The 72,089-nt window shown below is 38.2% G+C and overlaps 1 protein-coding gene across 1 annotated transcript; it reads left to right on the top strand.

Annotated features, from left to right (window-relative positions):
• Positions 1 to 27,270: 27,270 nt before the first annotated feature.
• On the top strand, positions 27,271 to 71,333 carry LOC130070024 (gastrula zinc finger protein XlCGF57.1-like). The gene is made up of 4 exons (XM_056234270.1): positions 27,271 to 27,417; positions 28,868 to 29,881; positions 61,797 to 61,961; positions 71,092 to 71,333. The coding sequence occupies exons 1-4, from the start codon at positions 27,339 to 27,341 to the stop codon at positions 71,331 to 71,333; spliced, it is 1,500 nt and encodes a 499-aa protein (XP_056090245.1). The 5' UTR covers positions 27,271 to 27,338.
• Positions 71,334 to 72,089: the final 756 nt, after the last annotated feature.

The following is a 72,089-nucleotide window of genomic DNA, read 5'->3' as shown; positions in this document are numbered from 1 at the left end:
GTGTTTCGTTCAGTCTGCGGAGCTCTGCTGTGGTGAGGACAGATGAGAATCAGAGGGAATTATGGGCCAAGGTGACCCATTTAAATGAGAGTGAACGTTCTGGGTTTAAATGAGAGTTGGCGTACTGGGTTTGACATTTTATAAGTCAACTTGAAACATGCAACCCATTTACTTCCGTAATTTGAAGTATTTCTGAGTACAACCCGAAATAAAGTTGAGTGGGATTTGAATTCATCTTTTGGGAGTTGAGCGTGAGAAGTGAGTATCTCATGACAGAATGGAGCCAAGCAAGGAGGACCTCAGGATCGCAATAGCTGCTGTTTGGCTAGCACATATAGCCCTGAAGTACAAGATTTGAATTGTTGGTGGAACCAATGGACATTTTCGAGCTAATCTCTTGATTTGTGAATGCCATGCGACTTACCTGGGGGAAAAAAAGTTGTGAAAAAGAGGCGAATGTGTTGTTACATTTTAACGACAAATTCCGAAAACAAACGTTGATTTTCTTTGGAATAATGTGCACCAGTGATTTGTGCACTGAATTGGAATGTGCATTAACAAAGTCAAATTTCATTTTCACTTTAAAGTGACAGTTGAAATAACGTTAAAATAAATAATATTAATCATCCTGTTTGACTCCACGTCACAAAATGGTTGCAATAATGAAGAGGAAAAGGATCTAAATGCAGCAGTCTTAATTTTATTTACAAAAGAACTCAGAAACAGAACAATTAAAGTAACACGCAAAGAGAACTGACAATGAACAGAAGGAAAGACACAGCTTAAATACACTGCAAAATCAAACCAATCAACTAGATGAACATCAGGTGCAAACTCTAATCAAACCATGAGTAACCATAGAAACTAACTAAAAGAGGGGAAAAGGAAGAAAGGAAACAGAAAACAGACCAAAAAGCAACTCATAATAAAACTCAAACACAGATCAGACACACTTCAAGGCCGCCATTTGTCCAGAACAAAATTCGAACCATGACAGTTATTTGTGATTAACTGGATAAGGAATGAGCATAAGGATTTTTAAAAATACTTTTTACTCACAATTTCTTCCAGATAAAATCTTTTAGAGCTTAGCATTACAAGAAAAATGTATATCCATTACAAAAATGGCCATGTTTTAACATTTTATTAATTTCCATGACTTTTCCAGGTCTAAAAATCATACTTTTAAAATTAGGCTCTCTTATATATTCATTCTTCAAAGACAAAACATTTAAAAATAATAATAATGAGAAATATCGGTAGCGCTGTATTTTACAGTGCTGTTCTGCATGTATATACTATGTAATTATTATACTAATAACAATAACTGGGTAATAGGGACTAACCCTGAACCTAACCGTTGTAGTTACCTTATATTACCCAGTACTTGCAAGTACGCTCATGTAAGAGCACATATACTGTAAAATAACCACTAATATAATGTAAGCAGGACTTTATGCGAGGTTCAATTGGTGGAAATTAATGTAAGAGAGAACAACCCCTCTCTAAAAAACAATTAATTTTTAAAGTTTTGTCATTGCTTTTGCAAAAGATTGCAAGAATAAGACACAGAGCAAACGTGCAATATGACAGTGGTGATATTCAAAATAACATTAGATATTGATTTGACTTAACATTTTACGTTTAGTTTAGTCAAGTCAAATATCTAAGGCAGCACGAACACTTTTTAAGTTTAAACAACAAATGTTTCAGTGTACTAGAAGTGTAGTTAAAACCTTTGTGTTTTGAGTACAGAAAATGTATGCAGACAGAGAACATACACTCACCTAAAGGATTATTAGAAACACCTGTTCAATTTCTCATTAATGCAATTATCTAATCAACCAATCACATGGCAGTTGCTTCAATGCATTTAGGGGTGTGGTCCTGGTCAAGACAATCTCCTGAACTCCAAACTGAATGTCAGAATGGGAAAGAAAGGTGATTTAAGCAATTTTGAGCATGGCATGGTTGTTGGTGCCAGACGGGCCGGTCTGAGTATTTCACAATCTGCTCAGTTACTGGGATTTTCACGCACAACCATTTCTAGGGTTTACAAAGAATGGTGTGAAAAGGGAAAAAACATCCAGTATGCGGCAGTCCTGTGGGCGAAAATGCCTTGTTGATGCTAGAGGTCAGAGGAGAATGGGCCGACTGATTCAAGCTGATAGAAGAGCAACTTTGACTGAAATAACCACTCGTTACAACCGAGGTATGCAGCAAAACATTTGTGAAGCCAGAACACGCACAACCTTGAGGCGGATGGGCTACAACAGCAGAAGACCCCACCGGGTACCACTCATCTCCACTACAAATAGGAAAAAGAGGCTACAATTTGCAAGAGCTCACCAAAATTGGACAGTTGAAGACTGGAAAAATGTTGCCTGGTCTGATGAGTCTCGATTTCTGTTGAGTCATTCAGATGGTAGAGTCAGAATTTGGCGTAAACAGAATGAGAACATGGATCCATCATGCCTTGTTACCACTGTGCAGGCTGGTGGTGGTGGTGTAATGGTGTGGGGGATGTTTTCTTGGCACACTTTAGGCCCCTTAGTGCCAATTGGGCATCGTTTAAATGCCACGGCCTACCTGAGCATTGTTTCTGACCATGTCCATCCCTTTTGTCCACCATGTACCCATCCTCTGATGGCTACTTCCAGCAGGATAATGCACCATGTCACAAAGCTCGAATCATTTCAAATTGGTTTCTTAAACATGACAATGAGTTCACTGTACTAAAATGGCCCCCACAGTCACCAGATCTCAACCCAATAGAGCATCTTTGGGATGTGGTGGAACGGGAGCTTCGTGCCCTGGATGTGCATCCCACAAATCTCCATCAACTGCAAGATGCTATCCTATCAATATGGGCCAACATTTCTAAAGAATGCTTTTAGCACCTTGTTGAATCAATGCCACGTAGAATTAAGGCAGTTCTGAAGGCGAAAGGGGGTCAAACACAGTATTAGTATGGTGTTCCTAATAATCCTTTAGGTGAGTGTATGTCTGTTTTTCTGGGACCGTGGATCATGTCACACACTTTAAATAATACTTCAAGTCAATTCAGTCAAACAACGCTATATCATGCCAGCAAACCTATAACAAGGAACTGTCTTAAAGAAACACAATCAGAGCCATGCATTATTATTAATAATTGTATATTTGTTGCAGCAAACTGTTTTTATAAGATCATACAGAGTTACAAAGTGACACTCGAATAGCCACCTTTGACAACAGATCACTCTAAATTGTAATGTAGACGCATGCATTTTCTGTAAAGCTGCTTTGAAACTGTATGCATTGTTAAAAGCGCTATACAAATAAATGTGAATTGAATTGAATTGAATAGTACCTGACTGTAGAGCCAAGTATCTGCAAGATAGTCACATGCAAATGTCTTTATAAACATATTTCAATGTGCTTGAGGTAGTAGCATAACTAATGGAATCCAGCCGGCATTCAGCACACATCGGCAATTAATCACCAAGCTTTTTTCCAAACCCCAACCTCCATAAGCCATGATGGATAACACATGTTGTCCCCATCTACAGACTATAAATCCACCTTATCAGCAAATTCCCGTTCACATCTACTTCTCCGTTCTCTTTTCTTTACTGTCAAGTTTACAAATTCAATAAAAAGCCATGTTTGTTCTGTGCTTCTTTTCCAACAGATGTCGGCTGTCTTCACTGATGTTGATGCAATTATAGGCAAGCTGTTTGAAATGAACAATTCAAACATGGTGTTGGAAAACGATTGAGCACTTGTGTACAAAGCTCTGTGCTTGCCAAAGAGCAGACGCAGCACATCACGGGACGTCGCCTAACCCAAATATTTCAGCACTGCAATAACAGTAGTGTTACTTTCAAAATATATCCCATTACAAATTATAAATGATCTGTTAAATGTAATTGTATTTGGTTTGGTGAAGAACTTACACAATTACCTTTAAACTTAAATATCCTCTCCATGTCAGAAAAACAAAGTTACAAGGTAAATGACTATTTCTTAGAGAAAAACTCCAGGTAGGCTATTACAGATCCATTTGGCATCCTTTAATAATTTATTATTTTCACATTTTTATATGTTAGTGATACAAATTCTGCAAACCACAGAGTGTAATGTTTTCAGGTCACATCATTTTTAAGACTTGAGGCATTTGTTCCGGAAAGCTTTCTAAACATTTAACCATTTACAGTATGAATGCCATATTGTTCCAATGAACCAATTGCTTAAGAGTCAAAAGCACGAGTGTAAAGCACACATATGCAACAGCTGTCTTATTAAATTAAAGTATGCATATGTAAAGTATGAGGTATTTGAAAACTTTCATTCATTCAAGGGATTGCATGGGGTCTGAATCAGGGTTTCAATAGAGTCAATGATACAGGATAGGATCCAGGTTGAACCAATCCAGCCAGGCTCACATTTTTTGCCAGTAAATACCAATGGATTTTGATCTGTGTCTGGCCACACAGTCTTAGGGCACACGTGAATAAGGAGAACAGATGAAGGTTCAGCACTCATGCTTGAGTGGCTCCATTGCTCAGGATCAGAGTAGAAGAGATGTTGGTTCTCAGTGTCACCGTCATCTGTGGTCGGCAAATCATGGTGGTACCTGTACATGCTAGACTTAGCCAACATCATAATATGGTAAAGATCTGATTGTGAAAATCGATAGCTGTGTCCCAATTCAGAGGCTGCGTCTTTCTAAGGCCAAATGCATCACAGCGGCACTCACGGCTGTCCCAATTCGAAGGCTTAATTCGAATGAGGCCTACAAATGCATCCTTCATTTCCCAGACTCGAAAGATAGAACGGATGGATCCTTCACAGCCTAGCCTTTCCCAAGATTCATTGTGCTCCTGTGACAACTGGAAGTTTTTTGAGAGAAAATTCCGGATTCCCTTTTGAAATATAAGTATTGGGTTTTAGCTTAGTCGGATATCTAATGACACAAATGTAAAAATAAAAAGCGGTTCTTTCCCCCCGGCAAGTCACTCCAGCCCACCGCCTCGAGCGTCCATGTCTGCTCAGACTCTGCTCAGCCGTGCTTGATATCGTCACTCCTCCTTTTATCCTTCCGGAGCTCCTCCGTGAGACTCAAGACCAGTGTGGCGTGCAGATGACAGTCATTAGCACTCACGCTCCGTTCCCACGGCTCTCGGCCCCGTCCTGCTTGTCACACACGTGCTTCAGACACCAGTCACGCTGGAGGCATTCCCCATAGCGTCTAATTCAGACACAGTGTGTCTCCCATTCAAAAGGGAACCCACTGATCCATGTAATTGATGTAACAAAGGCCAAGCCTCAGTCATTTCACAATAATTTCAACTCAGTATATTTTCTTCTGTAAGAACGCCATGATTCTGGATTGTTGATGCTTCTCAAAGAAATGTATTCAAGGCAATTCAGGCTTAAGTGGGACCCGTATTAAACATTTACACAATTTTCAGCAGAAAATCACAATTTAAGTATCTTATTTCCACCATCTAATCCCAAGAAATTTTCGGACTATCTCATAAAGTGAACTAATAAACCCAGTAATCAGCCTCCCTCAATGGACATTGCGTGTGACAGCCGGAAGGCAGGTCCCCTAATTCCCAGTAATGGCTGGTTATTGCTGAATATATCTTTGAGAATGGAGGAAATAATGGGACATGCTGCTCTTGGGTGCCCATATAATCCAGCCATTAGGATTTAATGTGATTTAGCCCTTATGTGTGTGGAGAGAAAGAGGGGACTGCTTGTGGTTATTATACAAAAAAGGAATGCAGATTGCATGAGAGAGGTGTATATTGTATGCAGTAAAAAATAAAAGCGATTACGCCAACTAAAAGTCACATTGACTAATGAGAGATTAAATGATGTAAAAAATGTTAAACGGATCTATAAGAAGTCACCTTCACAGAGAAGCCTCAACTTCATCTACAGCAGATCGTCCTAATTAAAAAATGAGCCATTTACCTGCAGGGTATACGAGACATCAAATTCATCGACTCAAGCTATTAACGTTATACAGGCCCGGCGCCAGATGGACATGGTCATCCCTGTGCCACCCCTCCAGACCGAAGAGGTCCCCATTTGAGTCAAATTTGTGGAGCTGTTACTAAATTTTGAATTTAGCAAAAAGTCACTATATAATAATAACAACAACCAATCATCAATTACAATATTGATCATTGGTGTCACACAGTAGTCATGCACAGCCCTAGTATAAGTAATATAATATGTAGCTGGTGAAATGTTGTAATGCATTATAATTTAAACAACCCATTCAATTAAAAAAAAAAACTTTGGGATTTTAAGACAAGTTGGAGGTTATCCCAACTTTAAGAGGTTATTGTCCAAAGAGTAGTATGTCTGAATACATTGTAATCGAAAAGCAGTAGGCAAAAAAAGTACTCGGATAACCTACTACTTCCGGTGAGATTCTGAAGTGTGCATTCGATGGACACTTTACTGTCCCATGAGGACAGTATTTATGAATGGCAGTGAAGCGACACAACTGACGCTGGTAGGTTGTGACAGATGTGAGAGATGTGACAGTAACAACAAGGCGGATGTAGTACTTCCCAATTTCATTCATACTACCCACATTACTAGAACACACTTTAAGTCGCGAAAGCAAGTTCAAATTCAAATGTCGTACCTATTCAGACAGCATTCGATTTCAGACGCACCGCAGGAGATTCTCATTTTAGTTTGGCTGTAAATCTGGTTCCTCTCAGACACCAGCCTTTCTAATTTGAACCCTCTACAGCAGACCAGCCCATCCTCATTAAATTCCTGTCAGGACATCACTAATGAGTTTTTAACGACCAGAAGACAGATATGTGCCAACGCCATCCTCTTGCCTTAGTAGAAAACTACTTTTGGCACAACAGCACACATATTCAAGATCTGTTCTGACTAAAGGACCGGATAGCAGTCCTAACATGATGCCATGAATGTTTTGACGAAGTGCTTATTCAACGTTGAATATGCCGAATTCGAGTCGAATTAGTTGTTAATTCAGTTGTTTGTTCAAATCACTGACTTCACTAATTAAAAAGGGAACTAAAAATAAAATGAGCTCCTTTTACCCTTCTAAATGATTTTCAAATTATTGACCTGCACGGTACACAAACGCTTCATTTTTATTATCTTATCATTATCATTTTTATAGCCTTTTTATTGTTCTGGCAAAGTCAATCTATGTCACGTTGTAAACTAAGCAGACAGCCATTGGCGGAAACCTAAAGAAGAGTAGAAGAGAGCAAGAAAATGACACACATTAAGAGAACAGTCAATGTGACCAGAAGGATGGTCACTAATCATGTTATTGGCAGTCCAGAGGTCTTAGTCCTCATCAGCGGCGTCTGGCCTGTAATCTGGACGCGTGTCTGCGTTTCATCTAATAAGTATATTTTCTGAGCCAAGCACACTCTCATGGTTGTCTAGGGTAACACTGACCAGTTGAATAATTTAAAGTCCCCCTGTAGCCCATAATTGTATCCCTTAAAACTCATCTTTGATCACCAAAATAGCATATTTAAAGGGTTAGTTCACCCAAAAATTCTGTCAGTAATTACTCACCCTCATGTTGTTCCAACCCTAGACTCCTAGACTGTTAAACATGAGTGGAACATAAACACCAAAACCAGCTGAAAGTAAACAGAAAGACCATAAAACCTGGAAGCACTGTAACAAACAAAATGCCCCAATTATGAATTAATGAAGACAACATTGGTGTTATCCATATTTGTTGAGCTGGTTTTTGTGTAATGATCTTGGCACATTAGATTTTAATTCAGTTGATTGTTTCGTTCTGCTCACACAGAGCGGTCGGGTACCAGTAATGGACTCAAATATTGATTCCTCTAAATCGTTGATAATTCGGCTTTTTGTCTTTTGACAATAGTGCCTTCCTGGCTAATTGTCGCTCGCAAAGGTCATTTCTAATGAATGTTGTGATTGTGAGGATGAAGTGTGATTATCTGAGTGTTCATCATGGCATACTAAACAGGGATAAATGTCAGCAGGGACGTGGGTCCAAATCGTGGCACAGGGAGCTTGTGATGATCTCATTACTGGCAAACACCTGGAATGATATTTCATCTGTAATCAATACATTGAAGACTTCAAAGGCACCAGAGTCATGCCATCCATTTGATTTGAGCTTTGTTGTAAAATGGAGGTGCCCAAACTATAATTTTGTGCTTTCATCTGTGTAGGGCTTATTCTTGGATATGACATATCTGTGGTATAGAAAACAGCTTCAAACATCTCTAAAATTGGTTCCATGCTGGGATCTTTCCTGGATGAACTTACATCGAGCTAAAACTATAAGTTGGATTTAAAAGAATCAGCTATTAGGGAAAGTTCTCTGAACTTTGGCTAACATTCTGCTGTGCTGTGAGCTGCGCAACTATTGCAACATGTCAAGCGCAAAATGGGTTAAGACATGGTTAAAAAAATGGTGCAAACACACCTATATATGTATGGCTGTAACCCGTTTTGTTTATCATGTATACCAATGATTGCCGGACTAGGTATGAGAACAGTCATATTATTAAAGGGACACTCCACCCATTTCAACATTAATATTTATTGAAAGTGGGTCATATATGTAGTCGAAATGTAAAATAAATTTTGAATTTGGTGCCCTCTTGACCGAGAAAAGACAGAAAATAACTTTAGGGCGCATTTGTATCTAAGACAACAACTCCCACAATGCACCACATTGCACAGCTCCGCAAGCCACTCCCACTAATCCAGAACAGCGCAAACATCAGAGAAATCACTCTTCCGTCAACAAGGCTAGCTGCCAAAAGAGTTTGAAATTCATTTCACACAAAATATCTAGTTAGTTGGCTGTGGCGAGCAGGACGAGGAACGTGAGAGGACGGCGCGAGTGATAATGAATGACACCTGTGAGACGCAGCGGTCTCATATCTCTCACGGAGGAGAGGAAGCACAAAAGGAACAGGCCTGATTTTAAGTTGTGTTTTGTTTCTGTTGTGTGTGGCCAGCTGGCTTATACTTTTGTTTTGTATTTGTTTATTATACTATTAAAATGTTTAAATTTTGCCGGTTCCCGCCTCCTTCTTCCCACAACAACAAACCCCGTTACATTGGCAAACTCATTAGCGAATTACTCCTCGTTTGTATTTCTTTCTATATGGTGAATTATTGCATGATACCTGGATGTTCAGTCAGAACATATGCGGTGCGAAACTAGGATGGTTCACATCACAACACAAACGTCCGTGTGCTCGTCTGATTCAGAGATTTCGTCCAGGAGAAATTGCCATCGTTGAAATTCTCTGCAGCAGACGGACTCTATCTATGTCCGTAGCGCACAGCGAGAGCACAGGCACCAGCAGTCCGCCCAGCTCGAGCCAGTCCGGGCTCCTCGTCCGCCTCCTGTTCCTCCATCAGCCTCAGCTGCTCTTCACTATACTGCGGCTCGTAAAGATAGCCACGAACAGCGGATTCGAGCAGCAGAATTTCTAAATCCTCTTCTTCCATATCATGTTTAGTTTCTTCCGTCATTGTCGTAACTTCCTATCTCCACAGCGCTTGTTAGCTTAGCTTATAAACAAGATGGCTGATATTGATTTCAGTATCTGCAAGTGAAGTCCCACCCACTGATGTGTGATAGCTCTGTTAGCGCATTAGGCACAACCCCCTATGGGCGGGTTTGAAAGGGTGGGAACTAGTGCTTGTAGTCTTTACAGAAATCCTCTTACACTTCCTCCTACAATGACGTAAAATGACGATTTTTGCGTCATTGTAGGAGGAAGTGAAAAATGTAAATAGCGGATTTCTCTCGTCTCAGGGGAAAATGAGATAGTGTTGCACGACCATTCAATAGTATGACTGGGTTTCTAACAATGGAAAGCTTAATGCAAATGGGTGGAGTGTCCCTTTAAGTACGCGGATGACTCAGTGATTGTGCGTCTTCTCCACGAAGAGCATCTGAAGCATGGTCCTGTCGTGGAGGATTTTGTGTCGTGGTGCGATTGATTTCTCTTCAGCTTAATGCTAATAAAACAAAGGACATGGTGATTGACTGTAGGAGGTCCCCATCTAGTCATTTGATGACAACAACTAAAGGTTTGGACATTGAAATTGTCAACACTCATAAATACTTGGTAAGTAGCCTTGTTAAGGTAGCAGGGAAGATTATTGGTGTTGATCAGACTGGTCCTTCTGACATTTTACAAAATTATGTTTTTAAGAAGGCCCAGGTTTTTCTTTGTACTGTTGACCATTACAAACTGAGTTTTAGTCATTGCCACCAGACCATCATTATAGAGTGCCTGTAAGCAGGACAAAAAGGAATTTTTGTGAATGCGGCCATTAAGCTAAACTGTTCTGGCCTGGAGGAGAGTGTACTTAGTGTACAAAATGTATGAATTAAGAATAGAGTTTGCTATTTTAATGTGCGTTTTGGCCAATTTTATTGTTTATAATGTATGATTTTATGGATGTAATAGTTAATTTGATTGAGGAGTCTGAGAATACATATATATATTCTTAATTAGTGTATGTTTCTGTAGGCTGCTATATGCAAGCTGTCCGCCATATCTGAACGGTCAAAACAACTGTTTGTGAACACTTGAGAGTTGACTAAGGATTTGCAACCATAGTTATATGCATATATGGATATCTATATCTGCAATAGACTTCAGCAAATTATTTTCATTGGATTCAGTTAATCATTATGTGTTAGATAATTCTAACGTATTCTGCGTATGGTTAAAAGACAGCAACATAGTGTCGGCCCAGATCCGGCCCACATCTGGTAAGCGTTGAATCCACATGTACCAGATGCATCCCGGATCTGGGCCGACACTGTTGCTGTCTGGGATACTTACAAAAACACAAACCAACTTATTGTCACCTGTAAAATGTTATTCCATTTCTGCGGACATTTAAATCTCTGTGGTTTTTACACCCAGAGGCAGCGCAATGTTGTGGCATCTTGGAAAACTAAATGTTGACCATTCCAAGATGGCGGACATGTTGACGTGTCTGGAGCGAATGAATGTGGCATCTACGTATACATATATGGGTGCAAATACCAGTAAATTAACTACTGTAAACCTTAGTAAATTGTGTTGCTTGATTTATTTAAATACTCTCTGACCATACATTATGCGTTCGAAAGGGAACCTCCTACATATGCATATGCAATAAGGTCAGGCACAAAAATAATTGTCAACGCCGTTTCATCTCTAATTTTTCACTGCTTGTCTTTAGTAAATCCTGACACCGTTTTTTTTTTTTACATCAACAGAGGGTTTGCACTGGTGCAAGCTGTTAGTAAATCTGTCCCTTTGTGTTCTATTGAAGAACTCAAGTCATAAGAGTTTGGAACAACAGTGATGACAAATTTTTCATTTTGGGCTGAACTTTTCCTTTAAGTAGAAGCTTGTGCACACAGACACACTCTGGTAGTTGAAATGAAATTATCATATCTGCATTATGGGCAATTCAGATGAAGGCTTGCAATGATGAATACAGACTGTCTTTGCCGTTAGCATGATGCAGACTGTCATCTCAAAGCACTTGATGCGTTCTGACAGCCTCTCGGAGCGTAAGACATGATTACAGAGAAAGAGCAAGGCATTAACATTAGGACAGAATTTAAATGGAACCTAAGTAGATTTCACTCAAAAATGAAAATGTACTCACCCATATACCATTCCAAACCTGAACAACTCTCCTTGTTCCGTGGAGGTATCAGCATTCCTGTTCTTTTCCATTTATTGAAAGGGTCACGATGCAGGCCATGGAAGATGAGCAGAGCATTTCATTTTCAGCAAATTTTGTTTATTTACAAAAAACCAAGAAGGCAAGAATCAGTATTCACGTAACAGCTTCACGTAAAGACGATACAGGACAAAAATAACCAAAATGAAGGCATGCCTAAATGAGGGACCAAACAAGACTCAGGTGAACACAATCAATAAACCAACAAGTAGCCACAGAAACCAAGGCTGTGTCTGAAATCACCCGTAGTATGATGAAAAGATTAATCTTGAACTCTGTCATGGAAACTATGTATAAACCCGAATTAATCAATTTAATAATCAATTGAAAAGGAATTTATACCTGTATGATATTACGCTGTAACCATGTTGGACTAACGGTTTGGAAAATGGATGAATGGAATTCCATCTTCTGGTTAGATGCGGGAATTAATTTGGCGCGCGACTCTAAAACTGCATTATGGGTATTATCTAGCAGTTGAGCGTACACTCATTATTGCGGTGCATTGTGGGATTGAATGAGTGCGCTCAATAACCTCCACTATGGTTTCGGACACCACTAGAAATGGCTGTTCCCTCAAATAGTGCTCAATTTTAAGAGTATGGGGGAGATTTCGGAAATAGCCCAACTAGTAACGGGACAAAGGGAACAGGAACTAAGCACCTGAAGGAAACATGGGAATCAAAGGAAAATCAACATAAGAGTCCATACATAGAACATAAGCGCTACAGAAAATAAAATGGGAACAATAAAAGTATCATAAAAGCAGTTTGTGTGACTTGTGAGTTTTATATACTGTATATAAAATATTTCAAGTTATAAAATATATCATATTTTTTAAAATTCCTTTTGTGTTCTACCAAAGAAAAATAAAGTAATACAGATTTGGTTTGTCAGGATGAGTAAATCAAATTAGGCAGAACATTCAAGACACATGAAGTCTTAATGTGTGTCCTGTGGTCATTCAGACAGTGCATGCGCCCCTTTGGTTGCACCCGTCATCAGTGAAGCTAGAATGAAGGCAAGGTGTGAAGGAACACAATATGGAGAGCTATTTTACAGCTGAAAGACTTATGATAATTGAGAAAAGAGAATAATACATGGACAAACAGACCGAGAAATGAGTTTGAGCTTTTTTTTTCTGTAGCTTTTTGATAGAGTTTGTGAAGTCTCTTTTCTCTTGTACTACGTGGCATCACTTCGCCTCACATTCTCTCTTCCTCTAGAAGAAACTCAGCCGCCTCTAACCAAAAACGTTAACAGTGGATGTAGAAATACATGAACACTTATTTTTAAATAGTTTTATTGACTTACAAATGGCAAATGCCATACTACAATGGATGTTCTAGAGATGGATGGCTTTCTGGATGGTTGGTGAGAGGCCACCACGTTCCAACAAGACTGCGACGTCAGCAAGGAGCTCGCGGGTGATGATTTAGGTTGGAATATTTGGGAAGTGAGATGGAAGGTCCCTTTAGGGTCTCTCGGGTTGTCAAAATGATTTCTGAAGGATATGTGGCGTTTACAACTGATAATATTTTGCTATGATATAAAAATAAGGATAGTGCCTTCGGAAATAAAAGGATTTTCATTCAGGACAACCATCCTGCAAAAAGCACCACAGCAATAAAACTGTTTGTAAAATGTTTGTTTGTGGCTTTTAATACAATTATTATTATTTTCTGACAGAATTTTTCTTAATAAGCCTTTATCTGACCACGTTCTCTTGTGCTGTAAATTACGCACAAATCTTATGATAGTTTGATAATCTCCATTCAGTTTTCACAATTTTTGTCACATGTTGAGTTTGTTTGTTCATGTTTAGAGTTTATTGCTGATCTGTTTTTCATCTCTCTTTATGTCTGAGGGTACGTTTACACGACAACGACATGCTTAAAACGGAGAAGTTTTTCCTTTGAGTTTTCCGCGTACAGACGACACCATTATCAAAACGATCCCCATTCACACGGATCCACAAAAACGACTAAAAACGCTGTATTCTGCAGCCAGGCCATTAGATGGTGATTAAACATAGACTGAACACGTAATACTTATGTGCATGACATCATCGTCTTCAGACATTTGCGTTTTTGTTGTTTACACGGAGACTGTTTTCAAAAACTTGCACTTTGAAACCCATTTTCAAAAGTTTGCACTTTCCGGCTCGAGGGTGAAAACGTACAAATATTTTATCAGATGTGTCTTTCGTTTACACGGCAACGGCGTTTTTGGGGCTTAAAAACACAAAAAAAGTTAAACCCCCCTCCAGAGTGGAAATCTTAAAAACGCTCCACCGTCGCGTTCCCGTCTAATGGTGTGTTCACACCGAACGCGAATTTAATTATTTGCGCGAGTAGATTACATACAAAGTCAATGCAAAGACGCGAATAGACGCATCATTCGCGCCGGGCGTTGCGAATGACGCGAATTGGGCGACGCGTTTGCCGCGAATGTCTTCCGCGTAAGTTGAAAAATTTGAACTCGAGCGAATGTTCAAGCGTCTACCTAGACGCGATAGACGCGTATTTGACGCTCTATTCGCGTTCGGTGTGAACACACCATAAAGGGTAAAACGCAAAAGTCTGCTAGACAGTGTTGTTGTGTAGCAGTGCTTCACATTGCCCCCTAGCCGCCTGGAGTGCATACTACATCGAATTTCACACACTTTTGCGTCACCATATGCACGCAGATTTCCCACCCATGTGCTCGTCTAAACGCAGAATAAAAAGTGATAACGCAACGCCACCTTTGCGCGTTTTCTCTTCAGATCGTTTCCGTGTAAACATAGCCTAAATGAACGGCCAAAACATATAAAAAGTTTTACATTTTTAGTTAAAAACGGTAACGTGTAAACGTGTAAGCCCCTGAGTTTCTAGGTTATAGTTACTAATTGATTTTAGTTTCAGTTCAGGTGTGTTTTGTTAGTTATCTCATTAGATCCTTTCTTTGCCCAGTATATGTAGTCTTGTGTTTTCCTCCGTCTTTGTTAGATATCGTAGCATTGTTCTGTTCATGTTTGTCCTGTTCCAGTTACCTGAGAATCTTGCTATTTTGAGTTTCGTTTTATTAAAAGTATTTCTTCACATCTTCCATACAATTGCTGATAATATTAGTTGTTTTCGTGCCTTTAGCATAACATTGCACCATTTCAAGGTTTTCATCTTCAGAAAGATCTATCTTCCTCCCCATATTGCATGAGAACTGTGACTTGCTTAATAATGTGGAACAACAACCTCTTTAAGTAGAGTTTCCATTTGTAGACCTGGCAAACTATTTAACAAACCTGTCTGAGATGGATACCAGTCAACTAAAAAGATATGGGAAATAAAACAAACACACACTTTCTTTTAAAAACTAAAATCTCAATGTGTATTGTACTAAATCCTGCTGATATGTCACTTGCATAATAATTTGGAACACAGTGTATGTATAGATATACCTGTCAAAAGTTTGAAAAACTGTTTTAATATTTTTGAAAGAAGTCACTTTTGGGCTGCATTTATTTAATCAAAAATATTGAACAAAAGACGAATAAAAGTATACATTTCTTTAATCTTAAATGTTTGAATGATATCATTGTTTCCTCAAAACTGCTTTGTTAAATTTACTTTAGAAATGAACAACATTAATGAATTACAATGTATGAATTGTAAGCGAAAAGTAAAAGCAAAACAAGCAGAAATATGGTTGATCAGTATTATGCTTGCCTAAGCAAACACCACTAATAAGCCATTCTTCCACAGGACTACAAATGAACCACAGCGGAGGAGGAAAGGTCAGGTTACAGTTCTCGCATCAAGGTTGCTTTGTGGAGTGTTAAATCACCATCCATTAGGTATTTGTTAAGGTTTGTTAACATTCATTAATTCTCAGAGCATGTCTTTGTATTAAAGACACACTTGCACCCCAGGCATCTGTGCTTTCAAACAGACGTGCACACGGGCCCAATTTGATAGGATAGCATCTTGCCGTTGATGGAGATTTGTGGGATGCACATCCAGGGCAAGAAGCTCTGTGGGGGCCATTTTAGTGCAGTGAACTCATTGTCATGTTCAAGAAACCAATTTGAAATGATTCGAGCTTTGTGACATGGTGCATTATCCTGCTGGAAGTAGCCATCAGAGGATGGGTACATGGTGGCCATAAAGGAATGGACATGGACATGGTCAGAAACAATGCTCAGGTAGGCCGTGGCATTTAAACGATGCCCAATTGGCACTATGGGGCCTAAAGTGTGCCAAGAAAACATCCCCCACACCATTACACCACCACCACCAGCCTGCACAGTGGTAACAAGGCATGATGGATCCATGTTCACATTCTGTTTACGCCAAATTCTGACTTTACCATCTGAATGTCTCCATAGAAATCGACACTCATCAGACCAGGCAACATTAGTCTTCAACTGTCCAATTTTGGTGAGCTCTTGCAAATTGTAGCCTCTTTTTTCTATTTGTAGTGGAGATGAGTGGTACCCGGTGGGGTCTTCTGCTGTTGTAGCCCATCCGCCTCAAGGTTGTGCGTGTTGTGGCTTCACAAATGCTTTGCTGCATACCTCGGTTGTAACGAGTGGTTATTTCAGTCAAAGTTGCTCTTCTATCATCTTGAATCAGTCGGCCCATTCTCCTCTGACCTCTAGCATCAACAAGGCATTTTCGCCCACAGGACTGCCGCATAATGGATGTTTTTCCCTTTTCACACCATTCTTTGTAAACCCTAGAAATGGTTGTGCGTGAAAATCCCAGTAACTGAGCAGATTGTGAAATACTCAGACCGGCCCGTCTGGCACCAACAACCATGCCACGCTCAAAATGGCTTAAATCATCTTTCTTTCCCATTCTGACATTCAGTTTGGAGTTCAGGAGATTGTCTTGACCAGGACCACACCCCTAAGTGCATTGAAGCAACTGCCATGTGATCGGTTGATTAGATAATTGCATTAATGAGAAATTGAACAGGTGTTCCTAATAATCCTTTAGGTGAGTGTATATGGAACATACAAAAATTATTAAACTGTATTCATGACAATTGAAACACATTTAATGACAATGTGCATGTCTGAAGGGTACAAAATGTGTCAAAAATAAATACGTTTAGGCCTATTTGATTAAAAAAAACATTTATATGATTATTAAACAAAACAAACAAAATGTGTTGCACCATCAGTGTTCAATCAAATATATTTTTTCTGCAATCATACACTTTCTTGAAGGTGTGCCTGTTGTACCCTAATGTTAACCACAGATCTTTTACTAATACATTGAAAACATTGATAATAATAAAAACCACAGAAAATTCCAGAGTGAAGTCGTCATGAATTATAATTCAATTATAGTCTTCCAGGTTGTTCTACAAACTGCCACCATTACTGAACAGCTTTATTTTGTTTAGTCGACACCGGCTTTGACATATCAACTTATGCTTCTCATGGAGGTCAAATATTGATCGATCTGTTCAGGGTTTGCTACTACAGTCTGAAAGTTATTGAATTCATTCAGTGCTGTGAAGCCAAATTTTCTGTTTCTTGTTCTAAATCAGGTTTTTTTTTTTTTTTGGGATGTTGGAAAATACAAAAATGTTTGACCTCCATGAGAAGCATAAGTTGACATCATGTCAACATGATTTAGAAAACAGGAAGGAGATGAACAAGAATGTTTTATTGTTAGCTATGTTAGCTATCAAAGGCAGAGAAAAAACAACAAAGCAGTGCATAACTTAGCATTTGTTCAGTGTGTGTGCAAAATGAAAGCAATTAATCAGTCAGTAGGCTATTGCATTTGACTTGTGTATATTAAATGTGTAGGCCTACATCTCTCAGGGTGCCACCGTGTTGTGTGTGTGTGTTTAAATATTATAACTGTGGGCCTGTCAGTTTTAATTCAACCAGTAGTCAATTTAAACTCTATGCGAATTGGAATTTGATGTAGGCATCCATTTGTTCAATGTATAAAAGAAGCAGTAGTTACGCTATGCGTTTGACATGACATATCATACGAGTGATTTACAACTGTTGGTCGCATGACAAAGCATCACGTACAAATCCATGTTTGTTTGTTTGTTTTTCTCAACGTCTGTCTATCCAACAAAACATTTAATTGAAACCATTCGTTGCGTTTTGCCGCTGCGCAGCGTTAATTCAAGAGTTTAGGTACTATTTCCAGGGTAATGCTTAGTTTCATTCAAAGTCAGATGTGGGATATTCCCATTCGATATCTTTTACTATAGAACACAAAGACGTTCCATTGCTTTCATTAGTTTGTTCAATAGCAAACAAAGTCTCCTTGCAATCAAATTGGCGAGGAGGAGAAACGATCGTTTCCAGCACTAGCGTTTTTGTGCATTTGCAAAACAGTTAATCAATCATCGCATATGCCAGAAACCCAACTAATGTATGCATTTATTAGCTTAGAAGCGATCGTTTATCATTTCACTGTGTAAATCTCACCGGGCGCAGCCATGTTTTAAATTAGGTCATAGACTAGCGCGTAACTGGGGGTTTCCGCGCGAGTTTCAAAGTTGTAAGTCCGATGACGGTGGCGTTCCGTTATACTTCATGGTTGGAAATTCCGAGTTGAATGCAACAGCATAACAACAGAACCATAAACCACATATTTGTGTGTTTTTTTACTCACAAAAAAGAACCTGTTTAATTAAAAGAGTCAATTTGTTTGTGATCCGCAACCTATGACACTGTCATTATTTTGTTGAGCATGTATTTTTTGTATTATCACATTTAACTTAACATTTAACTCCAAAAAAGATTTAAAACAAAGACTGTGTGTGTTTGTAGACTAAGCTGGGTGCAGATTAAAAGCAGCAACAGTTGGCTGACTAAAACTGTCACCAAGTGAAATGTCATATACATATTTTCCTCACAACTTGAATGCATGAGTGTACATATTTTGATTATTTAAAAAAAAACTTTTAATGCGTTTTAAGGTTAATATTTTAAATTATTATTTTTAAAATGATCCTTAAGGTTTTGGAGAGTCACACAATGACACTTTCCAACCTGAATTAACTTTGCTTCATCATAAAAAGATAAAATTTTGTGACAGGGTCTGGAGGGGTCCTCTCCATGATATCATTGCTTTTAAGATTTCTTTTTTTCTGCTTTTTGACTGCACCATATGCCTTGATTTGGTGGCCAAATGTTTTTGAGTCCCATGGAGGAGCTCTGGAAGGAATGATGACAGTGAAGGACAAGAGAGGACCAGGCCTGGAATTTATGTTGTTGTTTTGTCATTAAAGTTATGTTGATCGTTTGCTGGTTCCCGGCTCTTTCATCCCATATCAAGAAACCTTTGTTACGTTGGTGCTGAAACCCGGGAGGAAGGAGGAATGCACTGTCAAAGAGCCCTCGCCACTTTGGGAAATCCACTGTGCCATCAAGCAGGGCTTAGTCTGGGTGTGTGTTTGGGGAACCGGACCCAGATTTTTTATCCTTCCGGATCTCCTCTGTGGGCCTCGCTCTGTTCCCATGGCTCTCGGCCTCACCCTGCTTGCCACATGCTTGCCCAATTGTTTTTCAGCATTTAATTTTTTTTTATTTCACATCCTACCCAATGTTCTTCTACAAATATTGTAACAACATTACAATGTTGTTAATTTGTGCTATATCAGCCTACATTTACCCCATTACAAGTAACTTTACAGTTATGCTATCATAATCATATTCCTTGTAGGTTTAAAATTCTACATATGACACATTTAACCCCGGTATCACAGGCAAGGCTTAAGCAAGTCCCAGACTAAAATGCATGTTTGGGCACTGACAAATCTTTAAATATATCAGTGCCATATTGTTTTGTCTCAAGATGCACATCAGTAATGTTTTTTTTTTTTTTCTAAGACATGTTTATAAAAGCTAATTAAATGCCCTAATTGAACTAAGGCCTAATCCTGGCTTCTAAGCCCTGTCTGTGAAACCGGACCTTAAGGTCCAACAAAAAAAAAAATATATATATATTTTGGTCAGAATTATTGCACTCCTATTCCAATGCACTCCGCCTGTTTGGCGTGCATGTGCACGGCAGCGCTCGTTCACTGAAGTCTGTTAAGTTCAGCGGAGACTTTCATCAGGCTCAAACACTTCTGAGAGCAAAATTAGTTTGTGCACTTTCCCCGCAGAAGCTCACTCCATATTTTTCAGATGCACTTGTAATATCAAACTACTGTATATCGACATAAACAGTATTGCCTCTTCCTATATCATTTATAAAAATATATCGATATGTTGTAAAAACTTGATATACCACTCAGCCCTATGCCACAGTAGGCAGAAGTTACTGTGGTTACTCTCAAGAAAGATTGAGTGGCATTTTTATTAATTTAAGATTGTTATTATTTAAGATTATTTGCAACGAAATAATGCAACAAAAACACATCTAAAATAGGAAAGAGCTGTTGTGCGACTGCCTGTACAAATAGGTTCAACAAGAAATCGGGGCTATATTTTTACAGACTCCTGAAAGCTGCCGAAAATAGAAGCAAAATCTATTGCAGAAATTCACAGAAACAACTGGAATACAGGCAGTTGCAATTTTGTGTCATGCATGTTGAATTTTGGGGTAAAATCACACCCTAGGTCATATATTGTGTTGGCTACTCATCAATTCGATATTTGGCATAATATATTCTGTCACTCACTGTGAAGTTTTTGTCATCATTTATTAAAAAACATCCATTATGATGAACCTTGTGTTCTACAAAGGGAGATCATCTGTGATTGTTAGCCAAGACAATTTCATTTTTTTCCTTACAAGTGGGTCCTCTAAATAGATAGACAGACAGACAGACAACTTGTTTGTCTCAGATTCAATTTACTACACACACACACACACACACAATATACAATTTTTAATTAAGGAATTAAAAAACAAAATGCTCATAAAAGAGGTGTATTCAAGTCATTGTGAATTGCTTTTTTATTTAGTTGGGACCAAAATGGTCTCAATATTGACCCAAATGTTATTTGTGGCTGTGAAATCATCTTGTGGTCCCCTGCAAGTATCTACCAGATTTGATGGCATTAACATGACCTTTTTTATGAATCTCAGGGGGCTTTCACACTGGGCATGTTTGCCACGGTCCGAGAGAGCGGATAGCGAGCCAGTCATTTGCCGCTCTGATAGCCACTCACTCTGCACAATTACACTGCATGTGCACTCTCACACATATCCCAGGTAAATCATCTCCACTGTCATTTCTCACATGTGTTTTGTTGAAGTAATGACGTAGAAAAAAAAAATTTATAATAATTTTCACACCCGAGTGTGAGTTGGGCCCTGTCCCAAATGGCACACTTCATTAGGTTCCGTTAAGTCCACAAGACCGTAGGGTGTCCCATTTGTCATTTTAGGTTTCAGAAGAGCGCTCATGAACAGCAGCTTTAAAAAAAGCAGCTTTAGCGAAAGTGTGGGCTCGGAGGAAGATTGCGAAGGCTTAGGGTTTCATTCGGGACAGGGCCTTTCTTTACAAATTCACGCGAATCGCGCCACAGTTCCAGTGCAACCGAACTCAGACCACTTCCTACAGGTAGTCTTGGGTTTGCTCCAGTGTGCTTTCGAACCGTGCTCTGTTTTGAACTAAACTGCCAGTGTGAAAGCACCCTTGGTAAATAAAAAAGTGAATAAAAATAGATACTGGATAACTTTTATTTCGCTTTTTACTTTTGTCCTTGTTTAACTGATTTTTACAATGCCTAAATCTGATGGGAATAAAAGAGGAAAGTCTAGAACCGAATGAAGTGGAGGAGAAACATCAACATCAGAAACCTCATCATTTCCCAACTGGAGAAAATGGGAGGAGCCTCTTAAGAACTAAAAAAAAGAATTTCTCAAAAAACAGAATACAAAAAAAACATCTTTCACATGCCCTTAGTGTGAAGAGAGTTTCCCCACTAAAGGAAACCTTAAGGCTCGTACACACCGGGACGAATATCGGCACCCGTTATTCGCCAGCGTTTTTCAACGCGTTTTTTGTGTTCACACCCAAGCGATTTTCACTGATGATGAGCCGAGTGAACAAGCCAATTCATTCCCTGACATTAGATGGCGCTTAATGTAAAACAGAAATAGTCCTATGTTGTAGTCGCTGTCGCGTTTGTCATATAGTTCTTTAAGTTCCGACACCAACGAGACCAGCAGCTCTACATTCATCTTGCCTTGCATCTTCCTCGTCTTATTTCTTCCCGGCAGTGTAGACGCTACTTGGCGTATATATTCTTCGCCGTTGCGTATGTGTGCTCGGCAAGACCGTTTTGTGTTTGAGCGCCCCCAAGTTGTGTTTTACTGTAACTTCAGAGGCTCCAGACACGTGAGCAAAAGCGCCAATCTCATTGGTCGGATAGTTTTTGACGCGGCGCGTCAAACCCAAAAATCGACGCGTGGCGTTTTTCGTGTCGGTGTGCACACTCACATTAGGCTTGTTTGAGATGAGCAAAATCTGTGCAGAACCGATCACCGGTGATCAGCGCGAGATGCATGCCGGTTAGAAATGTGTCCGAGTGCGGTCCGCCTTGCTCTGATGTCATGCTGACGTGTATCAAAAAACTCTAGCGACCGCAAGGCGCACGTGTCGGATTCTGCAGTCGCGCAGTTGCTCTCCACCGACTGCGCTGATCAAAAGCATGATGGGAAACGACTTGCTGACGGCACAGCTTAATGCTCATTGGTTTAAACAACCGTGATGCCGGCTTGCCTGCGCTTTTTTCACTCCTCCTCTCACTGCAGCCGCCTACTCTCGACTACATTTCAGGCGAGGCAAGGCGCATCTCAAACAAGCCTATTGGCGCCCTTTGTTTAGTCACGAGGCGTTAAACGTCGGCGAATATCGCGCACGAAATTCGTCCCGGTGTGAACAGGCCTTTAATGTGCACATTAGAATTCACACTGGAGAAAAGCGTTTCAGTTGCCTTCAGTGTGGAAAGAGTTTCCAGTTCAAAGGAAGACTTGATATGCTCATAAGAATTCACACAGGAGAAAAGGAAGGAGTTTCCAGTGTAATAGGCACATGCACATTCACAATGAGAACCCTTTCACCTCTGCACAGTGTGGAAAGAGTTTCACAATGAAGGAAGGCTTGAAACGTCACATGAGAATTCATATCGGAGAGAAATCTTTCAGCTGCTCTCAGGGAAGAGAAACCTCAATTCACACATGAAGATTCACACTGGAGAGCGATCTTCAAAATGTGTTCGGAAAGGAAAGAGTTTCGTTTGTACAGGCAAACTTACTCGTGACACAAATGTTAATATTGAAAAGAAATCTTTCACATGCTCTCAGTGGTTTAACATCAATTTTATCAAGCGACGCAAGTGTTTTGTTTGCACAAATAACATAGTTTACCACTTTACTTACGAAAATATTGACCTCCAACCCAGTAGGGGGAGAACCACGACGCATGAGTGTTGTGTCGACTCGAAAGGCTGACGTTGTTCCGTGAACGCACTTTGGATAATATTATTTTGTAAATAAAGCTGTAAATTTAGTTTTTTTGCGCAAGCAAAGCACTCGCTTCACTTCATAAAATTGGAAGTTAAACAACTGGAGTCGCATGGGTTACTTTGAAGATGTCTTTAAAGACTTTTTTAAGTACCAGTGACTTGAGAATCATAGAGGACAAAAACCTTACAAGTGCTCATATTGTGGACGATTTTAACCTATTAAGGATAACTGAAATGTAAACATGAGTACTGAAGAGAATCCATACCGCTGTCCTTCGGTCAGTTTGCGATATAAATGTTGTGTCGTTCATGTGAAATTCAGTAAAACTCAAAGATGCCGTTTGTTTTTGTAAATAAAGATCAAGATACACAGTGTATCCAGTGTGTAAGTTGTTAGCATGTTATTACTTCTGCTTGATTGTACCACAAACTGAATTTTCATGAAAAGTGGTATAAATGTTTGTTTGTTTTTTTTGTGTGTAAATGTTTCAAAGCCATATGAAACTAACATGAACACTGCATCTGAAATCATGTACTCTCTTTGTAGGTAGTTATTTTGAACAAGTACTTACTTTGTGACCACTAAAAAGTATGGTGTGTATATAGTATGATTGTGTGTAGTATGAAAGTAATCCGGACGTACTACATTCGCCATGTTGTCATTATCATGTGACCTACCAGCGTCAGTTACGTTGCTTCACTGTCAATCACAAATCCTCTCCTGTTGCCTCATGGGATAGTAAAGTGTCCATCATATGCACACTTCAGAATTTCAGTGGAATAGTAGGGTAGTTTTTGCCTATTAGAACTAAATTCAGACATTGTCACATACTTTTGTTCACCTACTATATAAGTACGCAATTTCGGATCCTAGAACTTGACACGTGTATTTTAAAGTTTTTTTTTATTATTATTATCTTAACTTTAATGCCAACACCAATGATATGTTAGCAATCATTGTTAATTCTCATTTGAGTTCTGCCTGTTCCTAGCGAATAGCTCTTTTACAGTGTTCACATGGTTAAATGTGATTTATTGTTTCTGGTTTGTAATGTTGACCCTGATGACTGCAGTCTTTTCATTGACTTATATTATTCTGCATCTCTCACAAATCAGTTAGCTTAGTAAAAAGGTGTGTTGAGCACAGTCTGGTAATATCAATTTTCATGGTCAGTCAACTAAACTAGCAAATTCTGATTTAGGGTGTGTTCACACTTGTAATTCGGTTATCTTGGGTCTTTTGGTCCTGACCAAAAAAAGAAAATGATAGATTTAGTCCTGGTTCACTTCGCTTACCGGGCAATTCTTAGACTATGGGCACTTTCATGTCCTTTGATCATATTTTATAAAAAACATTTAATTCTGAAAAATTCGCACTTTCATAGTAAACTTTACAATGAAAGTACTTTAGGAACTTTTTACCGGGAGTCTACGATGATTTTTTCACCTTTTTAAACATCATTATTGATGCAAATATTGCTGTTTTGTGCTTGTCCCACACCCAGACTTCTGATCTTCATTAATGAAAAAGAAGTGTAAAAAATGATTTATCTATTCTTTTTTAAATATGACTGAATAAAGTATCAGTAAAATAATCAAAACATAATTGTGGTATTTGAGGTCAGACGACTATAAATGTGATTTTATATATATATACAAAATGTAGTTGTCCCACAGTATTGCCGTCATTTCCACCACAACGCTGTAATGTCCATTTTAAAAGGTTTTTTTGAAAGATTGTTTGGGTAGTTTTTATGGAGATGAACAATGACATCACAGCACATGTCTGACATGGAGGAGATTTTGAATTTCTTCACCAACTTGGTGAAGAAAACTCAAGGTAAATATTGCTTAAAATGAAAATATTTTTATTGTATGTCATTTCCAAAACATGGTGTAACATCAATTGAGTTTGTAAATAAATAGATTTTTGAACATAAATAGATGTAAATAGATGTATTTTGCATGCATGCAATGCTAGCTACCAATTCATAGCTAATCTGTAATGATAGCTTGGATTTTTTTTTACAAAATACTGCAGGATTGTCATTTCCACCCCATCATTTCCAACACATTACCTTCTTGGGTGGAAATGACAAAGGTGAGGTGGAAATGACATTTATGGTTACAAGGTGCAATTCATAGATTGTGTGGCTACATATGTATATTTTATTTATTGAAATGTACAATGCTAATGTATTTATTCAAATATATATTTGTTTTTCTACATGGACGTCCATTCATTGTCATTTCCACAACACCCAGTCATTTCCACCACCTCATAACTTTTTTAAAAATATGTACAAAATTCTAATCACTCATTAAAAACTTCTGCATAGTTTATGGGATAATGGTCCATTTAATGTAATAACACAAGTAGTTATTTTTCTAAAATGTATCTAACCAATCCAATATTATATTTCAGGTTGTGGTGGATGTAAGCTTTGTGTTTGGGCCTCATGACAATTAATTTACTTAACCCACAAATCTATGGTAATTGCAATATAGGTATAAACTGGTAAAACTATGTGTGAAAGTGGTCTTACACTGTTAAGAAATTATGTATATCATAATATTTTTAAATAATAATCAAATATGTACATGTGATGGAAATGACATTTGTTCAGTGCGGATCGGAAAATATGTCAAAAAACACCAATTTGTCTTATAATGTAAGTGTGTTCTCTTATGGATTATTAAACTAGACTAGTTATATTTAACTGTTAGACTGTGGCAATTTTGATTTGAACACTTTTTTCCCCCTCAAGTTTACAAGGCCAAAAGTGCCTGTAGTTGAAGAACCACCCTTCACACTGTCCTTTTTAACACCAAAGTTAAAGATACAAAAAAAAAAAAAAAACTTTTATGATGTATGCTATATTTTGCGACTGAACTTGTCGAACATCCAAAATAATGCTGTTTGCTGGGCTAAATGTGCTCGCTGTATGTGTGTAGGTATATGTGGTGGTATATGATGCAGCTGACAACTCATGAAAAGCTTATAAAATGTGTAAATTAGTCAAAATAGCAGCAGGAATCCCTCTGTCACACACACACACAAACGATCTGCTGTGAGGAAGCGCGGTTCTGAAGCCTGTGCTGCTGAACTGTGATAGGCAACATCGCGACTATGACAAGAAAAAAACATGCTTTTTAGGGTCACAACTTATGACATCATGTCCTGTTTTTAGTTCGTTTACATGTCATTGGTCCATATTACATTTATATTTTAGTCGAATCACACCAGAGTTAGTTTGTAAGTGGACTGAGGGATTGCTCACACTTGGCATGTTTGGTTTGATTAATTTAAAAAAAAAACGATGGCATGCAGCTTTTTTACATGCACACTTATTCAAATAAACCACACTGACAGAGCAATCACAGCCGAGTTCGTTTTAATCTAGCCTAACTAAACCTACCAAGTGTGAACACACCCTAATTTCTGACTAGGTCCAGTTTGTAAATGTAGGCGTATGTAAAATATATAGGCTACATACAGGTTATTATATAGCCTATACAAATCAATTTCATTATAAAGAGGAGAAAACAAAATGTAAAAATAACAGGACAAAAAAAATCATTTATACCTTTCACATATTGTATATTAGTATAATAAAAACATTTAAGAAGTGAGTGTTTCAAACGTTTTATGTTTGGAGTGTAGTTCAAATGTACCAAAATAAGTAAATAAAAACATCTTCATATTCCAATTATCTATCTGATATGCTACTATATTAACAGATTGATTCTTTGATCCTAAAGGACTGGGAAATATTAGTGTTGAAAAGATTGTGTAAAAAGCAGAGGCTGTCAAGCCACGCCTCCATATCATGACGCATCCTCAACTGTGGCGTGACGTCATTAGAAATGGCGGCATAGAATGATAAACATCCAAGCCGGAGATATCAAGTAGGAATGTCCCGTTTCTGACTTTCAATGGAACTCTTCTTTATTCCATATTCGAAAGTGCGTACATTATTTTAACTGCGTAACATTTACTTTTAGTGCGTATATAAGTATTAAGGCAAATGAACGAGACCAGTAAGTTATTCTTATTCTGAACGTAAAGACACACTTCGAAACAAGCAGGAACAAACAAAAGCTGAAATCTGTGACAAACTGTTGAAAGATGTCGTTTATTAAGGAGGAGAGTGAAGGTTATCCAAAAGCAAGCAGAATGAAAAATGAAGATTCAAAGGATAAAAGAGGTTTGTGAACATTCTTGATTCTCCACTAATGATTCCTGATAATAATTATGAATATTAAGGTAACATATCTTCAGAGAACTTGTCACTCATATGGGCTTGTGACAAAGTGCTGGTGTGCAGTTAATTTATTAAGCCTATATTTACCATAATAGAGTGTAAAATATTTTTCTTTTACAATAGCTTGAGTTACAGGGTTTAAAGATTGAGTAATAGTATGGTATTATTATTTAATTGGTGTGCTGAAGAAACGCTGTTTCAAACCATGTTACTTCTTGGGTGTTAAAATTATTATTATAATTTTTTTGGTTTCAGAAAATCATATGGTCTTGGTTATGCTCAAAATATGGGACAGAGTCTAATATTAGGTTTTTGGAAATGAAAGTTGTTTTTAATTGTTTCAATAATTACTTAAACATGTATTAGATAGATTATGCCAAAACAGTGAGACAGTAAAGGTGAGACAGACCAATATTAATGGGGTGGTAAAAAGACATATGAGGACGTGTATAATGTTAATAGCATATTTTTTTGTTAGATTATAGTTTATCAAACCAAACTGGGAAAATGACAAATAAGAGTGTCTAATGAAAAGGACACATGTGCCAAGTTCTTGTGGTTTTGAAAAACTATTTTTTCAAGAAAAATGTAATTTGGTGTAACCATCAAGCAAAAAAATAACAACATGTTCCTTGCACCTTGAATACAAACACATCTTAATATTGTCATTGACTCACTTATCTCACTTATGGTGCTTTTCCACTACACAGTACCAGCTCGACTCGACTCGGCTCGCCTTTGTTTGGTTTTCCACTTTCGGGTACTTTTTTTTTGTACCACCTCCAGTTCTGAGCGAGCTGAGGTGATACTAAAATATGACGTGAAAACAATGCCGACTGCTGATTGGTCAGAGAGAATCGTCACTATTCACTGCGTCATTATTGCACGCGCCAGATCAGATGGAGTATCCAGAATAACCCCGCCATTTTTAAATAGTTTGGCCAGAGATAGTTACTAAACTTACTACTATTATTATGGCAAATTTGATATCTAATATCAAAAACAGCATACACTCGATTTCCTCCATTGTCCTGTGTGTGTGGGTAGCGGATGTGTGTCGCGTATAAGATTAAGTCACGGCAGTTTCCTGCGGCGTCGCTATGACGACCGGGTACTATTTGTGGCGGTACTGTCTGCAATGAAAGCGAGCCGGTACTGGTAATGAAAAAGCGCCATTAATTTACCTCAGCCAGTTTACCAGATTCTGGAAGATGTAAATTTAAAGAAATTACTAGAAAAAAGACTGGCGCATTTAAAAATGCCCAATTAACATGAGCAACACAACTTTTATGATTGTAATGATGGTAGTATATAAAACAGATACCGGCTTATTGAATTTATTTTCATATTTCACCATGTTTAAATGATATTTACAAGTTTATATTGATTTTAGATCAACTGGAACTCAGAGGGGAACGTCAAGACCTGAATGAAGTGGAGGAGAAGCATCAGTATCAGAAACCTCATCATTTCGCAAGTGGAGAAAATGATACGAGCTGCTCGGAAACCGAACCGAATTCCTCACAAACATTAACAGAAGCCAACAAATCTTTCGCTTGCCCTCAGTGTGGAAAGAGATTAACTACTAAAGGAAACCTGAAGGCACACATGAGAATTCATACTGGAGGAAATCCTTTCAACTGCACTCAGTGTGAGAAGAGTTTCCCATTTATGGGAAGACTTAAAATGCACATGAGAAGTCACACTGGAGAAAAGCCGTTCACCTGCCCCCAGTGTGGAAACAGTTACCAATGTAAAACATACCTTAATCGGCACATGAGGATTCACAATGCGGAGAACCCTTTCTCCTGTGCGCAGTGTGGAAAGAGTTTTACTGCAAGACAAAACTTTAAACGTCACATGAGAATTCACACTGGAGAAAAGCCTTTCACCTGTTCTCACTGTAGGAAGAGTTTCCCATGTGAACAATATCTTAAAAGGCACATGAAAGTTCACACTGGAGAAAAGCCTTTCACCTGCTCCCTGTGTGGACAATGTTTCACAGTGAAAGGAAGCCTTAAGTATCACATGTCAATCCACACCGGAGAGAAACCATTCACATGCCCTCAGTGTGGAAAGAGTTTTAGACGTAGAGAAGCTTTCAAGACACACTTGAGAATTCATACTGGAGAAAAGCCGTTCAAATGCCGTCACTGCGAAGAGAGTTTCACGCATAAAGGAAGACTGCAGACGCACATGAGAATCCACACTGGGAAAAAGCCTTTCACGTGCCTCCAGTGCGGGAAAGGCTTCACGCGTAGAGGAACTTTTACTGCGCACATGAGAATCCACACTGGAGAGAAGCCGTTCACGTGTGAACAGTGTGGAGAGAGTTTCACACGTAAAGTAAGACTCAATACCCACATCAGAATCCACGCTGGAGAAAGACCTTTCTCATGCCAGCAGTGTGAGAAGAGTTTCACACGGGCAAGAGGACTGCAAAATCACACGTGCGCTCACTCTGTCTTGAACTGTGATGAGAGCGGCATGATTTTCACCTCAGCATCCGCCCTACAAACACACAGGGAGATTCATGAAAACGAGCCGTGCTCGCGTTCACTTTGGGAAACCCACCAGAAAGCACATATTGGTGTACGTGCTCATGTCTGCTTGGAATGCGGGAAGGGCTTTTTTAGTACCAGTGATTTGGAAAGGCACCAGAGAATCCATACTGGAGAAAGACCTTTCAAGTGCTCATATTGTGAAAAGTGTTTCACACAGTCAGGGAGCCTGACAACACATGAGAGGCTGCATACCGGAGAGAAGCCATTCCACTGCGCATCATGTGGCAAGAGTTTCAATCGGTTATATACTCTACAGATTCATGAAAGAATGCATTGCTCAGATTTGTCGCAGTGAGAAAGCTGCATGTAGTTTGCGAGTACGTGAATGGTATGTTTTTGATATCGCATTCAGAAAAACCTGACTATTTCTCCCCCAAAAATTACATCTGCATATGTGTGAAGGTAAACACATTTTATATAGTAATTACAGAAATATCTTAAAGCGACACTAAGTACGATTTTTTACCTTAAAATAATGTTTCCAAAATCGTTTCCAAACAGTTGATGGACCCCATTGACTTCCATAGTACTTTTATTTTATTTTTACTACGATGAAAGTCAATGGGGTCCATCAACTGTCTGCTTACCGACATTCTTCAAAATAACTTCCTTTGTGTTCAGCAGAAGAAAGAAATTCATTCAGGTTTGAAACAACTTGAGTAAATGATGACAGAATTTTCATTTTGAAGTGAACTATTCCTTTAATATTCAACAATATTATTAATGTGACTGTACTGACGCTGTTGTTTGAGAACTGAGCTGGACGATGGCATCATTTTTTTTAGAACTTCTTTATAGATGAAATGAACTAATTTCATAATTTATGATCTTTATAACGGATCTTCAGCTGAACAACAGCCAAAATGCATCATTTTTTCATCACTGTAAAGCTGCTTTGAAACAATCTGTATTGTATAAAGAGCTATATAAATAAATAAAAATATATAAAACGCTTCAACACGCATGTTTAGGCAACAATAAATTCAGAAATTATCTTTAACTCTCTGCGCTCGTGTGATGAGAGTTCTGATCCTGGTTCCAGTGGCCCTAATCCATGCCAGGCTTTTCAAAATGACACTAAGCACAGCCGTCACATAATAGTCTATTGTTTCAACATGAATTCTACAGCTGGCCAAGTTGAAGAAAAGTGAAAATGATTCAGAGCAGCATATCATCGTATTTTACCGGACCCTCACAAAAGAAATCCTAGAAATATTGGTTGCGTTTTGTGATTATTTTGTATGAAATATTGAAGTTTATTGCGAGTGGAGCTACGCATAGTTCTAAATAAAACTCTGGTTTTATGCTGGCATGTTAAATTACGCACTGGGATTTAAAAAAATTTCTCATAACAGCAGAAAGAACTTAAAATACTCTGTCATTTTTGGTCGTACAGATAAGAGTAAGACATCATTTGAAACTGTAAATCTTCTTTTATTTGTATACACTCACAACAATAACAACAAAATGTTGTTCTTTTGTAATATAAAGAAAACAAAAATGTGCTTTCTGCCGTCTCGATCTCCTTTCCGGAGCACGTCGCAAAAATGAACCGAAACTTAGCGTATACGTGCCTCAGCCACGCTAAGAATTATATCTATAAAAAGCTTGAAATGTGAAATTGAAATGAACCAATTCAAGTCGAAAACTAAAATTCTCTGATTATGTAATCCGTATGAAACCAACGAGCGGTACAGAGGCATCTGCGCTGCTTTTTTCACAAATCGTGCCCTGCATGACACATTTATGTAGCGCAAAATGTTTTTTCAAATATGAATATTTTAACAACTGTTTTCCCCCCTAAAAAATCACAAATAAAAGATTATGCCAAACTAATTTTCTTAAAAAAAAATAAAAAAAAAATCTCATTCTTTTAATGAGGCTTGTTTCTTCATTATGATTTCAGGACAGTTGTATCAACCAGCATTTTTCACCCTAAAAATATTTAATGAACTATTTCTGATGAGCAGAATCTGCTATTTAAAAAGTGCAATCAAAACGTCTCGAGTCACAAAATAGAAATAGTACATTTTCCTCAAAGGGGCTATATGCTTTTTTCTGAAATTTAAACTCGCGACTGACACCTGTGGCCAAAAAAAATCAGAACTGCTCTTCCTTTCTGCTCGCTCTTGCAGTTGTGAACTGAAAACAACACAGTGCTTTTCAATGAACAGTTTTATCACGTGTTACCTTTTCAGAAGAAAAAAAGCCATTTCTGGGTCACTTCGTATTCCCAACACAGATCTGAGCTCCCTCCAAGGCTCAAATGGGAAGCCGATGTTCACTCTAGTCCTTGCTCGGCGCCGGTCGCTCTCAATCTTCGATCTTTTTCGCCCACTTGTCAGGGGTTTAACTTTTTTAGTCTTCTGTGGAGTTACTGTTGGTGTCCGAGTTGTCCTGGGTCTCTTCTGTGTATTCACAAAATCCATTACACTGCTTGCGAGTGTAGGCTACTTGATGACTAGCGGTGGTGGCAGAGTGATCTGAAACGTTTAACATGAACGCGCTTGACGTCACATCCGCAGACAGCGCGGGAAAAATCCGACCCGACAGAAAATAGGAAAAATAGGATACAGGCTTATAGGTGCACCCACTGTGAGCGGACAAGGTGTCAGTATGCTCATCAGGAGATGTTTGAGTCATAAATGGTAAAAGGCTATCGTTACGTTTATTTTGGGGGAAAAGTTGCATATAGCCCCTTTAAAATGAAATGTGTTTCTTTTCACAATGTCAGAAGATTGATGTCATGCAAAGATTTTGTTTTTAAACTATCTTAACCCTGAATGTTTTTAGAAAAGATCTGATATATTTTGTTACCTTGTCCTTTTTTTACCAAGTGTTCACGTCAGGTCATTTTTGTCTCAAATTTTTTCAGAATGTTTGTTCACAATGTTACGCATAAAATCTGCTGCACATCGGAGGCCTTCTTTACTCATTCTGCAGGCAAACACTGACAAAATGAGATAAACTAGAGGAATGTTTAACTATTAAGAATGAATGATTTTCTTTTATGGATTAACACAGGGATGGCCAACATCGGTCCTGGAGGGCCAGTTCTGCAGAGTTTAGCTTCGACCATGATACAAACTCATGCCTTGCTTTCTAGTAATCCTGAAGACATTGATCAGCTTGAATTCATGTGTGTTTAGGGTTGGAGCTGAACTCTGCTGGATAGTGGCCCTCCGGGACCCAAGTTGGCCATCCAGTGCCAAGCTATTGTACGTTAGCAAAGATAAATCTTACTGATTTATTAGTGTTATGTCAGTGTAAATGTGATTTATGCTCTATGGATTGAGATTAGATTAACCTAGAATGAGATCTGGACTTTGATTTGTCCATTGCAAAATACTCTTTCATTCTTCCTATAGCTGTTTCTTAGTAAATTTGTACAAAACAAAACAAAAAACGTGTATGCAGCGAGTTATATAGACAGACCATATGGAGACAAACAAGTGAAGTATGTTTTTTCTGGCATTGTTTGCGAAGGCAAGTGGAAAAAATAGCATGTGGTGTGAAATATCACTTGTTGAACAAAGCCTCGGGATTGTGTTCATGCCAGGTGTGTTTGAGCTCAAAACCTGTGAATCTCTCCGTGTGAGAATGAGAGAGGGAGAAAAAGATGGCTGGTGGCACAGCAATATTAAGTAATATTACCTTGAGGATAATTGCTGTTTTTTTACTTTTTTAGCATTCATATGGTGCTTCATACTGGGTTTGATCTTTTGGCCAGATGAGAACTGCCTATGGCAATCTAATGGTTTTGTTGTTTGTCACTGTCACCTTTGGCTTGCTCAATTGGGATTTAAAAGACAATTAATATGAAAAAAACTGATGAACTCGGCACTGTTATTTGACTGAACTGACTTGATCTGAGTAATGACACTATTATCTTCTGTAGAGCTGCTTTACAACTGAAATTGTATTTTATTTTTTCATAATTGTTTCATTAGGGCTGTTATTTTATTGTTTATTACTGTGAAGCTGCTTTGAAACAATCTGTAAAGGGCTATATGAATAAAAAAAAAGCAAATGTAGTTTCCATTGTTTAAAACTTATTATTTTAGGGGGTTTTTTTTATAGTTGTTGTTTTTTAAATTACATACTTTTTATTTATTATGAATTGAAAATATATAAATGTATAGATAGTAGGGGTGGAACGGTACATGTATTCGTATTGAACCGAAACGGTACGGGCGTCACGGTTCGGTGCACGAATTTGCACGCAGAATACACGGTACAAATAAATAAAAAAAACCCTCTTAAATAGCGATAAATTTCGCTCTATTCGCTTTTGGTGTGACTGTTAACGCAGCAATGAACAGGCTGCGATCAAGATTGCAATGCAGGAGTGTGTGTGTCTGTGTGCGCGCGAGAGAGAGAGAGAGAGAGAGAGAGAGGCGCGATGAACAGTGTGTGTGTGTGTGCGAGAGAGAGAGAGGCGCGATCGAACAGTGTGTGTGTTTGTGCGCGCGCGTGCGAGAGAGAGAGAGGCGCGGGCGCGAATCGCGCGATGAACAGTGTGTGTGTGTGTGTGTGTGTGTGTGTGTGTGTGTGTGTGTGTGTGTGTGAGTGCGCGCGCGCGAGAGAGAGAGGCGCGGGCGCGAATCGCGCGATGAACAGTGTGTGTGTGTGTGTGTGCGCGCGCGCGTGCGAGAGAGAGAGAGAGGCGCGGGCGCGAATCGCGCGATGAACAGTGTGTGTGCGTGTGTGTGTGTGAGAGAGAGAGGCACGGGCGATCGAACAGTGGAAACGTAAAAACATACTCCGTCATTTTTTTCATACAGGACATCATTAAAACTGCAAATTGTTTACTTATATTTGTGTACACTGGCAATAAAACACAACATTGTGCTTTTGTCACACTCTAAACTCTTGTCAAACTGTAACCTACAACTGTTAACAAAAGTTTTTATGCTAGTATTATTTTATACGGAAATCAATTATTTATAATTCAGATGAGAATAAAGTTAGTTAATTAAAATGAAGGAAAACAAATATCTTGATCTGAAATAGCAAATTAATTTTAAATTCATTCAGGTACAATTACCAAACATATCTCAAGGTCTTTTCGTCTTTTTAATAATTTAATTAATAAACTAATTATATAAAACTACTGTCAGTGCACTACAAATAAACTGGTTCTATGCCTTTATTAATAAAACTTATTTAAAAAAATACAAGGTTTAAGACATTTATAAAAATGCCTTCTGCATTTTTGCTTTGCTTTTCACTCCATTGTACCGAAATCGTACCGAACCGTGATGTCTGAACCGAGGTATGAACCGAACCGTGACTTCTGTGTACCGTTCCACCCCTAATAGATAGACAATTGAAATTTCAGTTTTTTTAATTATACATTTGAAATCTTAAAAAGATTGAAATATATTTTTTGCTAAGAAACACCAACCCTGTCCATGAAATAAAACAAAACAAAGATTATTATTTTTCAATATGATAAAAATGGTATTAATCTTATTTTTCCTGAGTGCAGACTAATGTGGGGAAAAATTAAGGCAGCTGCAATGAAATTTGAAAATAATAGTCTTTCAGTACTTTCTGAATGTACTGTATTTAACAGAAAGACAAAAAAAAAAAAAAACATATTTGCTTTCAGTGAACCACTTTTCTTTGAGAATGTTTCCAAAACGGTTTTATCAGATTCAAATTGAGACATCTTTGTTCATTTTTGAGAGATTTCTTCAGCAGTTTTGGTTAAAGATGCCAGAATAAGATTACTAACAGCACTCTCAAGGAAATAAATGAACCCAAAATAGACATTTCCATGGCGACACAGAGTTTGGTTTAATGAACTGTCACTAATAGCTTCCTGTTTATAACTAACACCGATTTGTACGTACAATTCCCTACACACCCTCCGACATGTTTTCTGCCATCTCCCTCAGTGATCAACATTACAGGCGGTGTCACTCTGACACTGAAGCCACTAGTGTGGACATACTGTGAGCTTTTAAAGGCACTTGTAATAGCGACGACCCACTGACAGGCCCTATTCTGGCAGTGAAGCACCAGCACCCGTCCTATTCAGTGGCAATATGAACGGTCTGTTCAAGAGTCAAGAGCTTTGTTCTGCACTCATGCCTGGCCGAGTAAAAGAGAAAAAGTCCTTAAGAGTGGAGAGAGTGGTGTGTGTTTTTGTTCTCTGTCTTTATTTACCACTGAAACACAGTGATATTCATGCACACTTAGGATATGAGACACTCAAGGCCTTTATTACAGCTTTAACCATGGTGAAATCATCACTTACTGCTTTTATGTAAAGGTGACAACGGTAATGTGACAAAAAAAACTCACCAATGTTCATGAAATATTTACAATTCTTATTACACTTTAAAACCCCTTAAGTGTCACCGGCCCACCGGTGGGCCCAAATCCATTACATTTTTAAAACAGTAATATCCTATACTAAACCTTAAACTAATCTTGACAAACTATATATCATTTGAAAGCTTACAATCTCTAGTTTTCATATTTGGTGATTGATTTTCAAAATTAATTACAGAGGAGCCATAATTCATCAATATGCAACAAGAATATTTTCATACTCATAAGGCGTGTTTAGACCTTTATTTTGAAATAGTGATGAACATGAAAAATCATGAAAGAAGGGTAGAAACCTCAAGTTTGTTTTCATGCCAAGAGTTCAAAAGATAGCATCCATTCAATTATTTTAGAAAAAAAGGTCTGAAATTTTTTTAAATATAAAGAAAAAAATTATAGATTCACCATTTGTGATGTGGCAGGAAGCTATAACGCACATACTTGTTCTTTTTGTGTTTCTTAGAGGTTGAATTCATATCAAAATCTGCCAAACGTCTCATATTACTTCTGAATAGGATGTCTACTTCATAAATTGTATGAAAATTGTGGAAATAGTGGTTCATATCACTCAAAAGACATATGGAAATGGAGGCGCCCTTATATGGGCAGTAATGGAGTCTGGTTGTCATCTAGTGAAAAAGTTCGGTACTGCGCACAAACAAAATCTTACTGAAAGCTCATTTATTGAGATATCAACCTAAAATTTGAAACACAACTTGTTCAGATTTTTGACTTTGATTTTTTTTTTTTTTTTGCAGTTTTAGAGTCGCCCAGGTTTTGAAAATATTTATTTTCTATAAAATATGAATAATTCAATTTTTTACATTGTACATTTTCATAAACTCAAACTTCTATAACTTTTTTTCTGTTTCACTTTCTTAATTTATTTCACTTCTACAAAAATCTGCCAAATGTCTTCTTTAAAACGAGACCAATCTTACTTCTATATTCCAAAGCATTCTTGAATTACAACCATTTAAGTTTGAAATGTGCATTTACATGTATATAAAAAAAAGGGGGGGGGGGGGGTGACACTTAGAAACAAACTAAGTGATCCGGTCACGTAGTGTCTCTGAAATATGATATTTTCATTTCCACAGTACTGTATCTTTGCAGGAAGGTTTCTTCAAGCATCTTGGATTATTTGCCGCAGTTGGATATAGTCTATCTCAGTTTTTTCTGTTTCTTCATGTAATCCATCCCAGACGGACTCGATGATGGTGAGATCAGATCATAACGGCTGTTGTCAGACTCCTTGTACATACAAAAATCATGAAAATCATTATTACAATTGTAAACAATTGGAATGTTTTGAAATGTAAACTGATATTTCCTACTGTCGCACTACTGCAAAATATATAAATAACTGGCTTAAAACCATTTTGGGGGGTGAAAATACTAACGTGCCGCACAGTACTGTATGTAAGTGTGAACTCGAGAAATAAGTTATGTATATTAAGCCCCGAATCTAGGCAATAAAAGCTGTCTTGTGTCTAAAAAGTCTAATCACAGGCATGCTAACATTCAGCACAGCAGCACTCTATTTTGTCAAGCTTTATACCATTGTCTTATTTAAACCTACACAGAAGTAATCAGCCATATTGGATCTCGCTCACAGTGAAGCTGCATAAACAGAGGCAATCAGATCTCAGCCCCAGCGTCATGGACAGCTCCTGCAGTAATGCGTGGCAGAGCTCTTCTTTCACTCTCTCACTGCAGTCAATAGCGCTCAATGAGGACCTGAAATATAGACATCTCCCCCGGTCAAATCATAATTACGCCACTGATTATGGAAATCCGTCATAACAAATCTATAACGGCTTCCTGACATGTTTTGCTTCCTCATTGTTACTGTTCAATCATTCATAACTCCAGGAGACCGGGGCTGAATCCTTATTAATCTAAGCTTTGTAAATATACCCCCGGGTTCACAGACAAATCTTACGCCTAGTCCCAGACTAAAATGCATGTTTAAGATGTTTTAACTGAAAGCAGCTTCCACTATCATTAAATATTTTGTCTCTTTAATTAATTTAATTTAATAAAGTTTTTTTTTAGGAACATTTATAAAAGCTACTAAAATATCTTTATGAAACTAAGTCCTAATCCTGGCTTAATCTAAGCCCTGTCTGTGAAACCGGGCCTTAGAGTTTACTATGTTTTCGCACCGAGTCAAAATTGCTTTGTTGAGAGAAAACAAAAACACACATAAGTCACATTGGTGTATATAAGTCATATTGTATTATTACATTCAGAAATAATGTAAAATACTGGTACAGACATTTACAAAATATAACCACCATACACATGCTTAATTTACTTGTCTTGAAAAAGATTAACGAGTGACTAAATGGGACAAGAGGTTATAAACATCATTAAACGTTACCAAACAGATAAACTCATTTACTCACTATCGCTTTCACAGCCTCCTTGTGTTTACAATCGGCTCTTGCAAACTATTCTATCGAAAAGACTTGAAATAAAGACTGAAAGAGTTGTCGGAAGCTTTATGATGGTGTCGGACGTTAAAGTCATGCGACCATGGTGTAGTTCGTTTATAGCCTATACATTTAACTTCGTCTGATTATATTAAAGGGATAGTTCACTTTGAAATCAATTTTTGGTATGTTTTAGCTTACCTCAAGATCATCCAAGATGTAGGTGTCTTTGTTTCCGCAGTAGTTTCAATTTTGATATTTTTAGGTCAACCCGTTCTTGTCTGTCAGTCACATAATGCAGGTCTATGGTCACCACCTCAAAGAGCATGCACAGAGAAGTCCAAATTAAACATGATTTAATGACTCATAAATGTAAGTACACATTGATGGCCTAAGACACGAAACGAGCGGTTTGTGTGAGAAAACGAACAGTATTTATATCGTTTTTACCTCTTGTAACCACAGCCACGTCCAAGTGATCTGAGGGCGCGGGCGCTTCGGTCTGCGCAAGCGCCGGAAGTGATCTCTCGCGCATGTACGTCACTCATTGTTTACACAGAGATTTCGGAAGTGTTACCTTTCACTGTGAAGATCTAAACATATTTAGATATACAGGAAATCGCAATGGAAGATGATTTCGATATATCAACAGACAACGTTGAATTTTTTTCGCAACCGCGCGAGAGATCACTTCTGGCGCTTTCCGGCGCTTGCGCAGACCGAAGCGCCCGCGCCCTCAGATCACTTGGACGTGGCTGAGGTCACAAGAGGTAAAAACGATATAAATACTGTTCATCTTCTCACACAAACCGCTCGTTTCGTGTCTTAGGCCATCAATGTGTACTTACATTTACGAGTCATTAAATCATGTTTAATTTGGACTTCTCTGTGCATGCTCTTTGAGGTGGTGACCATAGACCTGCATTATATGACTGACAGACAAGAACGGTTTGACCTAAAAATATCAAAATTGAAACTACTGCGGAAACAAAGACACCTACATCTTGGATGCCCTTGAGGTAAGCTAAAACATACCAAAAAATACTTTCAAAGTGAACTATCCCTTTAAAGGGTTAGTTCGCCCATTTAAGACATGAAGTTGTATGCAATCCTTACCAGCACTATAGTGCATACACACTGACCCACTCTGTTGTCACCTCCCTGGTCAGAGTTCTGGCCGCTGGAAGTTTTTCAATAAAGTACTCCCGGTTATTTTCCGGGGCCACAAAACTGTGCGTTTTTACGTGAAAAAATGATTTGCGTTTCAAAGCTTGATTAATTTACCACACAAAAAACACGCCGGTCAAAATTCATACCTCAGTTTTAATCGGCACTATTTTCTATCCATTTCTATCAATCCGCGCTGCTGCTGTCAACGTCAACAGTGCGCACGTTCCGATCTGCTGTAGTGTTTACACAATCGATTGACAACGACGTAAAAAGTATTAAATTAACAATTTAAAGTGCGAACTTGTAAATTCCCAGGCTGTGAACACAAGGATGTGCCGGGATCAAAGTTCAGATTCCATCGTTTTCCTGTTTCGAATATAAATAGAGACAGCTTACCGAGCATAATCTCCATCTGCTGTTAGTCGATCTCACCAGCAGGGGGTGCAAGCGCTTGTTGTTGGCTGGTTGCCATCGGCTACTCTGCGGGAGCTAAAATATCCAGAATAAAGGATTTTCGTGTGCGTAGTGCTCACTTCAGCGAAGACGATTACATCCCCAACCGGGAGGAAAAGGAAAATTAAAGAGTTTTGCTGTACCAGTAACACGGGTAAGCTCTATTTACTAACTTTATTATCCCATGTCTAAACTGTACGGTAAACAAGCTGATGTTTAGACTCCATTATAAAACACGTGAAAAGATGTCTAATATAAAAACAGTATATAGGGATATTGGTACAATTTGCTGAGAAAACTATTTGATTGAACACACACACAATTGAGGTTTTGTGTTGCAATCAATAACATTGTCGTTGTGGTAAAATTACTTTAATCATCTGATCCGTCTGACATTGTGCTAAAATTGGTTTCATCATCAGAAGTTTCCAAGTTTCGCAGTCAGACATGTTGTCAGCGAGTCGCACTATCAACAGCTGATCGGAACGTGCGCACTGTTGACGTTGACAGCCGCGCGGATTGATAGAAATGGATAGAAAATAGTGCAGATTAAAACTGAGGTATGAATTTTGACCGGCGTGTTTTTTGTGTGGTAAATTAATCAAGCTTTGAAACGCAAATCATTTTTTCACGTAAAAACGCACAGTTTTGTGGCCCCGGAAAATAACCGGGAGTACTTTATTGAAAAACTTCCAGCGGCCAGAACTCTGACCAGGGAGGTGACAACAGAGTGGGTCAGTGTGTATGCACTATAGTGCTGGTAAGGATTGCATACAACTTCATGTCTTAAATGGGCGAACTAACCCTTTAAGGCTTCACAGCTCATAAAAGTTGTTCATTTGTAAAAAGTATGATGAACATACTTTAAAAAGTATGAGAATGATGAACAAAACATGCAAAAATCATAAACTTGTGTCAGTGATTATTTTCTGCAGTAATCCAAAAGTCAATTGAAAAGGTTGAGGGAACCAGATGTGTCTTAAAGCATATTGAAGACGTTGCTACAGTTCTTCTTTAGTCTGTCTCCGTTTTTTTTTCAGTTTCTTTATGTAATCCCAGACGGACTCGATGATGGTGAGATCGGATCATGCTGGCTGTTGTCAGACTCCTTGTGCATACAAAAATAGCACTGAATTATTGCAATTAATGGCAAAGTTTGGAAATGTAAAATGATATTTCCTACTGTCACACATACAGCAAAATATATCAATAGCTGGTTTAAAATCGTTTTGTTTTGGTGAACATACTAACGTGCCTAAGACTCTTGCACATTACTGTATATGCAAAATATACAGTATGTATAATAAAACAAGAAAAATGTGGTTTTGAATTTATTCAAATATGAAGTTTTGACCTTTGCCTTAATAAGAAGAGTCTGACGCAGCCAAACTCTCCTATCCACACCCTGCTTTTCCTTCTGCCGTTGTTGGTCAGACTCAGCAGATTTAATCATTGTGTTTCGTGAATGTCACATTCATTAAAGCGCTTCATTCAGTCGATGTTATGCACCTTCACAGGCCACACTATAAATGCTGAAGTCAGAGCGACGCTAATCAGATGAGCAGAAGTGTGAATACCTACAACACCAGCATTTCACTTCACAAAATCTCTCTGTTTCAGGCACATTAATCTTTGAATAAAATATCCAAGTGCTCGGCGAGTGTGTGTGTGTGTGGGGGGGGGAGAAAAAAAAAACATGCTACAATTTGCCTCGCCTTTTACTAATCATGCAAATGAGAGTGACTAATATGCACTAATACATTCTTAATGACTTAATGAATAATGCATTGGAAGAACCATGAATTGTAAAATTTTAATATAACAACAATTTACTTGTTAATGTGTGATTATCAAACTATGCACATTTTCAAACACTCTAAACGAGACTAGAGGGACTAAAATGAAACAAAAGGAAGGTGATTTGTCAATTTTTTCTGTACCTTTCTTTTCCCTATCCTTCGAGTTTGATGTTCAGAGACATGTATAAGCCATTTGTAGGTTGACTTCCTCGCGACTTTTTATTAGGCTAGGTAACTGAAGTCATAAATTAGAATTTGAGTTGCTTGTAGCTTGAAAAATGAGTGTCTCTCATCTGATTCTACTACAGACAGATGCAAAAGTATAAAGCTTGTGCCGTGAGAGGCAGCTATTCCAACCCGATCTCACGACCAATTCGTCCGAATTTGACGAGTGATTAAAAGATGGCTAATTCGTAACAATTCGTACGACTTCACTCGTACGAATTAGTACGATTTTTGCTAAATCGTACATATTTGACGAGTTGCCCAATTTGTATGAATTCGTACGAATGACATACCCCGCCCCTAAACCTACCCATCACGTGGGTTTAGACAAATCGTACAAATTCTTACGAGTGAGGTCGTACGAATTAGCCATCTTTTAATCACTCGTCAAATTCGGACGAATTGGTCGTGAGATAACGACTTGTTCAACAGATGTTTAGTCACAGGACGGTTGTGAGTGTTGAGTTTGAGCCATGTTTGTGTGAGTCGAGAGAGTCGTGACTCCAGTATCACACTGTGTCTGTCTCTGGAAAGGCTGTTAGTCAGTCAGAAGAGCTGTCGAGCAAACGAGTGAGTAAGTGTGTGAGTGCGGTTCAACACAGCATCCCAGCTTGATGGACACATTATCAAATGTCATCCCGTCGGCTCACAGTATGGTGGAAGAGCAGAGATAGACAGACAGAGAGAACATAATGCCAACAGGCAAGACATGCAAGGAGAAAAAGATAAAAGTTTCTATCTTCAAAGATAAAAAGATGAGTGTGTGGCTTGGCCATCTTTCAGTTATGTCAACACTGCATCAGCCGTGCATCCCGGAGCCGTGAAGATGAAATACAGAAATCAGATACAGTAATGACAAACTGAGCAGAAGATAGAAAGAAACTTTTTACTTTTACTTTAAAGTCCCAAAACAGTCACTTTGCCAAGCCTGACTTGCGCTATGGCAGATTCATAAAACAATCTGCGCTGAGAGCATAAACTCGAATCCAGATCTCAGTTCCCCCTTGCACACTTAAACCTATCCTAGTTGAAAGGGCCAAGTTTCTGAACACTAAATATGCATCACTGATGTGAAAATGTTAGGTGTCATATGTATTTCTTTTTTTACTATATTAAAACAGCGTTTATTAAGTGGGGACCCTTATGAAAAAGAAGTGTGCTTAATTGTATTGAATGTGCACTTGTAGTGTTTTACCATATTTCAAAGACATGAGAAGTAATTATTATTAATATTTTTTTAAAAGTCATAATAAAGTGGGTCTTAAGTTCAACGTAATATAAATTATAATATAATATAATACAATTTCATTTAATTGTAAACATGCAATTAGGTACCCTAAAACCTAATTACATATTAAAATATACTATATTATTAATAAGTAGGTACTCTTTTTAAAAGTATGCACAAATAGAACAATGACGTTTCTATCTCAAAAAGACCAGGTTCAGTTTGATTCATCATGAATAAGCAAAGCAGTTTGTGGAATGACTTCACCCTGTGAATGTGTGTGATTGTGTGTTTGTGCCTTTGGGTCTTTCAATAGAAAATTCATGCATGCACAGCTTCAGTGAGGAAAAGAATGACATAAACACACTGTTCTACCTCTGCTTTCATATGGTATTAGTCATTTATGTGTAGGAGAACACGCAAAACATTTTTTACACAATCACTGTGGATGACAACGTGCTCAAAATACGTTTTCTGGTGAAAAGTTTGGATCAGATTTGAGACGGCAGACTGAGAAGTGAGAAGTGTCCCTTGGTCTTTCAAAGATTTTTTTTATTTTTCTGATAATTCATTACAAGTCCCTTCCAATGTCTATCATCTAGAATAGTTTCTCACTCATAAATACATTCATGTGTTCAGAAGTTGTATGATATTGTTCCCGGCTCCACTTGAAGGGCACATAAATTTAACATCTCAGTGCTCATGCAAGGCCTTTCTGCTCTATCTTTATGCAATGAAAACATCCTTTTACAGGTTTATATAGTGAATAAAATATATCTAACTCTCATGCAAACAATCCATTATGGTCTTGAATGAAATATAATTGAAAAGCTGAAGAGACGTGAGGAGAGCTATGTGCGGAGTATAGATTTTAATTGGTTTAGAGGAAACGTGAGCGGAAGGGCTCCTCGGGCTGTTTCAAATGAATCACGTACGAACCAACTGTGTGTGTTTGTGCGCGTGCGTGTGTGTGTGTGTGTGTGTGTGTGTGTGTGTGTGTGTGTGTGTGTGTGTGTGTGTGTGTGTGTGTGTGTGTGTGTGTGTGTGTGTGTGTGTGTGTGTGTGTGTGTGTGTGTGTGTGTGTGTGATCATCTTAAGCATCAGCTCAATGGACTGATTCAGTTGCCAATTAGCACATTACAGCTAACAGATGGCCACTATCAAAAACTAATTAAATGGCGTTCTTTTTATTAAGAGTGAACTGAAAATGCAACACCAGTATGCTCATCAGAGCAGATTTTTTTTTTATTTTTTTTGCATCTATTGTATATTCGTTCACTTATTTGTTAACTTTTATAAAAATCAATTTCCTAAAGCACTTATGGCAGTGGTGAAGGTCTTCAATCATGGTGTATAGATGTAATGAGAGATAATGTGACTCAGACATGGACACATTCAGTTTCCTCCAATGGTCTGCTACACAATGTAACTAATGGCTTTGAATCCTATAGACTTTTAAGCAATACAGATTAAGTATTGCCAATGAGCTGCAACCTATAGCAAGAGTGAGCTGTAATTCTTCTGAAACAATCAATATAGACAAATTGACAGTATCTTAACTGCAAAAGTACTTATTATGCACAGATTTATTATGCATAGATTTATTATGCACAGATTTATGCACAGATGCTACACTGTAAAAAAAAATAATCGTGATTTTAACGGTAAAAAAATGCTACAGTGCAAAACTGTTAATTGATTAACAGAAAGTTTCCGTACTATATACGGTAAATACCTGTGATAGATCTCATGGTACATTTAATGTAATTTTACTGTAAACTACCGTTAAATTTACAGTTTTTAAAAAGAACAACTCATTGTATAATTTACAGTGAAAAACCGTAAATTGACATTCGCACAATTCCCTGTGTGACACTTCACATTTTATGTATTTTTGTTGAAATAACTGTTTCCTCATAGTTTTCTTGTTTTTTTTCTAATCAGTTATGTATGTTGGTTTTATGTTACATTTAATGTTTATTGTATTTTTTTAATGTCATGTGTGTTACCATGATGGTGTTTAATGTTTGTGTGAATGACACTGTGCAGCTTCTTTATATAAGTATTAACCTTATTGTGGTAAATCTGCTTGTGATGAGCTTAGATTGAGCATGTGACTCATTACTGCTGTGATGATTGTTGGTTGTCAGTATATTACAATGGTACAAAACATATATCAATACTTCAATAGGTTGGTAAATTAATATTATATTAGATAATGAAATACGGTTTATAACTGTAAATTTTAAGTTAAGTCTAAAACCAATCACGTTGCTACTGTATTTTTGATGTAAAATTCTGGCAACCACAGCTGCCGTTTTTTTACCGTAAAAATTACGGTTTTATTTTTTACAGTGTAGTGGGGTGAAAGGTGGTGACGATTTTAGCAAACCATATGAGATGTAACTGTGAAAAGAGCTGTTGGTGTATTTCTTTTGTCCATATTCCTGCTGTACCGGCCTCTGCTATGATACTTTCCCTCCGGGGACCATTTCAGTAAATATTGTCTGAAAAGAATCTGAGATGAAGCCTGCAGTATGATTTCTTTGAGGCTGAGATGGAAAGATGTTGTTCACTTGTTATTTGGCGGTAGGTCGATAAAAATAGAAAGGAAATATATATGCTCTCTTGTCACACTGCACTCCAGACTGCCACTGACAAGAGAAGAAAGGCTTTAGTGGAAAGATTGAGTTCTTTTGTTTAAAAATGGTCTGAAAGGGTTAGTTTACCCAAAAATGACAATTCTGTCATCATTTACCGATGAACAGATTTAATTTAGGCTTTTATTCACACAAACATTCATTAATGCACACATCTGATATGCTAAAAGGAAGCTCAAGCTTGGCGTGCGAGAACCAATGAGGTTCATACAAAATATTATCTTGATTTTAACCGTACAAAACGGTATACGGTATACGGTAATAAACTGTTAATTGGTTAACAGAAAATTTCCATACTATAAATGTACGGTTAGATCGATCACAGTTATTCATCGTTCGTATAATGTAATTTTACAGTAAAATACCATTAAATTGACAGTTTTTGGAAGTGAAAAAGAACAAGTCATTGTATAATTTACAGTGAAAAAACGTAAATTGACATTCCCACAATTCCATGTGTGACACTTCACATTTGATGTATTTTTGTTGAAATAACTGTTTCTTTCTTAGTTTTTTTCTAATCAGTTATATATATTAGTATTAACTTTCTCAGCTTGTGCTTGTGACGAGCATTGATTCATCATGTGACTCTCATCACAACTGTGATTGGTGGTTGTCAGTGTATTACAGTGGTACAAAACAGATTTTAGTATTTTAATAGATCAGTAAATGAACATTATATCAGATATTGAAATAAGTTTTTTTTACGGTAAATTTAAGTTAAGTCTGTTAAACCTAAAATGTTGCTACTGTATTTTTTAAGGTACATTTTTGGCAACCAGTTTTTTACCATTGAGCCAGAGCCATTGAGAGAGTTGCGTCAACGGATATTATCATTTTACCACTTCCACCACATGCTCCAATGTTATATTTAACTAATATTACATGTTTTCGAAGATGAACGAAAGTTGGAATGATATGAGGGTGAGATAATTTTCATCTTTGGGTGAACTAACCCTTTTAAGTCTTATCTTTAAATATATGATTGCATGTTATGGGCAGTTTTAAGTATACTTTCATTTCAATACACATGCATTTTAATGTCATATAATTTAAAAATGTACTAAATTTGACTTACTATTTTTTTTAATACACAATATTCAAAGTGTAGAGAGATACTTTTCTGTAATTTTCCATCTAATGTTCATTTTTTTATAGTCTTTTGAGACTTTATTTTAATTACAGTCTTAATGACTCTCTCAAAGTCTCTTAAAATAGTGTTTAGTTTAAGTGGTGGTGCATGAGTCCTTAAAAATATCATTTTTTTCATAATTATAACTCGTATCAAATTTTAGTCATGGGACTGAAAACCTCTTACATTCCCCAAGGTCACAAATTGCGCACATATACATTTCTTCTTGATTGCACTCTTAATTATTATAATTTTCTTTCTCTGTGTGATCTTTGGATGGAGGTGGAGGAAAGAAAGCAGAATATCTGAATCTTTTCCCCATTCCTTGAAGGCAGCAGACATGCAGCATGGAGCTCTTCAGAGAGGTATGGATGGAGTTTTTCCACAAGTAATTCAACAGCCTTCTCAAAGTGCTTTTTATTGGACCTTCTTGATAGTGATGTCAAGTCACTATATCACACACATGCATGCTCACACAGTGTGAAAGTTATTTTTCATCTATAGCTGTGAGATGTGCTATTGCTAAGAGCAAACTGGGCGTGGAAAATATATTTGAGTAATGCAACATATGCAACATCACTCTTTAACAGCAAATTTCAGTGTAGGACATAAAAAAAAATTTTAATTTAAGCCTAATGCATCGCACACTAACACATTCACATGTTTGTGCTGTTGCAATTGTGTCCTATCTGTTTAAGATGTTTATTTTTTTTGTATTCTCCATTTCTGATTTCAAATATCAAAATCACTTTCTCAAAAGGACACCTGAAATCTATTGATGATAAATTAGCTTATTGTAATTCCAAGTTTATATTTTATATAGCAACACAATAGCGAACACCCTAGCAACCGCCTAGCAACCACCCAGAACACTAGCAACCACTCAAAAAACCTTAGAACACCTTAGCAACACCATAGCAACCACCCAGAACACCCTAGCAACCACCCAAAAAACCTTAGCACCCACCCAGAACACCCTAGCAACCACTCAAAATACCTTTAAACTTTAAACTTCTTCAAACTTTCTGGTTTAAACTTTCTGGTCCAAACTTTCACAAGCCAACTTAAAGTTTGTCACGACTAACTTTTTAATCTATATTTTTAGATTTTGCAAAAGCAATTTATCAAGTGACTAATATAAAAAAAAATGTAAATAAGTTTTCATTTGATAACATTTTAACAAACTAACATTTAACAATATTCTACAGTACATATTAATATTGGTTAATGATAATCTCAACATTTACTACATTTTTAAGATCAAAAGTAGTATATGTTAACGTTAGTTAATGCTCTATGAACTAATATTTTTAACTAACATTAACAGTTAAGGTTAATAAAGGCTGTAAAAATATATCGCTAATTGTTTATTAATGTGGCTGTTAACAAATGATACCTTATTGTAAAGTGTTACCAAACTTATATAGATCTGCAGGATTGTAATGGGGAAAAATGTCCAAATAACATTAATAATATTGTTGCAAACACAAGAAATTAATCCTTCAGTAATTAAAAGAATGAAGTTTAATACATTGACAACAATGATGACTTATTACAAAACTGAAATAATGCATTCAGAATTAGCCATAATCTATAGCAACACATCAGTCACCTCTCTGTGTGCATGTTTCAAAAGTTTTACTTTTCATTTTTCACCCTCAGTCGGATGCGAGGCAGGAGGAACAGGAACATTAATATGAGCATACTGAGCCGAATTGAAAAAGGAGAAGAAGTTTGCAGAGTCATGAGGAATTTGTTGCTGATGTTTCTGTTCTCGGATTGAGAGTTAAATAAATGAAACCTCCAGCTTGTCACTTTTTCTATTACTTTCTCTCCCCAGACAAACATGAGCTTATCATGTTTTTAACTCTGTTTTCCAATATATGCAATTATCTGGCTGCTACATATTCAGCTTTGGAAAGATTAAATGTAATACTCCATGCTGCAAGAGATGCAGTAATTCCAGGTTTAGCACAAACTAGTTTTAAGAAATATTATTGTGCAATTTTCAAATGGCACTTTTTAAAATATTTACAGAGAAAGAATATGTGTGTATGACACATTCAGCGAAAGTCTATACGGACCAAACTATGAATAATTTGTCATTGCTTTCACACATAATATATTCAATTTTCCAAAATCCATGAACACTTTTGTCATTCAAACTTCACCATCTGCAAAAAACTATATATTTGCAGCACATTTTTCAAATGCTAACACACTGCTTTCAAAACTGATAAAAGCATATTCAAATTAATGATGATAAACTCTTTTCCGCATTTCTGCAGGAGTAATTTATAGAAATATGTTGTATTTTGTATTCTTTCAGAATTATCATTGGCTGTAAAATAGGGTAGCATTTTATTTAAAGGGAAAAAAAAAGTAATTACGCTTGAAGACAAATCACATCAACATGACACAAATTATTAACAAATAGGTAACACTTTACAATAAGGTTCATAAGTTAACATGAGTTAACAACCTTAGTTAACATGAACTAAGAATGAACAATAGTTCTTCAGCATTTATTAATCTTAGTTAATATTAATTTCAACATTTACTAATACATTATCAAAATTAAAGGTTGTATTTGTTAACATTAGTTAAAGCTGCAGTCCGTAACTTTTTGGGGCTAAAAATTATCCCAAATAAATTTTTGAGCAAGTACATAACCAGCCAGTGTTCAAAACTCTCTGCTTGCCTTAGCTCGATTCAAAGCGGAAAGCTTGTAATGATGTTTTTAATTCCAGTGGTACTGGTGGATTTCCGCGGGAGATTCGAGCATGTCTTTGCGTCATTACGTCACATCTGTACACACACATCTGTACGCATAAAGAAGAGTCTCGGCTAGTAGGCTATATTATGTGTGAGGATGCTGGAGGTTTAGCCTTTTCTCACAGCACTTGATATAATTAAACTTATCAATTTGATGGCGGATCCAGAAAGGTTCAAACGACAATCACCAGTGACAACTGGAGACTCACCCGCTGTAAAATGCAAAAGATTTTGGACTTCAGAGTGGCTACAGAAAAAAAGAGACTGCAACCGGACCCATGTTTTTGAAAGGTGAACTCCGTGTTTTGAAGGGGTTCAAAACGGACGCAGAGATGGCTTTCTTTCTGCTGGACAGGTAAGACATTTCAATGGTTCAATTATGTACAGTAGCGCACTTGTTCGCTTAATTCATATAGTTACGGAGGACTGAACTACAGGTAGCCCTGAACAAAGAGAATTTGCACGGTTTGACGTGATATTATAAGCGATCGTTAGATTTAATCAGCGCTGACACAGGCCAGCTAAATACTGTATGTCAGGTGGTGTTTTGGCACAAACAGTATACAAAAGTACTGAAAACATTTGAAAGTGATGCAAAACCTTTAAATTAACTTTAAAGTTAATTTAAAGTCACCATTATGCTGATCAGTGTTTGTTTTAGTTTGCCTCTTGACCCTTAAGTCATTAACTTTAAGTTTTGTTTGGCTGCTGTACCTGAGTTATAACAGTCAGATGAACAAATAGAAAAGGTGATCTGATGGTGTTGGTTATGTTTTAACATAATCATTATTTCACAATCATTTGACCTGAACTCATAGAGAGCCCAATTTTCTTAGTTAGATTTACTTTATTAATTATAGCAGCACTGCGTGCTTGTATTTGGCGTGCTGTCCGGGGGGAGGGCTCCGAGCTCAGAGTTTGGCCCGAACCCAGAGTACTCCCCCCTATGTAAGTGTTTAGGACTGGAAGTGTGGAGAAGGGGCGGTGGAGGGATGCTGCTAAACTATCAATGGAGTGAGGTGAGATTGCTGAATCTATATATACCTCTTATCATTGTTTGCTGAGTTCACTCGTGTTAATTAACTGAACGTGCTCCTCCCGAACTTTGTTAATAAAACATCATTTAAAAAAAAGAGACTGTGTGTCACTTTTTTGTATAAGATAAACTTTTTAGAAATTATTTGGATTACATTGTAAAAAAGTTACAAATATTATGCTGTATAAGGACAGTGCTGCTATAATTAATAAAGTAAACCTAACTCAGAAATTGGGCTCTCTATGAGTTCAGTGATTCAGGTCAAATGATTGTGAAATAATGATTATGTTAAAACATAACCAACCCCATCAGATCACCTTTTCAATTTGTTCATCTGGCTGTTATAGCTCAGGTACAGCAGCCAAACAAAACTTAAAGTTAATGACCTAAGGGTCAAGAGGCCAACTAAAACAAACACTGATCACCATGAGGGTGATTTAAAATTATTTATTCAATGTTTGCAAAATAAAATAAAGAGTTCTTAATTCGTCTTTGACGTATGTCTGTTATTCAGATATTTTTGTTTAATTGTTTTTGTGTAAATTTGACTCATTTTAAATGGTTAACTTTTAAGGAATTAATTTGATTAATTATTACTCAATTCTAATTTGTTAAATTTAATTAATAATATTGCTTGTAATCTGTTGCCACAATTTTATTGATTAGATATAGCGTATTCATTTTTACAGTGTAGAAGCCACTACTTATATTCTTGAGCACTTTTGTATATTCCAATTTATATTTAGACTTATGTCCGATTTCATTTAAGCCAACTAAAAAAGAGATCTAATTCTTATGTCAATCAGATGACTTCGTCTTGTTTTAGCATTAACGCATTCTTCAATGTTTTTGCTGCTCTTTGAATGTGTGTGTGCTTCCTCTCCAGAGGGACACGAGCGAGCACTACATGTGCATTTCCATACACCACCCTGCTCTAAGCGCTCCGTTCTCACAGGCAAATTATTTCATTTGCTGTAATTCAGCTCGAGGATCTATGTGACATTAGCCTTAAATGCATCCCACCGGCTGAGAGACCCCGTGTCATATTAGGAATATCATGTTCCCCGCACACATATGGTCTGCACAATACGTGCACTCATAATTCGAGCATGAAATATTGCCGTTTCACATGAATAATGCAACAGCGGCAAAAGCGGTAATGTCGGCTGCTTTGTCCACTCTGGATTCGGTGAACCGTACAGGCCCCCAGGGAGACGCACACCATCATGGATATCATTTCGCTCCATCTGCATTTGATTTACAATGTGTTCCTGCGATAAATGGCGGTTATTGATGGGTGTAATCTTGAGTTATAGCGCAGAGGTCATTATAGATAATTTCACTGTGGTTTCATACAGTCAATTAGACTACACTCTTCTGCGTGGGACTCTACCAGAGGCCTAACACCTTTTGCAGCTGAAAGATTTATTATAGTTTAAAGGTACAGAAGGAAAATTATTATTTGAATTATTTATCCGATGCATAAAAGATGGTTTCCTCTTCATATTTCTTAAGGCATGTGATAAAGATAGTAGACACAAAACAGAGACATAATGTATGCTATAAACTCTGACGACCGTAACTGTAAGATACTGTAGTAACAGGATGACTATGAATATGTTAACTGCTATGTAATACTCGGTTCTTAGCTTTTGCAGATTGAAGTAAGAATTCAAATTTTATTGTAATGTTAAACTGAAAAATGGAAGTAAGGAATAATTGAAGACGGGGCGTTTAATTATTGAAAGTTTCATGAGCACCCGCGGTGGTAATGCAACCACAGCGAGAGGTAGGTGTGCATTAGGTTTTCAATAATTCAACAAAACAGAGTAAATTATTCTTTAAACTGCAGTTACCACATGTTTCTCCCAAACCCATATTTTAGGATTTTGTCCCTAAAATGTTCTTTTGAGTGGAACCACTTACTCAAAGTGCTGATTTAGTGCTTTTACACAGCCCAAGCCAACTTTACTAGCTTAAAATACCCTTAGAAGGTAACTTGAAACTTTGCTGCATACATCCATCCTGAATTAGGGCCTGTCAAATGTAGTACGCCTGTAACGAAAGGTCCAATGGAGGCAAGAACCCAAACGCAATTTATTTACAAAAAGAACACAATAAAACATAAACAAAAACATGGCAGGGCATGAAAACTCTGAACTAAAGCAGGAACATGAACTAGAAAACAAGACTACAGGAGCCTGGACATGGAACAATCAATACTCGACAAAGACACAGGGCAAACAAGAGGGCTTAAATACACACAATACTAATGACAAGACAAGGGACACCTGTGAACAATTAACAATAAACCAATTACAACATGACACAACAGACAAGGGAACACATGGCAGGATCACAAGACTAAAACCAGGGGATGACAGACAAAAGACAGGAACAAGAAACAAACACCCAACACGTGACAAGGCAAAATGTGCAGGTGGATTGTCAAAGTCTCTGTTTATTCAATATTGATCTTGAGCAATGAAGAGTTTGGAATAGTTATTAACTTTTTAACTGTAGCAAAAAGTGCATAGAAGTGTGAGGCTGATGTTCTCACAACATTTTTTTAAATGTATGACCCTGCAATGAAAGTAATAATGAATTTGGCTTGATCTTACGCACAAACCTAAACTGTACACTGGTCCTACACTAGGTATCAATATGCAATTGTATGACATAGAATGTCCCAACACTGTCAATGCACTCAAAAGTATACATGCATTGTATTAGTATGCACTACATAGTATGGTGGAGAAAGAGTAAGGATTTGGGAAAGAGTTTTGAAACGATTCAGGAATTTTTTTTTTGCAAAATGCAGTCAGTTAGAGAAATGAATCAACACCGTATGAATGTTTGTCAACCAATTAGAATTCAGCAGTGCCGTTGTATAAAGCATAATGATGATTTGATGATTTGCATTTTCCCATTTACTCTAACTACAGATGTTCAGGACTCACTCTGTCTCAAAGAGCATCATAAGAACCTCTAATATGTGCTAATTCTGAATATAAGATGTGCACTGAACAGCAGTTAACAGGTGTTGAATCTCAGAAAGAGAGTTTTAAATAGAGTCACATGGCTGGAGCTTCATTCGTCTCCTGAAAATCTCAGCGTATAATTCTAGACGGTCTACACAGGACAAAATCGAACCAACACAGATGTTCGGCCAAAGTAAAACACTGAACATCTGCTGATACTTGTTTGACAAATTGCTTTTCATGCATGCCACAGATGCTCTCTGTCTTCAGTATGTAAATCTGATTTGGACCTTTTTTTTTATTTGAAAAAAAAACATGTTGTTCTTCTTCTCCACTCTTAGTGAATATGTTTGGATCCAAAAGAAAGTCCCAGAGAACTAGAACTTGCGCATTCCACAGAATATGCTGTTTGCACCAAATTGTGACCCAACCGTTGTGACTTTAAAATGTCTTTGGAAAATTTTGTTTTTTTAACGCTTGCAACAAATCAGATGATTTATTACTTGTAGTTCTACTAGTTTTATCTTTGACATGTCTTTTAGTTTGCAGTATATTGGCAAAGCTAACAGACAGCTCCATAGCCGGATTAATGGACATCGAAGTCCCATTAGCCGTGGTGACCTCAAACTCCCTGTGCCAAGGCCCTTTCAGTTTGCAGCATCAATACAGTAGCCCTTTCCTGTAGATACTCTAATATAAAAATGCAAACGCTGTTAGGGTGAGAGAATAGATAGCAAAAGAAACCCTCTTGCTGTTTTGCAGGTCTGGCAGCCAAATAGTCATTAAATCCAATGGGTTCATAATATTTTTCCCACCCTAGTGTAAATATTCACATGCTGCGTTCAGTAAAGACATGAAAATATGTCATTGTTTGTGTGTTGTTTGTTTAGAATGGGTTTCTTAGACTTATCTGAATTTCAGATTAAATTTTAGGATCAATTTCAGAGAAAATCGTATCTCTGGTCAGTATCTCGAGGAGGGCTTTCTTTAAATGTCATGTTTTATCACCAGCTGTGCTCTTGCTATATGGTTCAAGCAGTTTCACTTCTTTTTTCTTCAGCGGTTCTGCCAACCTGCTTAATTTAAAGTAACTTCCCACATTCCTTCATAATAAGGAATACAGCCATGTTAACGGCCTGTGAACAGCTCGTGATAAGCTTCAATGGCAGCATCATTAACAGGGAGGTGGAGATGATCATCTGTTGTACATCATTCTGTAACACCTCTCCTTCTGATCTCTCTCTCTCTGTGCTAGTCTAAAGAGGTCTGTAATAATTAGAGAAAGTTAGCATTCACATTCATCTTAAAGGCAATTGCTCTGCTGGCACCTCCTTTGTGCCCTCCTAAGTGCCCTACAAGAAACAAAAGCCTATCACAGGCTAAATCTACTTATGACATTTTTAAATAAGTAATATTAATAATAAAATACACACAAAAAAATATATTTAAATATTTGCAATTTGCCAAAACATTATGACCACCTGCCTAATATGCCAGCCCGTTCTCATCCTTTGGCGTCATACATGTGACGCTTTGTACATTTCGTCGAAATCTTACGCACATGGCATCCTTTAGCATCAATATGAGACGCAGATCCCAAGGCGTCATAACCGTATCCTACCCCAGACCTAAACCTACCCATAACAGTGCGTGTTATAGTGACGCTTAAGGATGCCATGTGTGTAAGATTTCGACGAAATGTCATATGGCGTCACCTATATGACGCCAAAGGATGAGAATGCGTTGAATATGCTATTGGTCCTCTGTGTGCTGGAAAAACAGCGGCGACCCGCAGAGGTATGGACTCTACAATATGGCGTCCTGTGGTCTCTGGCACCAAGGTGTTGGCAGCAGATCCTTCAAGTCCTGTGGGTTGTGAGGTGGAGCTGCATTGGATCAAGCTTGTTGGTCCAGCACATCCCACAGATGCTCAATTGGATTGAGATCTGGGGAGTTTGCAGGCCAGGGCAACACCTTGAACTCTTCAGCATGTTCCTCAAACCCTTCTTGAACAATGTGTACAGTGTGGCAGGGTGCATTGTCCTGCTGAAAGAGGATACTTCTACCAGGGAACACAATTGTCATGAGGTGGTCTCCCTGGTCTGCAACAATACATAGGTCAAAGTCACTTCCACATGAATGGCCGGACCCAGGGTTTCCCAGCAGAACATTACCAGACCATCACACTCCCTCCACCGGTTTGTTGTTGCCTCACAGTGCATCCTGGTGCCATCACCATCGCCCCAGGTAAACAGCACATGTTGTGTAACAGTACATTGGATCCATGCAATCTCTTAAAGTGACAGTAGCCTAATAAACCTGCTGCTGTCTGTAATGTTTATCAGAGAACAAATGACAAAGAAAAAATCACTCTCTGCTCTTGACTAAATAACTTTTGTAACTTTAATTGTAAGCATTAATCTGTATTTCATTTTTACAATGACAAATATCCAGTGTTATTTTACACCTTATTACTTTATTTTCCATAGCATTTCTTACCTGAATTTGACCCACCTGAAAAACTTAAAGCCATGTTTATTTCATTTGTCTATTTATTCAATTGTATTTATTTGTGCTGTCATTTACAATTTGTTTATTTGTTCTTATTGTATTACTGGTTGTTTACTTGTCTTTTTTGTTGTTGTTGTAAATCTAGTTTCAAATAAAGCATCCTGTGTAAGCTAAAATGACAAAAATGACAAAAAAAGTATGAGATAATGACAAATTATCTGTATGGTGGTATATATGGCAGAATATTGATAAGGTATCATATCGAAGTTGGAAATTCCAGTATCGTGACAACACTAGTTCATAGTGACCACAACTATCAAACAGACACCAACTATGAAAGAAAGAAAATAACCATAAATCAGATGACGTTTATGAATGATGTCACACGTGAAGATGTGGTAAACTGTTGTAGTTGGAAAAGATCTACATGACAAGATCTTCTTCCAAAAGAAAGAAATAACAGTATTCATTTTGGAATGATGCTTGTGGGAGTAAATAGCTTGGAAAATCAAGTTTGGAACAACAAAAGAATTCCATTATTTCCTTAAACATACAGTTTTTATGAATTTTTATTTCAGTTTTAATTATTTTAGTACATGAAGGTAAACTAAATTAAAATGAGAAATGTAGCTTTGGCAACTAGCTGAAACAAAACAAGTTAAATTTATATAGGCCAGTATATACACTCACCGGCCACTTTATTAGGTACCCCATGCTAGTAACGGGTTGGACCCCCTTTTGCCTTCAGAACTGCCTCAATTCTTCGTGGCATAGATTCAACAAGGTGCTGGAAGCATTCCTCAGGGAGTTTGGTCCATATTGACATGATGGCATCACACAGTTGCCGCAGATTTGTCGGCTGCACATCCATGATGCGAATCTCCCGTTCCACCACATCCCAAAGATGCTCTATTGGGTTGAGATCTGGTGACTGTGGAGGCCATTTTAGTACAGTGAACTCATTGTCATGTTCAAGAAACCAATTTGAAATGATTAGAGCTTTGTGACATGGTGGAAGTAGCCATCAGAGGATGGGTACATGGTGGCCATAAAGGGATGGACATGGTCAGAAACAATGCTCAGGTAGGCCGTGGCATTTAAACGATGCCCAATTGGCACTAAGGGGCCTAAAGTGTGCCAGGAAAACATCCCCCACACCATTACACCACCACCACCAGCCTGCACAGTGGTAACAAGGCATGATGGTTCCATGTTCTCATTCTGTTTACGCCAAATTCTGACTCTAACATCTGAATGTCTCAACAGAAATCGAGACTCATCAGACCAGGCAACATTTTTCCAGTCTTCAACTGTTCAATTTTGGTGAGCTCTTGCAAATTGTAGCCTCTTTTTCCTATTTGTAGTGGAGATGAGTGGTACCCGGTGGAGTCTTCTGCTGTTGTAGCCCATCCGCCTCAAGGTTGTGCGTGTTGTGGCTTCACAAATGCTTTGCTGCATACCTCGGTTGTAACGAGTGGTTATTTCAGTCACTGTTGCCCTTCTATCAGCTCGAACCAGTCTGGCCATTCTCCTCTGACCTCTGGCATCAACAAGGCATTTCCGCCCACAGAACTGCCGCTCACTGGATGTTTTTTCTTTTTCGGACCATTCTCTGTAAACCCTAGAGATGGTTGTGCGTGAAAATCCCAGTAGATTAGCAGTTTCTGAAATACTCAGACCAGCCCTTCTGGCACCAACAATCATGCCACGTTCAAAGTCACTCAAATCAACTTTCTTCCCCATACTGATGCTCGGTTTGAACTGCAGGAGATTGTCTTGACCATGTCTACATGCCTAAATGCACTGAGTTGCCGCCATGTGATTGGCTGCTTAGAAATTAAGTGTTAACGAGCAGTTGGACAGGTGTACCTAATAAAGTGGCCGGTGAGTGTATATATATATATTTTTTTTTTTAAGTAATGAAAATGTTTTTTTAATGGTTTTAGTTTTAGTCAACTATAATAATCCTGATTTAAACAACATTGCAGCTCAAATAACACACATTTTGCCACAGAAGAATTAATATTAGCACATTACCAGAAAAAGCTGCACTCTTTTAAGCTCTTCCTAGTGCCTTACCTCATGGACTTTCATTGTAAGTTAATTGATGTAAACACATTTTTTGCTTTTACAAAGTGTGGTGAAATTATTTTCTAATCTAATCAACAGTATGTCACTGATGCTGTCGACGGAGCTCAAGCTGTTCTGGAACCGGAACGTTCCTTTAATCATTTTGGTATAAATCATTTCTCAGCGAGCGTCGTGCGTGATGATTACTGTATTCCTTCTAGCTCAGGGCTTTGGAGAATTCTCTCTTCTGCTGTGCAGTTTCACTATATTGTTTTGCTATTTTAACATTTGTCAGATGCATAATTGAGCATCCAGAGCTACAGAAAGATCAGATTAAAGGGTCTCATCGATCACACTATCATTGATGAATGACTCACTAATTCTCTTTGATTTCTCTCGCTCTCTTTCTCTCTCCTCATTCTGTCCATCTCTGCTGTTTCAATTAGCGCTTCACCTGTCTGTTTCAGGGACTACGTGTGTTTAAAGAAATAACAATGGCGGTGTGAGAGGAGCTTTATGGGAGACTCGACTGTTTGGAGAAGAGCAGTTTAATCAGAGCAGCATGACAGCGAGGAAAGAGGAGTTACAGGAAAATGGGAGTGTGGGATACTATTCACTGAAGTTACCAAACCCAGGTGTTTTATCAAATGTGTTATTGGCTGCATAACCGTGATGTTACATTTGAACCTTCCTTCACATTTGAAGTCCGTCAGCTCCACTGTCAGAACTGAATTTAATAAGGCCATATGAAATGCGTTTCAAATTCAGTTTGAATTTGTCTGGATCCTGTTTTTCCCCCATAAAAAATGTTCTGGATTGCGTTTTAATGGTTAGATTAAATTTGAGTAATCAGCAGTGTCTAATTAATTGAACATTTTAAATGTTTTTAGGGCCCAATGAATCAGTTTTCTTTTTTCCAAAATTGAGTGTTTTCCGATTTATTTATGTTTCCGTTTTAATGGTTTAATTACATTTTCTTAAAAAAAGATCTTTATTCAAATAAAGTAATACAAATGTAACAATTCAACAAAAAATTACAATAAGCCCCTATGAAATATTTTATATTTTCAGAAATTCTGTTTGTTTACATTTTTCTGGATTCATGTTTTAATCCAAATCTATTATAAAAAAATGATGGTAATCAAATTAATCTTTTAAAAGGCATTAAAAAGAAAATGTAACAATTCGTTTCCTACCTTTCAAGTTTACTGTTTAAATTAAAACAGGGAAGAGCAGTTGTGTGATATTCCTTATATTAAAGTTTTAATAGTTGTATTATTACTTAGAGAAGTACATTCTACTGTACAATAGTAATATAATGCATACATTTTTCAAGTTAAACCAAACCTTTATTTTGATGGGTTGTCATGAAGACCTTTGAGTTTCTGTGTGTAGGCCTATCTTATGATAGTTTTTACCAAATGAAATGGTGAAATGCTGGTCAGAGCAGATACAGATAAAGATCATGTGTTCATGTCCTCATATGAGATGGCAGATGCTGAAACGCCACGAGCATCACCCTAGCTCGAACATGTTTAGTAAACCAAACTGCAACGCTCATTCACAGACATTGAAACATTCACAGACATCCAGAACAGACTTCAGATTTTTGCGCTTTTATATTCACAGACATAGTCCATATCATGACTTGATTAAGTGTACAGCACTTCTTATTCCTCCAAAAGTCGTCAAATTCCATGACATTCCGTATTCCCTACATTAGCCATCGGCATAACACTGCTCACGTCTGCCATATCATTAAACCATAGAGATGCTGGAACTCTAAAGCATTGATTATTGCAATGCCTTTTCATTGGAATACTTTCCCAAACTCACGTTGTTCCAGAATCAATACAAGTATTGATCCCAGGAAACAATTTACAAATGCCTAATTTAGTGACATAAGGCATTAAAAACTTTATTTATGTAATATATATTAAAAATATCCTTTAAAATGAGTTGATCTGGTCTGACTAACAGGATGACCATGAAACCTTGAGCTAGAACAGCCTGAGGCTAAAGAAAGATAGAAAGTCCTGCAGAGAGATGGTGGATAAATATGTAGATGCAGAGGAAGACAGAAAGTGAGAGTGCGTGTGTGTGTGTGTGTGTGTTTCTCATGCCCATATGGAGAGACGGAGGCGAGGCGGAGTATTATTGCTGGCTCTCAAATCTTCCAGATGCTAAACACTATCAACTCTAATCGTCAGGAGATTTAGCAAATAAAAACGAGGAGCACAACAAATCAAAGCCTATTTGAGGAAACACTGCCTCCCTCGTCACCATAACACAAAGTCAATACGTAATATTGCTCCCAAACTACTGACAAACAAGTGTGGACTTGAGGAGAGAACGCAGAGCAGTTATTTGGCCATTATGGTGGCAGGTTAGACTCTCTCTTGTGGTGATAATGAACTCCATCAATCGCCATCCATTACACAGTGAGTGTCTGGCACCCTCCGGAGGACGGCTCTGTGGTGCCCATAAATCACAGAGAGGGTCTCCTAACAGAGGCCAATTACAATATATCCAGCGACACGGTGTAAATATCCCATTACAGACACACACTGTCTGTGGCAGTATTACATCGATGGAATCAGATTGTAATGCCATGGTTTGATGTTTTAGACTGACTGTTGCATTACGCATGCGTGAAAATACATCCACATCACTAAGTGTCAGTAGGAATCCAACAAAACAGCCAGAAAATGAACACTGTGACTAACACAAGTTTATTATTCTCACACATTTTGTTCATCATGATAATTGTTAAATGTTCCCCATGTCTTGATTGGACTTTTATGTTACTTCCTGTCTTATGCCATGTTTGTAGTTCTTTGTAGTTTTCTCGTTGATTAGTCTCATTGTTTCCAGGTGTGTCTTGTTAGCCAATTAGCTTCCTGTGTATATATAACCCTTGTGCTTCCCTTGTTCTTTGTAGATCAGCTCTGTCCTGCAGAGTTTAGCTCCAGTTTCCCTCACACACCTGCCTGGAAGTTTCTACTGTGTAGGAAGACCTTGATTGGCTGGTTTAAGTGTGTTTATTTGGGTTTGGAGCAGGACCGTGGCCCTCCAGGAGCAAGATTGGAGACCCCTGGTGTAGATGGTCCGTGTCTTTGCTCCCCTTGTTCCCGGTTCTTGAGTTGGTTGTTTTGCTTTATGTTCTAATTAAACCCCTGCACCTGCTTCTCTGCTGCCACCTCTTCAGCTCCCTAGTGTTACAGATTTCCACAGCAAACATTAACTGAGGCTACATTTACACATAGCCGGGTGTTTAGAGAAACGAATATCCCCTTTCCGTAGCATTTCCGAATATCCACCCTTATGAGAGGCCAAACCGCAGGGAAATATATGCGTCTTGCCTTCGTGTAAACGGAGCTTGTATACATACAGGGAGCTAATAGAACAAGGGAAACACAGGGGCTATATATACACTCACCTAAAGGATTATTAGGAACACCTGTTCAATTTCTCATTAATGCAATTATCTAATCAACCAATCACATGGCAGTTGCTTCAATGCATTTAGGGGTGTGGTCCTGGTCAAGACAATCTCCTGAACTCCAAACTGAATGTCAGAATGGGAAAGAAACGTGATTTAAGCCATTTTGAGCGTGGCATGGTTGTTGGTGCCAGACGGGCCGGTCTGAGTATTTCACAATCTGCTCAGTTACTGGGACTTTCACGCACAACCATTTCTAGGGTTTACAAAGAATGGTGTGAAAAGGGAAAAACATCCAGTATGTGGCAGTCCTGTGGGCGAAAATGCCTTGTTGATGCTAGAGGTCAGAGGAGAATGGGCCGACTGATTCAAGCTGATAGAAGAGCAACTTTGACTGAAATAACCACTCGTTACAACCGAGGTATGCAGCAAAGCATTTGTGAATCCACAACACGCACAGCCTTGAGGCGGATGGCCTACAACAGCAGAAGACCCCACCGGGTACCACTCATCTCCACTACAAATAGGAAAAAGAGGCTACAATTTGCAAGAGCTCACCAAAATTGGACAGTTGAAGACTGGAAAAATGTTGCCTGGTCTGATGTGTCTCGATTTCTGTTGAGACATTCAGATGGTAGAGTCAGAATTTGGCGTAAACAGAATGAGAACATGGATCCATCATGCCTTGTTACCACTGTGCAGGCTGGTGGTGGTGGTGTAATGGTGTGGGGGATGTTTTCTTGGCACATTTTAGGCCCCTTAGCACCAATTGGGCATCGTTTAAATGCCACGGCCTACCTGAGCATTGTTTCTGATCATGTCCATCTCTTTATGGCCACCATATACCCATCCTCTGATGGCTACTTCCAGCAGGATAATGCACCATGTCACAAAGCTCGAATCATTTCAAATTGGTTTCTTGAACATGACAATGAGTTCACTGTACTAAAATGGCCCCCACAGTCACCAGATCTCAACCCAATAGAGCATCTTTGGGATGTGGTGGAACGGGAGCTTCGTGCCCTGGATGTGCATCCCACAAATCTCCATCAACTGCAAGATGCTATCCTATCAATATGGGCCAACATTTCTAAAGAATGCTTTCAGCACCTTGTTGAATCAATGCCACGTAGAATTAAGGCAGTTCTGAAGGTGAAAGCTGGGTCAAACACAGTATTAGTATGGTGTTCCTAATAATCCTTTAGGTGAGTGTATATACAGGGAGCTAATAGTCTAACAAGACACACCTGAAAAGCAATGAGACAAATCAATGAGAAAACTACAAAGAACTACAAACATTGCACTCGAGACAGGAAGTAACATAAAAAAGACCAAATAAGACATGGGAACATATAACAATAATCTTCACAAATGAACACAGAAAGTTTGAATTAGAATACTTTGCAAGAGCCAATTATAAACATAACAAGGCTGTAAAAGCAGACTAGATGAGTTTACCTGTTTGGCGTGATGACGTTTAATGTACCCAACAACATCTGTAGTCTCATTTAGACACTTGTTAGCAGCTGCCTTTTAAAGTAGGCTAAAAGCTTTTTTTTAAAAGTGGAGTGTTACTGATGTATTTTATGTTGTAGAATAAAATAAAAATCTTGAGCTTGTGTTAACCACAGAGCTTATTTTACAGACCTTATTTTTTACCAGGGACAATGAAACTGGATTTGCTCATTTCTGGGTTTTGGCCTACAAAAATACATCACCCCTACAGCACTATATAGAAAATTACTGAGTGCACCTTTAACATATAAAAAAAATCCAATATATGAGCTGTTAAGTACATACACACTACAAAAATGAAATACCTCACTGTCTCCTGTCCAGCGGTTCATTACTGAGCTTCTGCTAATTAAATTGAATTTAATTATCTTGGTTAATGCACAGTTGCACACTCAAGAGAAAAGCCGACTCTGATGAGGGCTGGGTCGTATAGATAAAGAATAATTCCCAGATAAACGCTGATATCACCACGTGCAGTGTGAGATTAACACTGATCTCACGGCAGTCCCTGTTTATTAGCTGTGCAGTTAAACATGATGCAAGTATATCAACAGGGTCATGGATCCCAACTGCAATTATTAAGTGCAAATCTACAGGATTTTTCCAGATGCCCCAACATCCTTTATCCTTAACAACAGCAAATAATAAATCGCCAGTTATCAGGGTCCAAGCTCTGATAGTTCATGTAGACAATTTGGTGATTTAATTGCCATCTTTCTAAATATAAAGTGTTTTTACTGCTTGAAGGTTAACAGTCCTGAATCTCTACTGATACTGTAAATTAGGGTGTGATGCAACAGGTTACAAAAACACTGTACATACTATTCCAAATGACAACTGACCTTAAAAAGGACATCTGTAAATATTCAATCAATCATGTTGATGCTAAAAGATTTTCAGGGACCATTCCGCACTAAGTGAGATCTCTATAACTTATAATCTCTGGCATCCTTGGTTTATGTACTGACTGTGAAATATGATTAGTTGACTTTACTTGAAAAAAAGCGAGAAAATTCATTGCCTTAACAAAAATAAGTAAATAAACGTCACACCTAATTGAAAAAATTAAGTTACACTGTCAATTAAAATGTATTAAAACAAAAGAAAATGAGTTGGGTTCTCCTTTTTATGTTGGACTAAGAAGCTAATTAAATTGCAAAAAAATTAAATTAAATTGTTAATACAGAGTTAGCTTTAACAGTGATATGACAGCCTGTCCTCACATAAATGCGTCTTTATAGCACGCATTGTGTATTATCGTGCAATTTATAGGCGAAAATGAGTTTTTACGTGCATATGATACGCAGTTTTCGCGTGCATTTGATACGCAGTTCATTTGCGTGTAATACACACGCACCCCACACCACTAATTCTACCCAAATGTATAATACACACGCACCCCACACCACTACTAAACCTACCCTAACCAACCCATGCGAATCCTATGCACGTAAAAACTCATTTTCGCGTATAAATTTCACGATAAACACACTGCGTGCTATAGAGACGCATTTAGTGTGATCGGGTTGGATATGAACGGAGCACAATAGGGACATTTATTAAGAAAGCAAAAACGATAACATTTTTTATTTTTATTTTAAAGATGAAATGGGGAGTACATTGAAAAGTTGATTGACAACATTCAATATGCTATTATATTATTTTAATATGCTATTATTTTGCATTTTTTTGGTGACTAGTGGTGCAGAAATGACACAATCCACCTTTAAGTCCAGCTCTAAAAAATCCAAGAACTTCAATGCTGTATGTGTGCGACTCTGCGTCTCTCGCCACAGCCTCAACATCTCAGGTTCATGTTCACTAGTGTCAGGGAATCTGTGGTGATTTATTGATTGACAGGTGCTGGTTAGAATGCAGGCACCCTTCATAACTGTCTGACATCAATCAGCATGTCCTGGGCATACCTGACATTGAGGAGGAGATGCAAGGAAACGAGGACATCAAAGACCAGAGTATTGAGAGGAAAAGATGAGTGTAAGGAGAAAAAAACATTAAGAAAATGGTAAGTGATAGTCTGAAGCAGTGGCTTTCAGCTCACTGATATTTCATTAACCTCTTGAAACCCAGCAATTCATTTTTATCCTCTGTTAAAGGCATTCGTTTTGCAGGGAAATTTTCATTTGAGTTCATACGTGCAGTTTAAAGTCAGTCAGCATGAAAGGAAAATCCACCCTATCTATTTTCTGAATTCATGTTATGGATCTTATTGTGAAAAATTCATCTGTGCATATGTTTAATTTTAAAGTTTGACCGTGTAATGTTTAATCATCTCCTTTCTAGTGACGCAGGACTTCTCCAGGACTTTTATTTAATCTGATTAAACCCGCCCCTTCAAGCTTGCATTCATCCGCCTCTACTTTTGATTGCCACGCCCACATCTCAACATCCAATCAAGAACTGATGCATAGAACCAAATCCCACCCTACAGTTTCGAGTAATCTGTTACACTATATTCGTAATAATCTGTTCATGACTAAATTCGTTTGGAGTTTGAAACAGCTTGTCGAAGCGAACTTTCTGGAAAAGTTCATTCCAGCTGGTAAACATCTCTGTACTACCATTGGCCCATGGTGATTACGTAATAGGTGTGGCTCTGGGGCTCCGCCTTCTTAGATGAGGTAATCTTCTCCGGTTCATTTCTTCTGTTTAGTCCATAGATATCCATAATAAAGGCTAGATGTCTTACGGCGGAGTCTCTATCGTCATCACCGGCGGCCATCTTGTCACAGGCAAGATTTCTGGCGGGCTCTGTGGTACCTGATGTAAGATGAGTGATCAGCACGAACACAAATACTCTCATCTCGTTGAAATCTTGACGGATTTACAAACGGTTTGGTTTCTTACAAACGTTAACATGGCTATGATTATTTATTTATACACTTATTATTCATAAGTATGCAGTGTCATAACCTACATCTCTGACGTTTATAACAAACCAAACCGTTTGAAAATCGGTAGAAAATGGAGCAAGTTATGGCTATTTAAAAAAGTACATGCACCATTAAAACACAATGTTACGAGTGAGCGAGCTGCCTGACAAGATGGCCGCCAGGTGCGGACGTCGACCTCCATTGGCCAGCAGCGCGGACGAGACATCTAGCCTTTATTATGGATATCTATGGTTTAGTCCATCGAAGTTAGATGCAAGTAAAATCGTGAACACACTGAAGAGCTGCTTTAGTAGAAATTGAAGTTGTAATTCTTGTGAAAGAGACTCTGACATTGTTTCAATGTTTAATACTGTAAAGTTGATTACTTTAAAGCAATCTATTGTATAAAGTGCAAAGAGCTGGGTAAAGATTTTTAGCCATTTCTCTTTTTTGTTTGACAAAAAAGAAAAAAAAGAGCATACTGCTTTGGAATGGCATGAGGGTGAGTAATTGATTTTTTGGTGTGCAAATTTAGTTCATGCATGTAGTGGATTTCATTTCATCAAGATTTCATTAAAAAAAACTTTTAAATTAAACATCTATAGCATATACTGCTAATTCATATTCATAGTATACTAGTGTGAATTTTTTTTATATAATACTAATTTGCAGAGGAAATGTGAAAGAAGAAAATTAGCCTGAAATCTTGCCTTCATTTAACACCTCAAAGGATGATTTTGTATTTAAAAGTATTTAAAAACATGCTCTAATGCATGGTTTGAAATCCCCCATTGATATAAATAATGTGACACAGATGCCACTGTGTGTCTCTCCTTTTATATGAAAAGAATAAAGACGTTAACCACATGAAATAACATCAAGTACTCACCTCTAGTAAATGTGAAGAACACCACTGGACCTTTTTGAGCTCTGTAATGAATCCTGTAGTGATCATTGCTCATCGTTTAGTTTGGGCTACTCTGAGGGATAGAAAGTTTAATGGATGACAGGGCAGCCAATCAGGATCCAGCTTCAATGGCTCCTCCATGGGATCTGAGCAATTAGATAGACTAGACCAATCAATCCCGGTCTGGTGAGAGAGAGTGACATCCTCAAAATGAAACACTGTAGGTTCAAGAAAATGTGTCCTTTAGAAATAGCAGGCAATGTATGTCACATAGAAAAATATAGCTGAGACATGTAGAGGTTGTTAGACCAACCCTGGGTTTAAATTCCTTGTTCGAGGGCACAAATGTAATTCAGTAGTCGGCCAGTCAGATTACAGCTTGTCAGATAAAAAAAAAAAGCTTGCTTTTCTATACAGTAAACAAACTGTGAATGTAAAGAAAATCTAGTTACACAACAAAGAAAGAATTGCAATTTTCATAAACTCCTGCCATATTTGCCTTATCCATGAATGAAAATAATTACTTGAGTAATTAATCAAGTAATTGATTAATTACTTGATTAATCACCCTGCCCCCCTGAGCTATGCATAAAAAATGAGCAAGATGATGTAAGTTCTTGTACATGAGCGCTTTGTTATACAGGTTAACAATCTCATTGTAGTCAACTAACCTCCACTCACTTTCTATAAGACATATGAAAGATTTGACAGCTACCCAAGAGCTGCCTGAAAGACTTAACAAGACACCTTTAAAACATGACCTTTAACAAGAGAATGTGTGTGTGTGTGTGTGTGTGTGTTGATCGCGCTTTTATTCTGCTGTGAATATGAATATCTACTGAAGCTTAATAAATGTCATTGTTGGTGCTTCTCTTGTTCTTATCAGTATTTGGACACAGTGACATTTGTCTTTTGCTTTGCTCCTGAACACCTGGCCGTATCTCTTATCTCTGATAGCTTGGTCTCAATTAGCGTGAGCTTCCTTCTTTGGCATTTTGCACTTCTTATCAAACTTCAGGCAACCTGAATCCACACTGTTTCCCCCCATCCAAACATAATATATCAGATACTTTTGACATCTCTGAAATTAAAAGATCCTGCTTAAAATCTGCTTGCAAAGTTGTTGGCAGGTGTAACAGGTGGGTTCCTTTCTTTTCTTTCTTTATTAAGTCCAAAAAAAAGCAGAGAAAAAATGTAAAGATGGTTGTGACTTTGGTTCATAGAGAGCATTTTGATCTGTTTTCTAGGTCTAGATATCTAAAACACACTTCATTCTGCTTTGAGTGGCAGATTTTTTTCATGCAATACTTCTAAATATTAAACAAATAGGCTAGTTCACCAAAAATGAAGTGAACTTGGATTTGTGCAGGTTGTTTGTATGCTTACACTGTGCTCAAAGGTGTTGGATATAATTATTTATTCATTAAAATGAATCTGGTAATTGAAAATAAATATTAAGAGGTTATAATTAAACAATCTTCTGTCTGAGGTGAATCTGTTTAAAGTAAACCGCTGTTTTATCTGTATTTGGCGCTTCCTGATAAGAGTCACAGAATTAATGAGGTCTGTGTTTAACCTGCCAATGGCATCCAGAAACCTTTCTCTGCATTTTTTCTCTCTCTCCGCAATACATAATCTGATAAGGGACACATCCTTGATTCAGTTATTTCGAAAGCCAGGATGGCCTGTGCAGTATGCATAAAATTTAGATAGCCTCTTTGGTCGTTGCTCTGTATCTCCTGCTATTTTGAATATTTATACTGGCCTTTTCATGTCAAAATATATAAATTAATTTCATTATTTTCAATATATATATATATTGTGATGAGATATCGCCTGCTCCCCACTTACCATTCTGGACACGGGGAGCAATGTCAGTCTCATCCACCCCAGCTTCTTCGAACTACAAAGTCTGGCCAGTCCCTCCTCCCATTCACCTGCGTTCATGATGACATGAGGTATATGCCGGCCCAAACCGTCTCAATTTCTGATTTCCCAGGAACCTGGATGGTTGAGGTTGAGGGGTTGAAGAACCTGCAAGGGTGAGATTTTCCAGGTTTGGAGCAACTTCTACGACGCCCCGACAACCCCAGGCTTACCTTGCATCAGAGAATGAGAGAGTGGGTGAGTCTTCTCAAAGTAATCTTGAAGTCTTCTCTGATCTTTTCCAGCAGATCGCAGGAAGCGGGTCCCTCGGAAGAGAACAACCAGAGGACGATCACTTGAAACACTGCTGGGCACAGGTCAGGGTGGTCAACGGCACAGGACACCTGCCAACAACTCTTCACACTTCATTGTAAAAAATGACTTGTTATACTGTGTAGCGGAAAGGCGGGGGGAACTAAAGGAACTGCTCGTACTCCCAAGGAGCAAAACAGAGATGATTCTCCACCTGGCACACTCCCATCCACTTTCCGGCCACCTCGCAGCAGAGAACATTCTGCAGTGGATAAGAGATCACTTCCACTGGCCTAGGATGAATTCCGAAGTGCGGCGGTTCTGCCAGGCCTGTACAGTATGCCAACGAACGGCTCCTCAGAGACCTGCCCCCGCCCCCTGATTCTACTATCAGTAATAGAGGTGCCGTTCTCATTGGGATGGACATCGTGGGGCCATTGCAGAAGAGCCATGAATACATTCTGGTCCTGGTGGATTATGCCACCCGCTATCCTGAGGCCATTTCACTGCCGCCGCTATCGCCCAGGAGTTGTTTGCCTTTTGCAGCTGGGTGGGGATTATATCTGAAAATCTGACGGACCAGGGCACCCCCTTTGTTTCCTGGGTCATGGCTGATCTGTGTAAGTTGCTGCAAGTGAAACATCTCTGCACCTCAGTGTACCACCCCCAGACAGATGCTTTAATCAGACCCTCAAGCAAATGTTGCACCAACAGGTGGTGACCGAATGATCCCCTATGTGCTTTTTGGGATATGAGAAATGCCCCAAGCTTCCACCGGCTTTACCCCATTCAAATTGCTGTTTGGACGACAACCCTGCGATTAGCTCACTGAACGTCTCGGTAGGGCCTGGCAAATCTCCACACTGGACTTAACAAAAACTTTAAGAACTTGCAAGTTCCCCTCTCCACTTTGGCAAAAGAGAAGACAGCTTTCAGTGCTCCTTCAGGGCACTTTCATTACCGCGTCTTATCTTTCGGCCTGCTTGTGCCACCAGTAACCTTTGAAAGGCTGATGGACAGAGTGCTCCGACCACACCAGGCCTATGCTCAGAGAGTTGCTGACCACGCTACGTCGGACTGGACCAACGGCTAACCCTCAAAAATCTAATCTGGGGCATTCAGAGCCACGATACCTGGCTTATCGCATTGAAAGGGGACTGATTGAACCGCAAGAGGAAAAAGTAAAGGTCATCAGGGTGTATCCCCGGCCCTATACAGAGAAACAGGTACGTGCCTTCCTAGGTTTGGCTGAATATTATCTATGTATTATTCCGGGTTTCTCTTCTCTGGCTTGCCCTTACAGACCTGACCAAGAATGCCCAGCCAGATGAAGTGCAGTGGGATGCTGCAGCTGAGAGAGCCATCCGAAGACTAGAGACAGCGCTGACCTCGGCGCCAGTGCTACATGTCCCGGATTTCACCCTGCCATTCATACTCAAAATGGATGCCTCTGACACGGGCCTGGGAGCTTTACTGTCTCAAATGGTCCAAGGAGAAGAACGTTCATCAGCCGAAAACTTACCCCTGCCGAAACACTATATGTAGCTGTCGAGAAAGAGGCCCTGGCCATAAAATGGGCTGTCGAGGAGCTAAGGCATCTTCTAGGTCGTTCCTTCACCCTGGTGACAGACCATGCCCCTCTGCAGTGGATGGCAAGGGCAAAGGACAGCAATGCTAGAGTCACCAGATGGTTCCTGACTCTTTAAGACTTCCACTTTGTGGTCAAACACTGATCCGGTTCCGGCAATGTTGGTGTACTATCCAGGATGTTCTCTGGCTGGTCAGGTCTGTCACCCAGAGGGAAATATAAACTCCAGCAAGGAAGATGAGGGGAGAGCCGTATGGACTTTCACTGGGTGCGTTACTAACCTCTGTGTCTTTTCTTTACCTAGAGAGTTATTGACTTCCCCAAGTGAGAGTGGATCACCCGGCTAGTTGGCTAAACTCTCCTCTCTTTGCTGGGCAAGAAGGAACTGCACTTTTCACCACGGAACATTTCACTTGTACGGAACTCAGAGACTGAGTTTGATTGCACCTAAATTCGCACTGGTTCAAAATACACTTCAAACTTTTTTGTAACTAGTGCATAAACAGAAATTTCATTGCCTGCACACAGCTAGTGGGGAAGTCCTCCAGGGAAGGGACGTCCTTCATCATGCATTTATCTGATGCTGAGACAGGAGAGGAATGAGAAATCAGTGCTGGAGAGAGATGCTGCTTTAGGAAACCATGATACCGGCCCTATTTGACATGGATGGAGTCAATAGCACTTCTTGCTGGTCACCCTTTAGAACTGGAATT

Source organism: Rhinichthys klamathensis, unplaced genomic scaffold (assembly GCF_029890125.1).
Source record: "Rhinichthys klamathensis goyatoka isolate OS25496 unplaced genomic scaffold, OSU_Roscu_1.1 h1tg000391l_1, whole genome shotgun sequence".
Taxonomy (NCBI): Eukaryota; Metazoa; Chordata; class Actinopteri; order Cypriniformes; family Leuciscidae; genus Rhinichthys; species Rhinichthys klamathensis.
This window is presented reverse-complemented; position numbering and strand designations above follow the sequence as displayed.

Coding starts and splice junctions, on each gene's coding strand:
- LOC130070024 (XM_056234270.1), top strand. CDS start 27,339: ATGTCGTTTATTAAGGAGGAGAGTGAAGGTTATCCAAAAGCAAGCAGA. Junction 29,882..61,796: donor ACCTTTCTCATGCCAGCAGT/GTGAGAAGAGTT, acceptor TGTTCTTTGTAG/ATCAGCTCTGTCCTGCAGAG. Junction 61,962..71,091: donor GGAGACCCCTGGTGTAGATG/GTCCGTGTCTTT, acceptor TTGCCCTTACAG/ACCTGACCAAGAATGCCCAG.